The sequence below is a fragment of the Phyllobates terribilis genome, unplaced genomic scaffold (assembly GCF_046119375.1).
Source record: "Phyllobates terribilis strain yellow unplaced genomic scaffold, ASM4611937v1 Scaffold_12__6_contigs__length_324123572, whole genome shotgun sequence".
Lineage (NCBI taxonomy): Eukaryota > Metazoa > Chordata > Amphibia > Anura > Dendrobatidae > Phyllobates > Phyllobates terribilis.
In genome coordinates this window covers 145791820-145862225 of record NW_027362772.1, presented here as the reverse complement: position 1 = coordinate 145862225, position 70406 = coordinate 145791820, and the positions used below count along the sequence as shown (strand labels likewise).

The 70406-nt window shown below is 50.0% G+C and overlaps 1 protein-coding gene across 1 annotated transcript; it reads right to left on the bottom strand.

The window, feature by feature from the left end:
• Window positions 1-29598: 29598 nt before the first annotated feature.
• HSD17B14 (hydroxysteroid 17-beta dehydrogenase 14) lies at window positions 29599-63210 on the bottom strand. Its single transcript, XM_073656330.1, has 9 exons — window positions 62973-63210; window positions 55745-55780; window positions 54811-54908; window positions 54025-54091; window positions 53034-53125; window positions 51062-51166; window positions 48761-48828; window positions 35413-35509; window positions 29599-30580 (listed from the first exon to the last, which is right to left on the bottom strand). Exons 1-9 carry the CDS (start codon window positions 63073-63075, stop codon window positions 30416-30418), a joined length of 831 nt encoding a protein of 276 aa, XP_073512431.1. The 5' UTR covers window positions 63076-63210; the 3' UTR covers window positions 29599-30415.
• Window positions 63211-70406: the final 7196 nt, after the last annotated feature.

The following is a 70406-nucleotide window of genomic DNA, read 5'->3' as shown; positions in this document are numbered from 1 at the left end:
AGCGTGCACATAGCGTGCCCTGGTGTGTGCGAGCTTGCACATATGCACATAGCGTGCTCTGCTGTGTGAGAACGTGCACATAGAGCGGTCTGTTGTCTGAGAACGTGCACATAGCGCGCTCTGGTGTGTGGGAGCGTGCACATAGCGCGCGCTGGTGTGTGGGAGCGTGCACATAGCGCGCTCTGGTGTGTGGGAGCGTGCACATACCGCGCTCTGGTGTGTGGGAGCGTGCACATAGCGAGCCCTGGTGTGTGGGAGCGTGCACATATGCACATAGCGTGCTCTGGTGTGTGAGAACGTGCACATAGCGCGGTCTGCTGTATGAGAACGTGCACATAGCGCGCTCTGGTGTGTGGGAGCGTGCACATAGCGCGCTCTGGTGTGTGGGAGCGTGCACATAGCGAGCCCTGGTGTGTGCGAGCGTGCACATATGCACATAGCGCGGTCTGCTGTGTGAGAACGTGCACATAGCGTGCCGTGGTGTGTGGGAACGTGCACATATGCACATAGCGTGCTCTGCTGTGTGAGAACGTGCACATAGTTTGCTCTAGTGTGTGCGAGCGTGCTCATATGCACATAGCGTGCTCCGCTGTGTGAGAACGTGCACATAGCGCGGTCTGCTGTGTGAGAACGTGCACATAGCGCGCTCTGGTGTGTGGGAGCGTGCACATAGCGCGCTCTGATGTGTGGAAGCATGCACATAGCGTGCCCTGGTGTGTGCGAGCGTGCACATATGCACATAGCGTGCTCTGCTGTGTGAGAACGTGCACATATCGCGGTCTGCTGTGTGAGAACGTGCACATAGCGCGCTCTGGTGTGTGGGAGCGTGCACATAGCGCGCTCTGGTGTGTGGGAGCGTGCACATAGCGCGCTCTGGTGTGTGGGAGCGTGCACATAGCGCGATCTGGTGTGTGGGAGCGTGCACATAGCGCGATCTGGTGTGTGGGAGCGTGCACATAGCGTGCCCTGGTGTGTGCGAGCGTGCACATAGCGTGCTCTGCTGTGTGAGAACGTGCACATAGCTTGCTCTGGTGTGTGGGAGCATGCACATAGCGAGCTCTGGTGTGTGGGAGCGTGCACATAGCGCGCTCTGGTGTGTGGGAGCGTGCACATAGCACGCTGTGGTGTGTGGGAGCGTGCACATAGCGCGCTCTGGTGTGTGGGAGCGTGCACATAGCGCGCTCTGGTGTGTGGGAGCGTGCACATAGCGTGCTCTGCTGTGTGAGAACGTGCACATAGCTTGCTCTGGTGTGTGGGAACGTGCACATATGCACATAGCGTGCTCTGCTGTGTGAGAACGTGCACATAGTGCGGTCTGCTGTGTGAGAACGTGCACATAGCGCGCCCTGGTGTGTGGGAACGTGCACATATGCACATAGCGTGCTCTGGTGTGTGAGAACGTGCACATAGCGCGGTCTGCTGTGTGAGAACGTGCACATAGCACGCTCTGGTGTGTGCGAGCGCGCACATAGCGCGCTCTGGTGTGTGGGAGCGTGCACGTAGCGCGCTCTGGTGTGTGGGAGCGTGCACATAGCTTGCTCTAGTGTGTGGGAGCGTGCACATAGCGCGCCCTGGTGTGTTGGAGCCTGCACATAGCGTGCCCTGGTGTGTGCGAGCGTGCACATATGCACATAGCGCGCTCTGCTGTGTGAGAACGTGCACATAGCGTGCCCTGGTGTGTGGGAGCGTGCACATAGCGTGCTCTGGTGTGTGGGAACGTGCACATATGCACATAGCGTGCTCTGGTGTGTGCGAGCGCGCACATAGCGCGCTCTGGTGTGTGGGAGCGCGCACATAGCGCGCTCTGGTGTGTGGGAGCGTGCGCATAGCGCGCTCTGTTGTGTGGGAGCGTGCACATAGCGCGCTCTGGTGTGTGGGAGCGTGCACATAGCGCGCTCTGGTGTGTGGGAGCGTGCACATAGCGCGCTCTGGTGTGTGGGAGCGTGCACATAGCGCGCTCTGGTGTGTGGGAGCGTGCACATAGCGCGCTCTGGTGTGTGGGAGCGTGCACATAGCGAGCCCTGGTGTGTGCGAGCGTGCACATAGCGTGCTCTGCTGTGTGAGAACGTGCACATAGCTTGCTCTGGTGTGTGCGAGCGTGCACATATGCACATAGCGTGCTCTGCTGTGTGAGAACGTGCACATAGCGCGGTCTGCTGTGTGAGAACGTGCACATAGCGCGCTCTGGTGTGTGAGAACGTGCACATAGCGCGCTCTGGTGTGTGGGAGCGTGCACATAGCGCGCTCTGGTGTGTGGGAGCGTGCACATAGCGTGCCCTGGTGTGTGCGAGCGTGCACATATGCACTTAGCGTGCTCTGCTGTGTGAGAAGGTGCACATAGCGCGCTCTGGTGTGTGAGAACGTGCACATAGCGCGCTCTGGTGTGTGGGAGCGTGCACATAGCGCGATCTGGTGTGTGGGAGCGTGCACATAGCGCGCTCTGGTGTGTGGGAGCGTGCACATATGCACATAGCGCGGTCTGCTGTGTGAGAACGTGCACATAGCGTGCCCTGGTGTGTGGGAGCGTGCACATATGCACATGGCGTGCTCTGGTGTGTGAGAACGTGCACATAGCGCGGTCTGCTGTGTGAGAACGTGCACATAGCGCGCTGTGGTGTGTGGGAACGTGCACATATGCACATAGCGTGCTCTGGTGTGTGAGAACGTGCACATAGCGCGGTCTGCTGTGTGAGAACGTGCACATAGCGCGCTCTGGTGTGTGCGAGCGCGCACATAGCGCGCTCCGGTGTGTGGGAGCGTGCACATAGCGCGCTCTGGTGTGTGGGAGCGTGCACATAGCGCGCTGTGGTGTGTGGGGGCGTGCACATAGCGCGCTCTGGTGTGTGGGAGCGTGCACATAGCGTGCTCTGCTGTGTGAGAACGTGCACATAGCGCGGTCTGCTGTGTGAGAACGTGCACATAGCGCGCTCTGGTGTGTGCGAGCGCGCACATAGCGCGCTCTGGTGTGTGGGAGCGTGCACATAGCGCGCTCTGGTGTGTGGGAGCGTGCACATAGCGCGCTCTGGTGTGTGGAAGCGTGCACATAGCGTGCCCTGGTGTGTGCGAGCGTGCACATATGCACATAGCGTGCTCTGCTGTGTGAGAACGTGCACATATCGCGCTCTGCTGTGTGAGAACGTGCACATAGCGCGCTCTGGTGTGTGGGAGCGTGCACATAGCGCGCTCTGGTGTGTGGGAGCGTGCACATAGCGCGCTCTGGTGTGTGGGAGCGTGCACATAGCGCGATCTGGTGTGTGGGAGCGTGCACATAGCGTGCCCTGGTGTGTGCGAGCGTGCACATAGCGTGCTCTGCTGTGTGAGAACGTGCACATAGCTTGCTCTGGTGTGTGGGAGCATGCACATAGCGAGCTCTGGTGTGTGGGAGCGAGCACATAGCGAGCTCTGGTGTGTGGGAGCGTGCACATAGCGCGCTCTGGTGTGTGGGAGCGTGCACATAGCGCGCTCTGGTGTGTGGGAGCGTGCACATAGCGCGCTCTGGTGTGTGGGAGCGTGCACATAGCGCGCTCTGGTGTGTGGGAGCGTGCACATAGCGTGCTCTGCTGTGTGAGAACGTGCACATAGCTTGCTCTGGTGTGTGCGAGCGTGCACATATGCACATAGCGTGCTCTGCTGTGTGAGAACGTGCACATAGCGCGGTCTGCTGTGTGAGAACGTGCACATAGCGCGCCCTGGTGTGTGGGAACGTGCACATATGCACATAGCGTGCTCTGGTGTGTGAGAACGTGCACATAGCGCGGTCTGCTGTGTGAGAACGTGCACATAGCGCGCCCTGGTGTGTGGGAACGTGCACATATGCACATAGCGTGCTCTGCTGTGTGAGAACGTGCACATAGCACGCTCTGGTGTGTGCGAGCGCGCACATAGCGCGCTCTGGTGTGTGGGAGCGTGCACGTAGCGCGCTCTGGTGTGTGGGAGCGTGCACATAGCTTGCTCTAGTGTGTGGGAGCGTGCACATAGCGCACCCTGGTGTGTTGGAGCCTGCACATAGCGTGCCCTGGTGTGTGCGAGCGTGCACATATGCACATAGCGCGCTCTGCTGTGTGAGAACGTGCACATAGCGTGCCCTGGTGTGTGGGAGCGTGCACATAGCGTGCTCTGGTGTGTGGGAACGTGCACATATGCACATAGCGTGCTCTGGTGTGTGCGAGCGCGCACATAGCGCTCTGGTGTGTGGGAGCGCGCACATAGCGCGCTCTGGTGTGTGGGAGCGTGCGCATAGCGCGCTCCGTTGTGTGGGAGCGTGCACATAGCGCGCTCTGGTGTGTGGGAGCGTGCACATAGCGCGCTCTGGTGTGTGGGAGCGTGCACATAGCGCGCTCTGGTGTGTGGGAGCGTGCACATAGCGCGCTCTGGTGTGTGGGAGCGTGCACATAGCGCGCTCTGGTGTGTGGGAGCGTGCACATAGCGAGCCCTGGTGTGTGCGAGCGTGCACATAGCGTGCTCTGCTGTGTGAGAACGTGCACATAGCTTGCTCTGGTGTGTGCGAGCGTGCACATATGCACATAGCGTGCTCTGCTGTGTGAGAACGTGCACATAGCGTGGTCTGCTGTGTGAGAACGTGCACATAGCGCGCTCTGGTGTGTGAGAACGTGCACATAGCGCGCTCTGGTGTGTGGGAGCGTGCACATAGCGCGCTCTGGTGTGTGGGAGCGTGCACATAGCGTGCCCTGGTGTGTGCGAGCGTGCACATATGCACATAGCGTGCTCTGCTGTGTGAGAACGTGCACATAGCGCGCTCTGGTGTGTGAGAACGTGCACATAGCGCGCTCTGGTGTGTGGGAGCGTGCACATAGCGCGATCTGGTGTGTGGGAGCGTGCACATAGCGCGCTCTGGTGTGTGGGAGCGTGCACATATGCACATAGCGCGGTCTGCTGTGTGAGAACGTGCACATAGCGTGCCCTGGTGTGTGGGAGCGTGCACATATACACATGGCGTGCTCTGGTGTGTGAGAACGTGCACATAGCGCGGTCTGCTGTGTGAGAACGTGCACATAGCGCGCTCTGGTGTGTGGGAACGTGCACATATGCACATAGCGTGCTCTGGTGTGTGAGAACGTGCACATAGCGCGGTCTGCTGTGTGAGAAAGTGCACATAGCGCGCTCTGGTGTGTGCGAGCGCGCACATAGCGCGCTCTGGTGTGTGGGAGCGTGCACATAGCGCGCTCTGGTGTGTGGGAGCGTGCACATAGCGCGCTCTGGTGTGTGGGGGCGTGCACATAGCGCGCTCTGCTGTGTGGGAGCGTGCACATAGCGTGCTCTGCTGTGTGAGAACGTGCACATAGCGCGGTCTGCTGTGTGAGAACGTGCACATAGCGCGCTCTGGTGTGTGCGAGCGCGCACATAGCGCGCTCTGGTGTGTGGGAGCGCGCACATAGCGCGCTCTGGTGTGTGGGAGCGTGCACATAGCGCGCTCTGGTGTGTGGGAGCGTGCACATAGCGCGCTCTGGTGTGTGGGAGCGTGCACATAGCGTGCTCTGCTGTGTGAGAACGTGCACATAGCTTGCTCTGGTGTGTGCGAGCGTGCACATAGGCACATAGCGTGCTCTGCTGTGTGAGAACGTGCACATAGCGCGGTCTGCTGTGTGAGAACGTGCACATAGCGCGCTCTGGTGTGTGGGAGCGTGCACATAGCGCGCGCTGGTGTGTGGGAGCGTGCACATAGCGCGCTCTGGTGTGTGGGAGCGTGCACATACCGCGCTGTGGTGTGTGGGAGCGTGCACATAGCGAGCCCTGGTGTGTGCGAGCGTGCACACATAGCGCGGTCTGCTGTGTGAGAACGTGCACATAGCGTGCCCTGTTGTGTGGAAGCGTGCACATATGCACATAGCGTGCTCTGGTGTGTGAGAACGTGCACATAGCGCGGTCTGCTGTATGAGAACGTGCACATAGCGCGCCCTGGTGTGTGGGAGCGTGCACATAGCACGCTCTGGTGTGTGGGAGCGTGCACATAGCGAGCCCTGGTGTGTGCGAGCGTGCACATATGCACATAGCGCGGTCTGCTGTGTGAGAACGTGCACATAGCGTGCCGTGGTGTGTGGGAACATGCACATATGCACATAGCGTGCTCTGCTGTGTGAGAACTTGCACATAGTTTGCTCTAGTGTGTGCGAGCGTGCACATATGCACATAGCGTGCTCCGCTGTGTGAGAACGTGCACATAGCGCGGTCTGCTGTGTGAGAACGTGCACATAGCGCGCTCTGGTGTGTGGGAGCGTGCACATAGCGCGCTCTGATGTGTGGAAGCGTGCACATAGCGTGCCCTGGTGTGTGCGAGCGTGCACATATGCACATAGCGTGCTCTGCTGTGTGAGAACGTGCACATAGCGCGGTCTGCTGTGTGAGAACGTGCACATAGCGCGCTCTGGTGCGTGGGAGCGTGCTCATAGCGCGCTCTGGTGTGTGGGAGCGTACACATAACGCGCTCTGGTGTGTGGGAGCGTGCACATAACGCGCTCTGGTGTGTGGGAGCGTGCACATAGCGCGCTCTGGTGTGTGGGAGCGTCCACATAGCGTTCCCTGGTGTGTGCGAGCGTGCACATAGCGTGCTCTGCTGTGTGAGAACGTGCACATAGCTTGCTCTGGTGTGTGGGAGCATGCACATAGCGAGCTCTGGTGTGTGGGAGCGAGCACATAGCGAGCTCTGGTGTGTGGGGGCGTGCACATAGCGCGCTCTGGTGTGTGGGGGCGTGCACATAGCGCGCTCTGGTGTGTGGGAGCGTGCACATAGCGCGCTCTGGTGTGTGGGAGCGTGCACATAGCGCGCTCTGGTGTGTGGGAGCGTGCACATAGCGCGCACTCGTGTGTGCGAGCTTGCACATAGCGCGCTCTGGTGTGTGCGAGCTTGCACATAGCGCGCTCTGGTGTGTGCGAGCATGCACATAGCACGCTCTGGTGTGTGCGAGCGTGCACATAGCGCGCTCTGGAGTGTGGGAGCGTGCACATAGCGAGCCCTGGTGTGTGCGAGCGTGCACATATGCACATAGCGTGCTCTGCTGTGTGAGAACGTGCACATAGCTTGCTCTGGTGTGTGCGAGCGTGCACATATGCACATAGCGTGCTCTGCTGTGTGAGAACGTGCACATAGCGCGGTCTGCTGTGTGAGAACGTGCACATAGCGCGCCCTGGTGTGTGGGAACGTGCACATATGCACATAACGTGCTCTGGTGTGTGAGAACGTGCACATAGCGCGGTCTGCTGTGTGAGAACGTGCACATAGCACACTCTGGTGTGTGCGAGCGCGCACATAGCGCGCTCTGGTGTGTGGGAGCGTGCACGTAGCGTGCTCTGGTGTGTGTGAGCGTGCACATAGCTTGCTCTAGTGTGTGGGAGCGTGCACATAGCGCGCCCTGGTGTGTTGGAGCCTGCACATAGCGTGCCCTGGTGTGTGCGAGCGTGCACATATGCACATAGCGCGCTCTGCTGTGTGAGAACGTGCACATAGCGTGCCCTGGTGTGTGGGAGCGTGCACATAGCATGCTCTGGTGTGTGGGAACGTGCACATATGCACATAGCGTGCTTTGGTGTGTGCGAGCGCGCACATAGCGCGCTCTGGTGTGTGGGAGCGCGCACATAGCGCGCTCTGGTGTGTGGGAGCGTGCACATAGCGCGCTCTGGTGTGTGGGAGCGTGCACATAGCGCGCTCTGGTGTGTGGGAGCGTGCACATAGCGCGCTCTGGTGTGTGGGAGCGTGCACATAGCGCGCTCTGGTGTGTGGGAGCGTGCACATAGCGCGCTCTGGTGTGTGGGAGCGTGCACATAGCGCGCTCTGGTGTGTGGGAGCGTGCACATAGCGCGCTCTGGTGTGTGGGAGCGTGCACATAGCGCGCTCTGGTGTGTGGGAGCGTGCACATAGCGAGCCCTGGTGTGTGCGAGCGTGCACATAGCGTGCTCTGCTGTGTGAGAACGTGCACATAGCTTGCTCTGGTGTGTGCGAGCGTGCACATATGCACATAGCGTGCTCTGCTGTGTGAGAACGTGCACATAGCGCGGTCTGCTGTGTGAGAACGTGCACATAGCGCGCTCTGGTGTGTGGGAGTGTGCACATAGCGCGCTCTGGTGTGTGGGAGCGTCCTCATAGCGTGCCCTGGTGTGTGCGAGCGTGCACATATGCACATAGCGTGCTCTGCTGTGTGAGAACGTGCACATAGCGTGGTCTGCTGTGTGAGAAAGTGCACATAGCGCGGTCGGCTGTGTGAGAACGTGCACATAGCGCGCTCTGGTGTGTGCGAGCGCGCACATAGCGCGCTCTGGTGTGTGGGAGAGTGCACATTGCGCGCTCTGGTGTGTGGGAGCGTGCACATAGCGCGCTCTGGTGTGTGGGAGCGTGCACATAGCACGCTCTGGTGTGTGGGAGCGTGCACATAGCGAGCCCTGGTGTGTGCGAGCGTGCACATATGCACATAGCGCGGTCTGCTGTGTGAGAACGTGCACATAGCGTGCCCTGGTGTGTGGGAGCGTGCACATATGCACATAGCGTGCTCTGCTGTGTGAGAACGTGCACATAGCGCGGTCTGCTGTGTGAGAACGTGCACATAGCGCGCCCTGGTGTGTGGGAACGTGCACATATGCACATAGCGTGCTCTGGTGTGTGAGAACGTGCACATAGCGCGCTCTGCTGTGTGAGAACGTGCACATAGCGCGCTCTGGTGTGTGCGAGCGCGCACATAGCGCGCTCTGGTGTGTGGGAGCGTGCACATAGCACGCTCTGGTGTGTGGGAGCGTGCACATAGCGCGCTCTGGTGTGTGGGAGCGTGCACATAGCGCGCTCTGGTGTTTGGGAGCGTGCACATAGCGCGCTCTGGTGTGTGGGAGCGTGCACATAGCGCGCTCTTGTGTGTGGGAGCGTGCACATAGCGCGCTCTGGTGTGTGGGAGCGTGCACATAGCGAGCCCTGGTGTGTGCGAGCGTGCACATATGCACATAGCGTGCTCTGCTGTGTGAGAACGTGCACATAGCTTGCTCTGGTGTGTGCGAGCGTGCACATATGCACATAGCGTGCTCTGCTGTGTGAGAACGTGCACATAGCGCGCTCTGGTGTGTGGGAGCGTGCACATAGCGCGCTCTGGTGTGTGGGAGCGTGCACATAGCGTGCCCTGGTGTGTGGGAGCGTGCACATATGCACATAGCGTGCTTTGCTGTGTGAGAACGTGCACATAGCGCGCTCTGGTGTGTGGGAGCGTGCACATAGCGCGCTCTGGTGTGTGGGAGCGTGCACATAGCGCGCTCTGGTGTGTGGGAGCGTGCACATAGCGCGCTCTGGTGTGTGGGAGCGTGCACATTGCGCGCTCTGGTGTGTGGGAGCGTGCACATAGCGAGACCTGGTGTGTGCGAGCGTGCACATATGCACATAGCGCGGTCTGCTGTGTGAGAACGTGCACATAGCGTGCCCTGGTGTGTGGGAGCGTGCACATATGCACATAGCGTGCTCTGGTGTGTGAGATTGTGCACATAGCGCGGTCTGCTGTGTGAGAACGTGCACATAGCGCGCTCTGGTGTGTGGGAACGTGCACATAGCGTGCTCTGGTGTGTGAGAACGTGCACATAGCGCGGTCTGGTGTGTGGGAGCGTGCACATAGCGCGCTCTGGTGTGTGGGAGCGTGCACATAGCGAGCCCTGGTGTGTGCGAGCGTGCACATATGCACATAGCGTGCTCTGCTGTGTGAGAACGTGCACAAAGTTTGCTCTAGTGTGTGCGAGCGTGCACATATGCACATAGCGTGCTCCGCTGTGTGAGAACGTGCACATAGCGCGGTCTGCTGTGTGAGAACGTGCACATAGCGCGCTCTGGTGTGTGGGAGCGTGCACATAGCGCGCTCTGATGTGTGGAAGCGTGCACATATGCACATAGCGTGCTCTGCTGTGTGAGAACGTGCACATAGCGCGGTCTGCTGTGTGAGAACGTGCACATAGCGCGCTCTGGTGTGTGGGAGCGTGCACATAGCGCGCTCTGGTGTGTGAGAGCGTACACATAGCGCGCTCTGGTGTGTGGGAGCGTGCACATAGCGCGCTCTGGTGTGTGAGAGCGTGCATATAGCGAGCCCTGGTGTGTGCGAGCATGCACAAATGCCCATAGCGCTGTCTGCTGTGTGAGAACGTGCACATAGCGTGCCCTGGTGTGTGGGAGCGTGCACATATGCACATAGCGTGCTCTGGTGTGTGAGAACGTGCACATAGCGCGGTCTGCTGTGTGAGAACGTGCACATAGCGCGCTCTGGTGTGTGCGAGCGCGCACATAGCGCGCTCTGGTGTGTGGGAGCGTGCACATAGCGCGCTCTGGTGTGTGGGAGCGTGCACATAGAGAGCCCTGGTGTGTGCGAGCGCGCACATATGCACATAGCGCGGTCTGCTGTGTGAGAACGTGCACATAGCGTGTCCTGGTGTGTGGGAATGTGCACATATGCACATAGCGTGCTCTGGTGTGTGAGAACATGCACATAGCGCGCTCTGGTGTGTGAGAACGTGCACATAGCGTGCTCTGGTGTGTGCGAGCGCGCACATAGCGCGCTCTGGTGTGTGGGAGCGTGCACATAGCGCGCTCTGGTATGTGGGAGCGTGCACATAGCTTGCTCTGGTGTGTGGGAGCGTGCACATAGCGCGCCCTGGTGTGTGGGAGCCTGCACATAGCGTGCACTGGTGTGTGCGAGCGTGCACATATGCACATAGCGTGCTCTGCTGTGTGAGAACGTGCACAAAGTTTGCTCTAGTGTGTGCGAGCGTGCACATATGCACATAGCGTGCTCCGCTGTGTGAGAACGTGCACATAGCGCGGTCTGCTGTGTGAGAACGTGCACATAGCGCGCTCTGGTGTGTGGGAGCGTGCACATAGCGCGCTCTGATGTGTGGAAGCGTGCACATATGCACATAGCGTGCTCTGCTGTGTGAGAACGTGCACATAGCGCGGTCTGCTGTGTGAGAACGTGCACATAGCGCGCTCTGGTGTGTGGGAGCGTGCACATAGCGCGCTCTGGTGTGTGAGAGCGTACACATAGCGCGCTCTGGTGTGTGGGAGCGTGCACATAGCGCGCTCTGGTGTGTGAGAGCGTGCATATAGCGAGCCCTGGTGTGTGCGAGCATGCACAAATGCCCATAGCGCGGTCTGCTGTGTGAGAACGTGCACATAGCGTGCCCTGGTGTGTGGGAGCGTGCACATATGCACATAGCGTGCTCTGGTGTGTGAGAACGTGCACATAGCGCGGTCTGCTGTGTGAGAACGTGCACATAGCGCGCTCTGGTGTGTGCGAGCGCGCACATAGCGCGCTCTGGTGTGTGGGAGCGTGCACATAGCGCGCTTTGGTGTGTGGGAGCGTGCACATAGAGAGCCCTGGTGTGTGCGAGCGCGCACATATGCACATAGCGCGGTCTGCTGTGTGAGAACGTGCACATAGCGTGTCCTGGTGTGTGGGAATGTGCACATATGCACATAGCGTGCTCTGGTGTGTGAGAACATGCACATAGCGCGCTCTGGTGTGTGAGAACGTGCACATAGCGTGCTCTGGTGTGTGCGAGCGCGCACATAGCGCGCTCTGGTGTGTGGGAGCGTGCACATAGCGCGCTCTGGTATGTGGGAGCGTGCACATAGCTTGCTCTGGTGTGTGGGAGCGTGCACATAGCGCGCCCTGGTGTGTGGGAGCCTGCACATAGCGTGCACTGGTGTGTGCGAGCGTGCACATATGCACATAGCGCGCTCTGGTGTGTGAGAACGTGCACATAGCGCGGTCTGCTGTGTGAGAACGTGCACACAGCGTGCCCTGGTGTGTGGGAGCGTGCACATAGCGTGCTCTGGTGTGTGGGAACGTGCACATATGCACATAGCGTGCTCTGGTGTGTGAGAACGTACACATAGCGCGGTCTGCTGTGTGAGAACGTGCACATAGCGTGCCCTGGTGTGTGCGAGCGTGCACATATGCACAAAGCGCGGTCTGCTGTGTGAGAAGGTGCACATAGCGTGCCCTGGTGTGTGGGAATGTGCACATATGCACATAGCGTGCTCTGGTGTGTGAGAACATGCACATAGCGCGGTCTGCTGTGTGAGAACGTGCACATAGCGCGCTCTGGTGTGTGCGAGCGCGCACATAGCGCGCTCTGGTGTGTGGGAACGTGCACATAGCGCGCTCTGGTGTGTGGGAGCGTGCACATAGCTTGCTGTGGTGTGTGGGAGCGTGCACATAGCGCGCCCTGGTGTGTGGGAGCCTGCACATAGCGTGCCCTGGTGTGTGCGAGCGTGCACATATGCACATAGCGCGCTCTGGTGTGTGAGAACGTGCACATAGCGCGGTCTGCTGTGTGAGAACGTGCACATAGCGTGCCCTGGTGTGTGGGAGCGTGCACATAGCGTGCTCTGGTGTGTGGGAACGTGCACATATGCACATAGCGTGCTCTGGTGTGTGAGAACGTACACATAGCGTGGTCTGCTGTGTGAGAACGTGCACATAGCGTGCCCTGGTGTGTGGGAGCGTGCACATAGCGCGGTCTCCTGTGTGAGAACGTGCACATAGCGCGCTCTGGTGTGTGGGAACGTGCACATATGCACATAGCGTGCTCTGGTGTGTGAGAACGTGCACATAGTGCGCTCTGCTGTGTGAGAACGTGCACATAGCGCGCTCTGGTGTGTGCGAGCGCTCACATAGCGCGCTCTGGTGTGTGGGAGCGTGCACATAGGGCGCTCTGGTGTGTGGGAGCGTGCACATAGCGCGCTTTGGTGTGTGGGAGCGTGCACATAGTGAGCCCTGGTGTGTGCGAGCGTGCACTTATGCACATAGCGTGCTCTGCTGTGTGAGAACGTGCACATAGCTTGCTCTGGTGTGTGCGAGCGTGCACATATGCACATAGCATGCTCTGCTGTGTGGGAGCGTGCACATAGCGCGCTCTGGTGTGTGGGAGCGTGCACATAGCGCGCTCTGGTGTGTGCGAGCGTGCACATATGCACATAGCGCGGTCTGCTGTGTGAGAACGTGCACATAGCGTGCCCTGGTGTGTGGGAGCGTGCACATATGCACATAGCGTGCTCTGGTGTGTGAGAACGTGCACATAGCGCGGTCTGCTGTGTGAGAACGTGCACATAGCGCGCTCTGGTGTGTGGGAACGTGCACATATGCACATAGCGTGCTCTGGTGTGTGAGAACGTGCACATAGCGCGGTCTGCTGTGTGAGAACGTGCACATAGAGCGCTCTGGTGTGTGCGAGCGCGCACATAGCGCGCTCTGGTGTGTGGGAGCGTGCACATAGCGCGCTCTGGTGTGTGGGAGCGTGCACATAGCGCGCTCTGGTGTGTGGGAGCGTGCACATAGCGCGCTCTGGTGTGTGGGAGCGTGCACATAGCGTGCTCTGCTGTGTGAGAACGTGCACATAGCGCAGTCTGCTGTGTGAGAACGTGCACATAGCGCGCTCTGGTGTGTGAGAGCGCGCACATAGCGCGCTCTGGTGTGTGGGAGCGTGCACATAGCGCGCTCTGGTGTGTGGGAGCGTGCACATAGCGCGCTCTGGTGTGTGGGAGCGTGCACATAGCGCGCTCTGGTGTGTGGGAGCGTGCACATAGCGTGCTCTGCTGTGTGAGAACGTGCACATAGCTTGCTCTGGTGTGTGCGAGCGTACACATATGCACATAGCGTGCTCTGCTGTGTGAGAACGTGCACATAGCGCGGTCTGCTGTGTGAGAACGTGCACATAGTGCGCTCTGGTGTGTGGGAGCGTGCACATAGCGCGCTCTGGTGTGTGGGAGCGTGCACATAGCGCGCTCTGGTGTGTGGGAGCGTGCACATAGCGCGCTCTGGTGTGTGGGAGCGTGCACATAGCGCGCTCTGGTGTGTGGGAGCGTGCACATAGCGCGCTCTGGTGTGTGGGAGCGTGCACATAGCGCGCTCTGATGTGTGGGAGCGTGCACATACCGCGCTCTGGTGTGTGGGAGCGTGCACATAGCGAGCCCTGGTGTGTGCGAGCGTGCACATATGCACATAGCGCGGTCTGCTGTGTGAGAACGTGCACATAGCGTGCCCTGGTGTGTGGGAACGTGCACATATGCACATAGCGTGCTCTGGTGTGTGAGAACATGCACATAGCGCGGTCTGCTGTGTGAGAACGTGCTCATAGCGCGCTCTGGTGTGTGCGAGCGCACACATAGCGCGCTCTGGTGTGTGGGAGCGTGCTCATAGCGTGCTCTGGTGTGTGGGAGCGTGCACATAGCTTGCTCTGGTGTGTGGGAGCGTGCACATAGCGCGCCCTGGTGTGTGGGAGCGTGCACATAGCGCGCCCTGGTGTGTGCGAGCGTGCACATATGCACATAGCGCGGTCTGGTGTGTGAGAACTTGCACATAGCGCGGTCTACTGTGTGAGAACGTGCACATAGCGTGCCCTGGTGTGTGGGAGCGTGCACATAGCGCGCTCTGGTGTGTGGGAGCGTGCACATAGCGCGCTCTGGTGTGTGGGAGCGTGCACATAGCGCGCTCTGGTGTGTGGGAGCGTGCACATAGCGCGCTCTGGTGTGTGGGAGCGTGCACATAGCGCGCTCTGATGTGTGGGAGCGTGCACATACCGCGCTCTGGTGTGTGGGAGCGTGCACATAGCGAGCCCTGGTGTGTGCGAGCGTGCACATATGCACATAGCGCGGTCTGCTGTGTGAGAACGTGCACATAGCGTGCCCTGGTGTGTGGGAACGTGCACATATGCACATAGCGTGCTCTGGTGTGTGAGAACATGCACATAGCGCGGTCTGCTGTGTGAGAACGTGCTCATAGCGCGCTCTGGTGTGTGCGAGCGCGCACATAGCGCGCTCTGGTGTGTGGGAGCGTGCACATAGCGTGCTCTGGTGTGTGGGAGCGTGCACATAGCTTGCTCTGGTGTGTGGGAGCGTGCACATAGCGCGCCCTGGTGTGTGGGAGCGTGCACATAGCGCGCCCTGGTGTGTGCGAGCGTGCACATATGCACATAGCGCGGTCTGGTGTGTGAGAACTTGCACATAGCGCGGTCTACTGTGTGAGAACGTGCACATAGCGTGCCCTGGTGTGTGGGAGCGTGCACATAGCGTGCTCTGGTGTGTGGGAACGTGCACATATGCACATAGCGTGCTCTGCTGTGTGAGAACGTGCACATAGCGTGGTCTGCTGTGTGAGAACGTGCACATAGCGTGCTCTGGTGTGTGGGAGCGTGCACATAGCGCGCTCTGGTGTGTGGGAGCGTGCACATAGCGCGCTCTGGTGTGTGGGAGCGTGCACATAGCGCGCTCTGGTGTGTGGGAGCGTGGACATAGCGCGCTCTGGTGTGTGGGAGCGTGCACATAGCGCGCTCTGGTGTGTGGGAGCGTGCACATAGCGTGCCCTGGTGTGTGCGAGCGTGCACATATTCACATAGCGTGCTCTGCTGTGTGAGAACGTGCACATAGCTTGCTCTGGTGTGTGGGAGCGTACACATAGCGCGCTTTGGTGTGTGGGAGCGTGCACATAGCGAGCTCTGGTGTGTGGGAGCGTGCACATAGCGCGCTCTGGTGTGTGGGAGCGTGCACATAGCGTGCCCTGGTGTGTGCAAGCGTGCACATATGCACATAGCGCGGTCTGCTGTGTGAGAACGTACACATAGCGCGGTCTGCTGTGTGAGAACGTGCACATAGCGAGCTCTGGTGTGTGCGAGCGTGCACATAGCGCGCTCTGGTGTGTGCGAGCGTGCACATAGCGCGCTCTGGTGTGTGCGAGCGTGCACATAGCGCGCTCTGGTGTGTGCGAGCGTGCACATAGCGCGCTCTGGTGTGTGCGAGCGTGCACATAGCGCGCTCTGGTGTGTGCGAGCGTGCACATAGCGCGCTCTGGTGTGTGCGAGCGTGCACATAGCGCGCTCTGGTGTGTGCGAGCGTGCACATAGCGCGCTCTGGTGTGTGCGAGCGTGCACATAGCGCGCTCTGGTGTGTGCGAGCGTGCACATAGCGCGCTCTGGTGTGTGCGAGCGTGCACATAGCGCGCTCTGGTGTGTGCGAGCGTGCACATAGCGCGCTCTGGTGTGTTCGATCGTGCACATAGCGCGCTCTGGTGTGTGGGAGCGTGCACATAGCGCGCTCTGGTGTGTGGGAGCGTGCACATAGCGCGCTCTGGTGTGTGGGAGCGTGGACATAGCGCGCTCTGGTGTGTGGGAGCGTGCACATAGCGCGCTCTGGTGTGTGGGAGCGTGCACATAGCGTGCCCTGGTGTGTGCGAGCGTGCACATATGCACATAGCGTGCTCTGCTGTGTGAGAACGTGCACATAGCTTGCTCTGCTGTGTGAGAACGTGCACATAGCGCGGTCTGCTGTGTGAGAACGTGCACATAGCGCGCTCTGGTGTGTGCGAGCGTGCACATAGCGAGCTCTGGTGTGTGCGAGCGTGCACATAGCGCGCTCTGGTGTGTGCGAGCGTGCACATAGCGTGCTCTGGTGGGTGGGAACGTGCACATAGCGCGGTCTGCTGTGTGAGAATGTGCACATAGCGTGCTCTGGTAGGTGGTAGCGTGCACACTGTGCTCTGGTGTGTGAGAACGTGCTCTGGTGTGTGGGAGCTTGTACATAGCGTGCTCTGGTGTGTGGGAGCGTGCACATAGCGCGGCCTGGTGTGTGAGAATGTGCACATAGCGTTCTCTGGTGTGTGGGAGCGTACACATAGCGCAGCTTGGTGTGTGGGAGCATGCACATAGTGTGCTCTGGTGTGCGAGAGCGTGCTCTGGTGTGTGCGAGCGTGCACATAGCGTGCTCTCGTGGGTGGGAACGTGCACATAGCGCGGTCTGCTGTGTGAGAATGTGCACATAGCGTGCTCTGGTGTGTGGGAGCGTACACATAGCGCAGCTTGGTGTGTGGGAGCATGCACATAGTGTGCTCTGGTGTGCGAGAGCGTGCTCTGGTGTGTGCGAGCGTGCACATAGCGTGCTCTGGTGGGTGGGAACGTGCACATAGCGCGGTCTGCTGTGTGAGAATGTGCACATAGCGTGCTCTGGTTGGTGGGAGCGTGCACATAGCGCGGCTTGGTGTATGGGAGCATGCACACAGTGTGTTCTGGTGTGTGAGAGTGTGCTCTGGTGTGTGGGAGCCTGCACATAGCGTGCCCTGGTGTGTGCGAGCATGCACATATGCACATAGCGTGCTCTGCTGTGTGAGAACGTGCACATAGCGCGGTCTGCTGTGTGAGAACGTGCACATAGCGCGACCTGGTGTGTGGGAGCGTGCACATAGCGTGCTCTGGTGTTGTGCGAGCGTGCACATAGCGTGCTCTGGTGTTGCGCGAGCGTGCACATAGCGTGCTCTGGTGTTGCGCGAGCGTGCACATAGCGTGCTCTGGTGTGTGAGAACGTGCACATAGCGTGCTCTGGTGTGTGGGAGCGCGCACATAGCGCGCTCTGGTGTGTGGGAGCATGCACACAGTGTGCTCTGGTGTGTGAGAGCGTGCTCTGGTGTGTGGGAGCTTGTATATAGCGTGCTCTGGTGTGTGGGAGCGTGCACATAGCGCGGCCTAGTGTGTGAGAACGTGCACATAGCGTGCACTGGTGTGTGGGAGCATACACATAGCGCAGCTTGGTGTGTGGGAGCATGCACATAGTGTGCACTGGTGTGCGAGAGCGTGCTCTGGTGTGTGGGAGCGTGCTCTGGTGTGTGGGAGCTTGTACATAGCGTGCTCTGGTGTGTGGGAGCTTGTACATAGCGTGCTCTGGTGTGTGGGAGCGTGCACATAGCGCGGCCTGGTGTGTGAGAATGTGCACATAGCGTGCTCTGGTGTGTGGGAGCGTACACATAGCGCAGCTTGGTGTGTGGGAGCATGCACATAGTGTGCTCTGGTGTGCGAGAGCGTGCTCTGGTGTGCGAGAGCATGCTCTGGTGTGTGCGAGCATGCACATAGCGTGCTCTGGTGTGTGAGAATGTGCACACAGCGTGCCCTGGTGTGTGCGAGCGTGCACATATGCACATAGCGTGCTCTGCTGTGTGAGAACGTGCACATAGCGCGGTCTGCTGTGTGAGAACGTGCACATAGCGCGACCTGGTGTGTGAGAACGTGCACATAGCGCGGCCTGGTGTGTGAGAACGTGCACATAGCGTGCTCTGGTGTGTGGGAGCGTGCACATAGCGTGCTCTGGTGTTGTGCAAGCGTGCACATAGCGTGCTCTGCTGTGTGAGAACGTGCACATAGCGCGGTCTGCTGTGTGAGAACGTGCACATAGCGCGGCCTGGTGTGTGAGAACGTGCACATAGCGTGCTCTGGTGTGTGGGAGCGTGCACATAGCGTGCTCTGGTGTGTGGGAGCGCGCACATAGCGCTCTCTGGTGTGTAGGAGCATGCACACAGTGTGCTCTGTTGTGTGAGAGCGTGCTCTGGTGTGTGGGAGCTTGTACATAGCGTGCTCTGGTGTGTGGGAGCGTCCACATAGCGTGGCCTGGTGTGTGGGAGCGTCCACATAGCGTGGCCTGGTGTGTGAGAACGTGCACATAGCGTGCTCTGGTGTGTGGGAGCATACACATAGCGCAGCTTGGTGTGTGGGAGCATGCACATAGTGTGCACTGGTGTGCGAGAGCGTGCTCTTGTGTGTGGGAGCGTGCACATAGCGCGGCTTGGTGTATGGCAGCCTGCACATAGCGTGCTCTGGTGTGTGCGAGCGTGCACATATGCACATAGCGTGCTCTGCTGTGTGAGAACGTGAACATAGCGCGGTCTGCTGTGTGAGAACGTGCACATAGCGCGGCCTGGTGTGTGAGAACGTGCATATAGCGCGGCCTGGTGTGTGAGAACGTGCACATAGCGTGCTCTGGTGTATGGGAGTGTGCACATAGCGTGCTCTGGTGTTGTGCAAGCGTGCACATAGCGTGCTCTGGTGTGTGAGAACGTGCACATAGCGCGGTCTGCTGTGTGAGAACGTGCACATAGCGCGGCCTGGTGTGTGAGAAAGTGCACATAGCGTGCTCTGGTGTGTGGGAGCGTGCACATAGCGTGCTCTGGTGTGTGGGAGCGCGCACATAGCGCGCTCTGATGTGTAGGAGCATGCACACAGTGTGCTCTGTTGTGTGAGAGCGTGCTCTGGTGTGTGGGAGCTTGTACATAGCGTGCTCTGGTGTGTGGAAGCGTGCACATAGCGCGGCCTGGTGTGTGAGAACGTGCACATAGCATGCTCTGGTGTGTGCGAGCGTGCACATAGCGCGCTATGGTGTGTGCGAGCGTGCACATAGCGCGCTCTGGTGTGTGCGAGCGTGCACATAGCGCGCTATGGTGTGTGCGAGCGTGCACACAGCGCGCTATGGTGTGTGCGAGCGTGCACATAGCGCGCTCTGGTGTGTGCGAGCGTGCACATAGCGCGCTCTGGTGTGTGCGAGCGTGCACATAGCGCGCTCTGGTGTGTGCGAGCGTGCACATAGCGCGCTCTGGTGTGTGGGAGCGTGCACATAGCGCGCTCTGGTGTGTGGGAGCGTGCACATAGCGCGCTCTGATGTGTGGGAGCGTGCACATACCGCGCTCTGGTGTGTGGGAGCGTGCACATAGCGAGCCCTGGTGTGTGCGAGCGTGCACATATGCACATAGCGCGGTCTGCTGTGTGAGAACGTGCACATAGCGTGCCCTGTTGTGTGGGAGCGTGCACATATGCACATAGCGTGCTCTGGTGTGTGAGAACGTGCACATAGCGCGGTCTGCTGTATGAGAACGTGCACATAGCGCACTCTGGTGTGTGGGAGCGTGCACATAGCGCGCTCTGGTGTGTGGGAGCGTGCATATAGCGAGCCCTGGTGCGTGCGAGCTTGCACCTATGCACATAGCGCGGTCTGCTGTGTGAGAACGTGCACATAGCGTGCCCTGGTGTGTGGGAACGTGCACATATGCACATAGCGTGCTCTGGTGTGTGAGAACATGCACATAGCGCGGTCTGCTGTGCGAGAACGTGCTCATAGCGCGCTCTGGTGTGTGCGAGCGCGCACATAGCGCGCTCTGGTGTGTGGGAGCGTGCACATAGCGCGCTCTGGTGTGTGGGAGCGTGCACATAGCTTGCTCTGGTGTGTGGGAGCGTGCACATAGCGCGCCCTGGTGTGTGGGAGCGTGCACATAGCGCGCCCTGGTGTGTGCGAGCGTGCACATATGCACATAGCGCGGTCTGCTGTGTGAGAACGTGCACATAGCGTGCCCTGGTGTGTGGGAGCGTGCACATAGCGTGCTCTGGTGTGTGGGAACGTGCACATATGCACATAGCGTGCTCTGCTGTGTGAGAACGTGCACATAACGTGGTCTGCTGTGTGAGAACGTGCACATAGCGTGCTCTGGTGTGTGGGAGCGTGCACATAGCGCGCTCTGGTGTGTGGGAGCGTGCACATAGCGCGTTCTGGTGTGTGGGAGCGTGCACATAGCGCGCTCTGGTGTGTGGGAGCGTGCACATAGCGCGCTCTGGTGTGTGGGAGCGTGGACATAGCGCGCTCTGGTGTGTGGGAGCGTGCACATAGCGCGCTCTGGTGTGTGGGAGCGTGCACATAGCGTGCCCTGGTGTGTGCGAGCGTGCACATATTCACATAGCGTGCTCTGCTGTGTGAGAACGTGCACATAGCTTGCTCTGGTGTGTGGGAGCGTACACATAGCGCGCTTTGGTGTGTGGGAGCGTGCACATAGCGAGCTCTGGTGTGTGGGAGCGTGCGCATAGCGCGCTCTGGTGTGTGGGAGCGTGCACATAGCGTGCCCTGGTGTGTGCGAGCGTGCACATATGCACATAGCGCGGTCTGCTGTGTGAGAACGTGCACATAGCGAGCTCTGGTGTGTGCGAGCGTGCACATAGCGCGCTCTGGTGTGTGCGAGCGTGCACATAGCGCGCTCTGGTGTGTGCGAGCGTGCACATAGCGCGCTCTGGTGTGTGCGAGCGTGCACATAGCGCGCTCTGGTGTGTGCGAGCGTGCACATAGCGCGCTCTGGTGTGTGCGAGCGTGCACATAGCGCGCTCTGGTGTGTGCGAGCGTGCACATAGCGCGCTCTGGTGTGTGCGAGCGTGCACATAGCGCGCTCTGGTGTGTGCGAGCGTGCACATAGCGCGCTCTGGTGTGTGCGAGCGTGCACATAGCGCGCTCTGGTGTGTGCGAGCGTGCACATAGCGCGCTCTGCTGTGTGCGAGCGTGCACATAGCGCGCTCTGGTGTGTTCGATCGTGCACATAGCGCGCTCTGGTGTGTGGGAGCGTGCACATAGCGCGCTCTGGTGTGTGGGAGCGTGCACATAGCGCGCTCTGGTGTGTGGGAGTGTGCACATAGCGCGCTCTGGTGTGTGGGAGCGTGGACATAGCGCGCTCTGGTGTGTGCGAGCGTGCACATAGCGCGCTCTGGTGTGTGCGAGCGTGCACATAGCGCGCTCTGGTGTGTGCGAGCGTGCACATAGCGCGCTCTGGTGTGTGCGAGCGTGCACATAGCGCGCTCTGGTGTGTGCGAGCGTGCACATAGCGCGCTCTGGTGTGTGCGAGCGTGCACATAGCGCGCTCTGGTGTGTGCGAGCGTGCACATAGCGCGCTCTGGTGTGTGCGAGCGTGCACATAGCGCGCTCTGGTGTGTGCGAGCGTGCACATAGCGCGCTCTGGTGTGTGCGAGCGTGCACATAGCGCGCTCTGGTGTGTGGGAGCGTGCACATAGCGCGCTCTGGTGTGTGGGAGCGTGCACATAGCGCGCTCTGGTGTGTGGGAGCGTGCACATAGCGCGCTCTGGTGTGTGGGAGCGTGCACATAGCGCGCTCTGGTGTGTGGGAGCGTGGACATAGCGCGCTCTGGTGTGTGGGAGCGTGGACATAGCGCGCTCTGGTGTGTGGGAGCGTGCACATAGCGCGCTCTGGTGTGTGCGAGCGTGCACATAGCGCGCTCTGGTGTGTGCGAGCGTGCACATAGCGCGCTCTGGTGTGTGGGAGCGTGCACATAGCGCGCTCTGGTGTGTGGGAGCGTGGACATAGCGCGCTCTGGTGTGTTCGATCGTGCACATAGCGCGCTCTGGTGTGTGGGAGCGTGCACATAGCGCGCTCTGGTGTGTGGGAGCGTGCACATAGCGCGCTCTGGTGTGTGGGAGCGTGCACATAGCGCGCTCTGGTGTGTGGGAGCGTGGACATAGCGCGCTCTGGTGTGTGCGAGCGTGCACATAGCGCGCTCTGGTGTGTGCGAGCGTGCACATAGCGCGCTCTGGTGTGTGCGAGCGTGCACATAGCGCGCTCTGGTGTGTGGGAGCGTGCACATAGCGCGCTCTGGTGTGTGCGAGCGTGCACATAGCGCGCTCTGGTGTGTGCGAGCGTGCACATAGCGCGCTCTGGTGTGTGCGAGCGTGCACATAGCGCGCTCTGGTGTGTGCGAGCTTGCACATAGCGCGCTCTGGTGTGTGCGAGCGTGCACATAGCGCGCTCTGGTGTGTGCGAGCGTGCACATAGCGCGCTCTGGTGTGTGCGAGCGTGCACATAGCGCGCTCTGGTGTGTTCGATCGTGCACATAGCGCGTTCTGGTGTGTGGGAGCGTGCACATAGCGCGCTCTGGTGTGTGGGAGCGTGCACATAGCGCGCTCTGGTGTGTGGGAGCGTGCACATAGCGCGCTCTGGTGTGTGGGAGCGTGGACATAGCGCGCTCTGGTGTGTGGGAGCGTGCACATAGCGCGCTCTGGTGTGTGGGAGCGTGCACATAGCGTGCCCTGGTGTGTGCGAGCGTGCACATATGCACATAGCGTGCTCTGCTGTGTGAGAACGTGCACATAGCTTGCTCTGCTGTGTGAGAACGTGCACATAGCGCGGTCTGCTGTGTGAGAACGTGCACATAGCGCGCTCTGGTGTGTGCGAGCGTGCACATAGCGAGCTCTGGTGTGTGCGAGCGTGCACATAGCGCGCTCTGGTGTGTGCGAGCGTGCACATAGCGTGCTCTGGTGGGTGGGAACGTGCACATAGCGCGGTCTGCTGTGTGAGAATGTGCACATAGCGTGCTCTGGTAGGTGGTAGCGTGCACACTGTGCTCTGGTGTGTGAGAACGTGCTCTGGTGTGTGGGAGCTTGTACATAGCGTGCTCTGGTGTGTGGGAGCGTGCACATAGCGCGGCCTGGTGTGTGAGAATGTGCACATAGCGTTCTCTGGTGTGTGGGAGCGTACACATAGCGCAGCTTGGTGTGTGGGAGCATGCACATAGTGTGCTCTGGTGTGCGAGAGCGTGCTCTGGTGTGTGCGAGCGTGCACATAGCGTGCTCTCGTGGGTGGGAACGTGCACATAGCGCGGTCTGCTGTGTGAGAATGTGCACATAGCGTGCTCTGGTGTGTGGGAGCGTACACATAGCGCAGCTTGGTGTGTGGGAGCATGCACATAGTGTGCTCTGGTGTGCGAGAGCGTGCTCTGGTGTGTGCGAGCGTGCACATAGCGTGCTCTGGTGGGTGGGAACGTGCACATAGCGCGGTCTGCTGTGTGAGAATGTGCACATAGCGTGCTCTGGTGGGTGGGAGCGTGCACATAGCGCGGCTTGGTGTATGGGTGCATGCACACAGTTTGTTCTTGTGGTGTCAGAGTGTGCTCTGGTGTGTGGGAGCCTGCACATAGCGTGCCCTGGTGTGTGCGAGCATGCACATATGCACATAGCGTGCTCTGCTGTGTGAGAACGTGCACATAGCGCGACCTGGTGTGTGGGAGCGTGCACATAGCGTGCTCTGGTGTTGTGCGAGCGTGCACATAGCGTGCTCTGGTGTTGCGCGAGCGTGCACATAGCGTGCTCTGCTGTGTGAGAACGTGCACATAGCGTGCTCTGGTGTGTGGGAGCGCGCACATAGCGCGCTCTGGTGTGTGGGAGCATGCACACAGTGTGCTCTGGTGTGTGAGAGCGTGCTCTGGTGTGTGGGAGCGTGCTCTGGTGTGTGGGAGCTTGTACATAGCGTGCTCTGGTGTGTGGGAGCTTGTACATAGCGTGCTCTGGTGTGTGGGAGCGTGCACATAGCGCGGCCTGGTGTGTGAGAATGTGCACATAGCGTGCTCTGGTGTGTGGGAGCGTACACATAGCGCAGCTTGGTGTGTGGGAGCATGCACATAGTGTGCTCTGGTGTGCGAGAGCGTGCTCTGGTGTGCGAGAGCATGCTCTGGTGTGTGGGAGCGTGCACATAGCGCGCTCTGGTGTGTGCGAGCGTGCACATAGCGTGCTCTGGTGTGTGAGAATGTGCACACAGCGTGCCCTGGTGTGTGCGAGCGTGCACATATGCACATAGCGTGCTCTGCTGTGTGAGAACGTGCACATAGCGCGGTCTGCTGTGTGAGAACGTGCACATAGCGCGACCTGGTGTGTGAGAACGTGCACATAGCGCGGCCTGGTGTGTGAGAACGTGCACATAGCGTGCTCTGGTGTGTGGGAGCGTGCACATAGCGTGCTCTGGTGTTGTGCAAGCGTGCACATAGCGTGCTCTGCTGTGTGAGAACGTGCACATAGCGCGGTCTGCTGTGTGAGAACGTGCACATAGCGCGGCCTGGTGTGTGAGAACGTGCACATAGCGTGCTCTGGTGTGTGGGAGTGTGCACATAGCGTGCTCTGGTGTGTGGGAGCGCGCACATAGCGCTCTCTGGTGTGTAGGAGCATGCACACAGTGTGCTCTGTTGTGTGAGAGCGTGCTCTGGTGTGTGGGAGCTTGTACATAGCGTGCTCTGGTGTGTGGGAGCGTCCACATAGCGTGGCCTGGTGTGTGGGAGCGTCCACATAGCGTGGCCTGGTGTGTGAGAACGTGCACATAGCGTGCTCTGGTGTGTGGGAGCATACACATAGCGCAGCTTGGTGTGTGGGAGCATGCACATAGTGTGCACTGGTGTGCGAGAGCGTGCTCTTGTGTGTGGGAGCGTGCACATAGCGCGGCTTGGTGTATGGCAGCCTGCACATAGCGTGCTCTGGTGTGTGCGAGCGTGCACATATGCACATAGCGTGCTCTGCTGTGTGAGAACGTGAACATAGCGCGGTCTGCTGTGTGAGAACGTGCACATAGCGCGGCCTGGTGTGTGAGAACGTGCATATAGCGCGGCCTGGTGTGTGAGAACGTGCACATAGCGTGCTCTGGTGTATGGGAGTGTGCACATAGCGTGCTCTGGTGTTGTGCAAGCGTGCACATAGCGTGCTCTGGTGTGTGAGGACGTGCATATAGCGCGGTCTGCTGTGTGAGAACGTGCACATAGCGCGGCCTGGTGTGTGAGAAAGTGCACATAGCGTGCTCTGGTGTGTGGGAGCGTGCACATAGCGTGCTCTGGAGTGTGGGAGCGCGCACATAGCGCGCTCTGGTGTGTAGGAGCATGCACACAGTGTGCTCTGTTGTGTGAGAGCGTGCTCTGGTGTGTGGGAGCTTGTACATAGCGTGCTCTGGTGTGTGGAAGCGTGCACATAGCGCGGCCTGGTGTGTGAGAACGTGCACATAGCATGCTCTGGTGTGTGCGAGCGTGCACATAGCGCGCTATGGTGTGTGCGAGCGTGCACATAGCGCGCTCTGGTGTGTGCGAGCGTGCACATAGCGCGCTATGGTGTGTGCGAGCGTGCACACAGCGCGCTATGGTGTGTGCGAGCGTGCACATAGCGCGCTCTGGTGTGTGCGAGCGTGCACATAGCGCGCTCTGGTGTGTGCGAGCGTGCACATAGCGCGCTCTGGTGTGTGCGAGCGTGCACATAGCGCGCTCTGGTGTGTGCGAGCGTGCACATAGCGCGCTCTGGTGTGTGCGAGCGTGCACATAGCGCGCTCTGGTGTGTGCGAGCGTGCACATAGCGCGCTCTGGTGTGTGCGAGCGTGCACATAGCGCGCTCTGGTGTGTGCGAGCGTGCACATAGCGCGCTCTGGTGTGTGCGAGCGTGCACATAGCGCGCTCTGGTGTGTGCGAGCGTGCACATAGCGTGCTCTGGTGGGTGGGAACGTGCACACAGTGCGGTCTGCTGTGTGAGAATGTGCACATAGCGTGCTCTGGTGGGTGGGAGCGTGCACATAGCGCGGCTTGGTGCGTGGGAGCATGCACACAGTGTGCTCTGATGTGTGAGAGCGTGCTCTGGTGTGTGGGAGCTTGTACATAGCGTGCTCTGGTGTGTGGGAGCGTGCACATAGCGCAGCTTGGTGTGTGGGAGCATGCACATAGTGTGCACTGGTGTGCGAGAGCGTGCTCTGGTGTGCGAGAGCATGCACTGGTGTGTTGGAGTGTGCGCATAGCGCGGCCTGGTGTGTGAGAGCGTGCACATATTGCGCTCTGGTGTGCGAGAGCATGCTCTGGTGTGTGAGAGTGTGCTCTGGTGTGTGGGAGCGTGAACATAGCGCGCTCTGGTGTGTGGGAGCGCGCACATAGCGCGCTCTGGTGTGTGGGAGCGCGCACATAGCGCGGCCTGGTGTGTGCGAGCGTGTACATAGCGCGGCCTGGTGTGTGCGAGCGTGCACATATCGCGGCCTGGTGTGTGAAAGCGTGCACATAGCGCGCTCTGGTGTGCGAGAGCGTCCTCTGGTGTGCGAGAGCGTGCACATAGCGCGGCCTGGTGTGTGAGAGCGTGCACATAGCGTGCTCTGGTGTGTGAGAGCGTGCACATAGCGCGGCCTGGTGTGTGAGAGCGTGCACATAGCGTGCTCTGGTGTGTGAGAGCGTACACATAGCGCGGCCTGGTGTGTGAGAACGTGCACATAGCATGCTCTGGTGTGTGCGAGCGTGCACATAGCGCGCTATGGTGTGTGCGAGCGTGCACATAGCGCGCTCTGGTGTGTGCGAGCGTGCACATAGCGCGCTATGGTGTGTGTGAGCGTGCACATAGCGCGCTCTGGTGTGTGCGAGCGTGCACATAGCGTGCTCTGGTGTGTGCGAGCGTGCACATAGCGCGCTCTGGTGTGTGCGAGCGTGCACATAGCGCGCTCTGGTGTGTGCGAGCGTGCACATAGCGCGCTCTGGTGTCTGCTAGCGTGCACATAGCGCGCTCTGGTGTGTGCGAGCGTGCACATAGCGCGCTCTGGTGTGTGCGAGCGTGCACATAGCGCGCTCTGGTGTGTGCGAGCGTGCACATAGCGCGCTCTGGTGTGTGCGAGCGTGCACATAGCGCGCTCTGGTGTGTGCGAGCGTGCACATAGCGCGCTCTGGTGTGTGCGAGCGTGCACATAGCGCGCTCTGGTGTGTGCGAGCGTGCACATAGCGTGCTCTGGTGGGTGGGAACGTGCACACAGTGCGGTCTGCTGTGTGAGAATGTGCACATAGCGTGCTCTGGTGGGTGGGAGCGTGCACATAGCGCGGCTTGGTGCGTGGGAGCATGCACACAGTGTGCTCTGATGTGTGAGAGCGTGCTCTGGTGTGTGGGAGCTTGTACATAGCGTGCTCTGGTGTGTGGGAGCGTGCACATAGCGCAGCTTGGTGTGTGGGAGCATGCACATAGTGTGCACTGGTGTGCGAGAGCGTGCTCTGGTGTGCGAGAGCATGCACTGGTGTGTTGGAGTGTGCGCATAGCGCGGCCTGGTGTGTGAGAGCGTGCACATATCGCGCTCTGGTGTGCGAGAGCATGCTCTGGTGTGTGAGAGTGTGCTCTGGTGTGTGGGAGCGTGAACATAGCGCGCTCTGGTGTGTGGGAGCGCGCACATAGCGCGCTCTGGTGTGTGGGAGCGCGCACATAGCGCGGCCTGGTGTGTGCGAGCGTGCACATAGCGCGGCCTGGTGTGTGCGAGCGTGCACATATCGCGGCCTGGTGTGTGAAAGCGTGCACATAGCGCGCTCTGGTGTGCGAGAGCGTCCTCTGGTGTGCGAGAGCGTGCACATAGCGCGGCCTGGTGTGTGAGAGCGTGCACATAGCGTGCTCTGGTGTGTGAGAGCGTGCACATAGCGCGGCCTGGTGTGTGAGAGCGTGCACATAGCGTGCTCTGGTGTGTGAGAGCGTGCACATAGCGCGGCCTGGTGTGTAAGAGCGTGCACATAGTGCGCTCTGGTGTGTGGGAGCGTGCACATAGCACGCTCTGGTGTGTGGGAGCGCGCACATAGCGCGCTCTGGTGTATGGGAGCTTGTACATAGCACGGCCTGGTGTTTGGTAGCATGCACATAGTCTGCTCTGCTGTGTGGGAGCGTGCACATAGCGGGGCCTGCACACTGGGGGCATTGATCGCCTCAGTTGGGATTCCAGCGTCATGGTGGCGCTCCAGAAAGGACCGGAGCCGTACTTGTAGGTAAAGGCCCGCATGACTGTGATTGGGCCAGGAGAGTATAGGGATTTTGAATTACGGTTAGGGCATTGGATGGAAAAAGGGGGGTGGTGGAGTAAAGAAAGGGGGTATAAAGGGGAAAAGTGCGGGAAGAGGAGCCATTACAGGGGTCATCCTATTGTGAACAGTACCACCCACCCTTGTATTTTGATAAGGGAGTTTTTAATTTGTTTTATATAAAAAAAAAAGGTTATATATATACAGTTATAGATATCTCTGAGTTTGTAAGGAAGTCATAGTGGCCGGGGGGTCCTTGGAGTTGGTGGAATTTGCTATGGGGGGAATTTATATGGATGATTCCCTTCAGGGTGGAATTATGGTCGGCTGATCTGGCACTTAATGGGGCTCTGGACGGGGTGTACCCTGGTTGCCAGTGGAGGCCTTCTTTTACCACTGATGGTGGTGTGGTGCCCTTGAGCTGGGGGTCGCAGCTAAGGGTAAAGGTTAATCAGATTAGAAAACACTTGGATTTTAAATGTGCCAGATCTTGGAGCTTCAAGGACCTTCCCTCCCCATAATGTTTGGTATTTAAATATTATTGTTATTGTTTGTTAATAAATGGCCGCTATGGCCAATTATATCCAAATAAACCTGTCTCAAGTGTATTATTAACTAGAAATTGAAGGGTATGGGGAGAGGGAAGAGGATCTTATCGGATGGATGGGAGGAAAGGAACGAGTAGGCCATACATGGTCATGCTCTGCTGCGCCTTCCTTTGTCCTTTGTGAGACTGGCAGAGATAGCAACGCTGTACTCAGTCATGTCCATCAGGCAAAGAGAGGCGCTGTGTGTGACTATGCTGCTCCATTCAATCCCGTCCACAGCTGTGATGGAAGAGGCCTCCAGACCCCTATTCTACTGGGCCCCGTGATCAGACAGTTATACCCTTCCTCTGGAGAGACCATACATGACTTTAGTTGGAAAACCCCTTTAATTTTAATGACTGACAGTTGACGTCTGATATAAACATTGGACATCACGATCGCTTTCATTTGGCCTAGATCAGGCCTGCTGCACCTTAAAGGGTTATTCCCAAAATAGCATATGATCCCCTATCCATAGGATAGAGAACAATTTGCTGATCGTTGGGGTATGACCATTGCAACTATAGACATTAAATATTTACATTATACAATGGACTCTCATGGTGATGGATGCTACAGTATCTGTCAGAGACATATATCCTGGAGTATACATTAACTTGTCCTTGTTGATAGGTTGCTGGAGTCATGTTATGACTATAGCACAAGTGACCGCTGCAGCTAATCACTGATCGCACTCTAACCACTTCCCCTGCTCCTAAGGCATGTTTGTTTCCTATGGCCCCATAAAGTCACTATTGGATCAACCCCATTTTTAAAGGAAACATTATATGAGAGATTTTGGGACCCCCAGCTGTTAATGGAGCTGCGTTCCAACATCCTGGCACAGGAGAGCCTTGTGCTTATTGCCAGTCCACATCTTCTTCCCGATCCTTTGTAGGAGAGAAGGGCGCCACCACCCTTTGGCTGGAGCTGGGCATAGGTCCAGCTCGGCTAGACTACATCTGCGGCATATACACTTCTAGCCAATTGTCTTTTTGCACATTTAGGGAGGCTTTCACACTGAGGTTTTTTTTGCATGTTCATATTATATTTTAGAAAACAAATACATCTTTTATGGGTACAAAGCATGATCTTACTGTCCTCACCCCTCATAAGTTAAAACTCCTTTGGTGCATATAAATGTCCAAAAAAGGCATCCATATATATATTAAAGTCTGTTTCTTTTCATCAGCTTTCTGCCAGCACTATAGGTACTGGAACTTTCTTTCACCTTATTCCCTGTTATGCATTGTTCCTGCAATTGTCAAATGGCTTGTCTGCCCTTTTAATAAGACAGAGGTAGTAGCCAATATATACCTGGATTCCCTGTGAGCCTACTTCACCCACCAAATAAACCCTTCTAGTCAGTAACATGGAAACAGTTAATGATCTGAATTAAAATTAGTCACCCCTGAGCCACTGCCTCCTTAGGCTATTGTCCATGTATCTTTGCATGCTGAGAGTTGTAGTTTCACAAAATCTGTGTATCTACAGGTTGGGACGAATTGTTAAAGTTGGTGTTTGGGGAAGGCTGCATAATTTTTACATCTGTAACCAGTGATATCACTCGGACGACACATGAACGTAGATCTGCAGCCGTCTATTAGGGGACTTGTGTCTTCATGATTTACTGCAGAGAAGCTTTATTAGGTTCCATATCGATGAAAGGACATTCCAGCCTATTAGCCGTCAGTGATAAATGCTGCTCCGCGTCTTCTGCTGAGTCTTGTTGGCGTAATTGAGTTCAGCTCCACCTGTTAGGAGAATATCTATGCCTGTGCAGAACGTCCCCTCTGCTGCCAGGAACAGCGCAGCATTGGCGCACTCCTCAGCTGTCCCCATGCGACCCAGCAGCTGAAATCAAAAGAACACATGGGATCGGCACTGGGTAAACAGAAAGCCTACCTAATGTTTTATACAAGAAGCAGGGCTAAGGAGTAATCAGTTGAGGCAGTTAATAGTTGAATGCACACATACTGATACACAGACCCACGCTATGGAAATGAGTGTGCACACAGTCATGTACAGACCCATTCTATAGACGAGTGCGCACACAGTGATGTACAGACCCATTCTATAGACATAAGCGCACATAGTGATGTACAGATCCATTCTATAGACATGAGTGCACACAGTGGTGTACAGATCCATTCTATAGACATGAGTGCACACAGTGGTGTACAGATCCATTCGATAGACATGAGTGCACATAGTGATGTACAAACCTATTCGATAGACATGAGTGCGCACACAGTCATGTACAGACCCATGCTATAAACATGAGTGCACATAGTGATGTACAGACCCATTCTATAGACATGAGTGCACACAGTGATGTACAGACCCATTCTATAGACATGAGTGCACATAGTCATGTACAGACCCATGCTATAGACATGAGTGCACATAGTGATGTACAGACCCATTCTATAGACATGAGTGCACATAGTGGTGTACAGACCCACTCTATAGACATGAGTGCACACAGTGGTGTACAGACCCACTCTATAGACATGAGTGCACACAGTGGTGTACAGATCCATTCTATAGACATGAGTGCACATAGTGATGTACAGACCCATTCTATAGACATGAGTGCACATAGTCATGTACAGACCCATGCTATAGACATGAGTGCACATAGTGATGTACAGACCCATTCTATAGACATGAGTGCACATAGTGGTGTACAGACCCACTCTATAGACATGAGTGCACACAGTGGTGTACAGACCCACTCTATAGACATGAGTGCACACAGTGGTGTACAGATCCATTCTATAGACATGAGTGCACATAGTGATGTACAGACCCATTCTATAGACATGAGTGCACATGGTGATGTACAGACCCACTCTATAGACATGAGTGCACATAGTGATGTACAGACCCATTCTATAGACATGAGTGCACATGGTGATGTACAGACCCACTCTATAGACATGAGTGCACATAGTGATGTACAGACCCATTCTATAGACATGAGTGCACATAGTGGTGTACAGACCCACTCTATAGACATGAGTGCACACAGTGGTGTACAGACCCACTCTATAGACATGAGTGCACACAGTGGTGTACAGATCCATTCTATAGACATGAGTGCACATAGTGATGTACAGACCCATTCTATAGACATGAGTGCACATGGTGATGTACAGACCCACTCTATAGACATGAGTGCACATAGTGATGTACAGACCCATTCTATAGACATGAGTGCACATAGTGATGTACAGACCCATTCTATAGACATGAGTGCACATAGTGATGTACAGACCAATTCTATAGATATTAACATTTTAGTTCCACTTTAAATTCTCCAATTACATTTCAATCATAGGCCAGGCAGCAGACTATAGATTATTTTAGGACAGTCTGTAATTTGTGCCCCTTTCACAGTTTAAGGGATTCTCCAGGACTCCATAACTGATGGCTCTCCTAAGGATCAGATCAGTTGGCATTTGACTTTTAGTACCCACCAAATGCTACCTCTCCTTTATTGTTTACCAAGCACAGCCCTATAAATTTGATACAGAGGGTGCTGTCAATCAAACTCCCACCAAGTAGACGATGTCAATACTGTAGTCCCAGAAAACACCTTTAATTGGGAAGCTACAGTGGAGGCCAAAAGTATTGGCACCCCTGCAATTCTGTCATATAATATTCAGTTTCTTTCTGAAAATGATTGCAATCACAAATTCTTTGGTATTATTATCTTCATTTAATTTGTCTTCAATGAAAAAACACAAAAACAATTGTCCTAAAGCCAAATTGGATATAATTCTACACCAAACCTAAAAAAGGGGGTGGATAAAAGTATTGGCACTGTTTGAAAAATCATGTGATGCTTCTCTAATTCGTGTAATTAACAGCACCTGTAACTTACCTGTGGCACCTAACAGGTGTTGGCAATAACTAAATCACACTTGCAGCCAGTTAACATGGATTAAATTTGACTCAACCTCTGTCCTGTGTCCTTGTGTGTACCACATTGAGCATGGAGAAAAGAAAGAAGACCAAAGAACTGTCTGAGGACTTGAGAAACCAAATTTTGAGGAAGCATGAGCAATCTCAAGGCTACAAGTCCATCTCCAAAGACCTAAATGTTCCTATGTCTTCCGTGCACAGTGTCATCAAGAAGTTTAAAACCCATGGCACTGTGGCTAACCTCCCTAGATGTGGACGGAAAAGAAAAATTGACGAGAGATTTCAACGCAAGATTGTGCGGATGGTGGATAAAGAATCTCAACTAACATCCAAACAAGTTCAAGCTGCCCTGCAGTCCGAGGGTACAACAGTGTCAACCCGTACTATCCGTCGGCGTCTGAATGAAAAGGGACTGTATGGTAGGATACCCAGGAAGACCCCACTTCTTACCCCGAGACATAAAAAAGCCAGGCTGGAGTTTGCCAAAACTTACCTGAGAAAGCCTAAAACGTTTTCGAAGAATATTCTCTGGTCAGATGAGACAAAAGTAGAGCTTTTTGGGAAAAAGCATCAACATAGAGTGTACAGGAAAAAAAAAGAGGCATTCAAAGAAAAGAACACGGTCCCTACAGTCAAATATGGCGGAGGTTCCCTGATGTTTTGGGGTTGCTTTGCTGCCACTGGCACTGGACTGCTTGACCGTGTGCATGGCATTATGAAGTCTGAAGACTACCAACAAATTTTGCAGCATAATGTAGGGCCCAGTGTGAGAAAGCTGGGTCTCCCTGAGAGGTCATGGGTCTTCCAGCAGGACAATGACCCAAAACACACTTCCAAAAGCACTATAAAATGGTTTGAGAGAAAGCACTGGAGACTTCTAAAGCGGCCAGCAATGAGTCCAGACCTGAATCTCATAGAACACCTGTGGAGAGATCTCAAAATGGCAGTTTGGAGAAGGCACCCTTCAAATATCAGGGATCTGGAGCAGTTTGCCAAAGAAGAATGGTCTACAATTCCAGCAGAGCATTGTAAGAAACTCATTGATGGTTACCGGAAGCGGTTGTTCGCAGTTATTTTGGCTAAAGGTTGTGCAACCAAGTATTAGGCTGAGGGTGCCAATACATTTGTCTGGCCCATTTTTGGAGTTTTGTGTGAAATGATCAATGATTTGATTTTTGCTTCATTCTCTTTTGTGTTTTTTCCTTGCAAGCAAATTAAATGAAGATAATAATACCAAAGAATTTGTGATTGCAATCTTTTTCAGGAAGAAACTGAGTATTATCTGACAGAATTGCAGGGGTGCCAATACTTTTGGCCGCCACTGTATCATCCAACCTATTGTTTAAACCAGGTTTTGTGTTAGGCTATGTTCACAGATTGCGTTTTTTCAGGGGGGTTTTTTTCTTCAGCAAAACCTGATCTCTTGGCAGGAAAGAAGCTGCATCAAAAACACAGGTTTTGGTGCATTTTTCAGGATCCCAAAGTCCAGCTTTGCTTCCACCACAGAAGCATGAACACAGGTCACCAATGCAAGACATATGTGAAACCATATTAACTGGAATTACAAATGTATCAGTGGGAGAGGTGAATTATTCAGGAATAGTTTACCTAAGACACTGGCTGTGCATTGAGTTTGTAGGACACTTTATTTTCACACTATGGTCTGCCATTGAGTTGCTCAGGGATTGTTCAGTTTCACACCTCCATAGGCCACAGGTATTGTTCAATCTCACATGTAGCTCAGCCAATGTTTACACTTTTACACATCATTAATTTAATTACACTGTCCTAATCCAAACTGCCATCTCAGGTGACCAAGACAAGATGGTAAAATCACAAAAATAAATGAGTTTCACATACTGCTGTACTTGCTTATTTTCACTAAAAACGCAGCAAAACCTGATAGCTATATTCACACTAGGCGATTTTTCAGCGTTTTTTTCACGACCCATTACTTCCAATGGGTGAAAAATGCTGAAAAAACGCTGAAAGAAGTGACATGCTCTATTTTGCAAAAAAACATGCAAAGCACAAAATCCTGATAAAAAAACAAGATGTGTGCATGAGAATCCTGGAATCTCATAGACTTTGCTGGTACTGTAAAACGAATGTGTGAATATAGCCTTAAATGTATTTTTAAATATTTGTTGTTTTTTTTACAATCTATATTTAAAATTAAAAAAAATATATACAGTATATAGAAATCTTGAAATGTTCACATTGTTTTTTTTGGGACTCAAGCCTCCAAGCCAAAATAAATGTACATAGCAACAATAGTCGAATTCCTACTCTTATACTTTGTACTGTACAATCTAATGTGGTTGTGTAAAGGTGATTATGAAGGGAAGGGGAGCAGGTGAGCTGTGATATCCCCTATTTTGATTGGTTGGTCCTGTGTTATCAGCTGTGTATAGAGGTGTTACCAGTTATTGTAATCCTGCCTCTGATGATAAGGAGCCTTCTGAAAATTCTTCCTGAAAGGTCAGGATGTAGGAGTCTAAAACAGCAAGAAGTGGTGACGTGTTTCTATTATACTTTTCCTCTGATTGTTCCACTCCTGATTTTGGGTTACAAATACTGATGTAAAATACTGACCAAATACTGAACGTGTGAACGTGACCTTAGGAACATTGATAGAATCCCACAGCCTGACAATCAGCATGGATATACTGTATAATCCTGGATACTTGTATTATTCACCTCTAGGCTCCATGTATTTTTACATTTCCTTTTGATTTTTGTGGCTGCACTTTTACCTGCGCGTCCTTCCCTCCCAGGATCATGGCGTCCGGATCAGTAGAATGACTGGATAACTCCTTCCACAGCGGGGTCCATATGTTTCCAGGAGATATGCTGAAGGTACAGTATACAATGGGGTTTAATGCACCGTACATAATCATAGATTACATGAACAGCCATGTAATGCATGTATATGATAGTTACAATCGGCACTGCAGCCCTGTCTATAGGGGAGAATAAGAATATAGCACTGTATGGGAGAATATTAATTGGTTGACATGGCATTTATGAAATGAAAAATCTTTGGACTAAACAACCCTTAATGGTAAGAGAACAGATTATATTCTGTACCTAATATCTGGGTCTTCTCTGGTATGCATGTTGAGACGCTGAAGATGAAAAAACACTTTAAAGGGAACCCACCAGCAACTTTTACCCCCTAAACTATTTGTATGTCAGGATTCCCGTTGTCCTTCTACAGTTTGACCACTAGTGACTGCTATTGTTCACCTTATAATAATTGTGCTGCAATTCCACTCCTTACCACTGAAGGCTGCTGTTGTGTTCTGCAATTGCCTTTTAATAAGATGGCAGATTTTGAATCTGTGGAATCCATCTTGTTTCCTGTTTGGGCCTACTTAAAGGCTCATGGATCTCTCACTCATTGCTTGAGCATTGTGTCTAGCTGGTTAGTCTAGCTCCAGTCTCCAGCTCCTGAACATTCTTACCCAGACTGTTCTCACCTATCTACGGATTGTTTCCTACAACTCCTTTGCTAACTCCAAGAACTTCTACTACCTCTTGCTGTTCCTGCTTGTGCTCGTTCGGCCACTGGATTTCAGCAGTGCTATGCCAGTATCATAACATTGTATGACTGTATAGACCTTTAAAGGATAAGCCAGCCTGATCCCTTTACGATCCTCAAATTACTGCTTCAGCAGACAGAAATTTAATTTTTAAGTTCAGTCTGGAGATGCACTTACAGCTTCTCAGTCTCCTCTGTATTTTCTAACTAGCAGCATCCTCCCCTAGCTGATTAACAGGTCCATGGCAGTGTACTAGAGCAGACGACCTTTCATTCTGCTAGGGGAGGGGACTTCTAGTTCTGGAATACAGTGGAGACTGAGAAGCTGTAAGTGCATTTTCATGCCCTAATGCACTTCCAGGCTATACTTCAAAACTTGATTTCTTGATGAAGCAGCACCTTGGTGCCATAAAGGGATTTCTTTATTAGTTATCTCTTAAAGGGCTACACAGTCATATAAATAGTTTGGGGCCAGTGACGGTGGGGCAAAACTTGCCGACAAGGCCCTCTAAAGAAAGTCATGACCCTTCTCAGGGAATAACTTTTCATACCTGTGGTGAACGAATGTACATATTACCCTCGTCTACTTTCATTTTCTATAAACAAGTACTTCCAGTGTTTCAAGTGATTGAAACAAAAATGAGAAATGCCGTATGCGGTATTGCGGGTTAGCACCATGCTGAGCGGCAATATCGGCAGAGCCCATGCACAGGTGTAGCAATGTTTATGGAAGAAAGAATGACAGCAGATGGTAGACTTTTTGACCTTAAGAATAAAATGTTGAACTATAAAGTGTATTTTTTTGACAATAAGGCACAGCATTTAAAGTGAACCACATGAAAAAACGCTATTAACCTGCAGATTAATAGTCGCAGCTGTAATATAATGCAATTTTTACATTTTTCCAACAAAATTTACAAAACCAATTTTTTTTTTTTTTTTTTTTAAGGACCACATTCCATTTGAAGTGACTTTAAGGGACCTATGTGACTGAAGACACCCAAAAGTGACACCATTTTAAAAACTGCACCCCTCAAAGTGCTCAAAACCACATTCAAAAAGTTTATTACAACCCTTTAGGGGCTTCACCGGAATTAAAGCAATGTGGAAGGAAAAAATAAAAATTTTACTTTTTCCAACAAAAATGTTGCTTTAGCCCCAAATTTTGAATTTTCAAAAGGGTAACAGGAGAATATGGACCACAAAATCGGTTGTGTAATTGCTCCTGAGTACACAGATACTCTATATGTGGTGGAAAACTAATGTTTGGGCGCATTGCAGGGCTCGGAAGGGAAGGAGCACCATTTGACTTTTGTAGCTCAAAAATTGGCTGTAATAGATAGAGGACACCATGTCGCGCTTCCAGAGCCCCTGATGTGGGTAAACAGTGGAAACCCCCCACAAGTGATGCCATTTTGGAAACTACACCCCTCAAGTAATTTATCTAGAGGTGTGGTGAGCATCTTGAGCCCACAGATGTGTCACAGAATTTTATAACGTTGAGCTGTGCAAATGAAAAAATACATTTTTCCAGCAAAAATATTGCTTTAGCCCCAAATTTTTCCTTTTCACAAGAGTAACAGGAGAAAACTAACCCCAAAATCTGTTGTGCGATTGCTCCTGAGTACATCAATACCCCATATGTGGTGGAATACTACCGCTGCTGGAAACAAGCAGCAGCGGAAGTTGCAGATTGAAAATTGCAAACTGCTGCTGTAGTGCCTGTACATTGTTGTGCCTAATACATTATAGTGCCCAGCACACTGTAGTGCCCAGTACATTGTAGTGACCATACATTGTGCCCAGCTCATCCTTCTGGAGACATGCACCCCGTAAATTAAGCGGACTCTTATCACTACAGAAATGCCAAACATGTGGAAGCTAAATGTGTGGTTTAGGCACATTGTGCAGCTTAGAAGGAGGGAACATTTGGATTTGGGAGCAAAGAATTCAGTTGATTTAATTTTTTTGGAGGGGGAGCCATAGCGCTTTTCCAGAGCCTTTGTGCTATCAGCAATGGTGAAGCCATTGCTTTTTTGTGGATTGAGTTGAAGCTTTTGTTGGGAACATTTTACATACCATTTTGGATCAAATTTATCCTGTGCTCTACGCTGAGCACTTATATCGGGGTTTTCATCTAAATCTCCGTGACGTGATTCAGATGAAATCCCCGAGGGATGAATTCACATGAGGCAGCAGAGTTACTCTGGACTCCATCTGGCCTCTGTTCAGCAGAGTCCTTCTTTTCAGAGGTGCACAAAACTGTGGCCAACTGCGCTTTTATGCATGCCTAAAAATATGGACACCGCCGGATCACAGGCCAGACGGCGTCCACGGTGCCTCCATCTTCCTCATTATAGGAAATCTTCTGCCGGAGGTTCTGTCTGAATCACGTACTTTAGAGATTTACACAGAAACCACAGTGTAAGTGCTCAGCGCAGAGCACCGGATAAATGTAAGCGATAGCGAAACGCGCGTTGTGAGGGGGTTTGTGGTGTGCCATCCTGGTCAGTATATATACCTATAATTGGTCATGGAGTAGTTCTTTACACTCATGCTTATGTGATTTGGACGCATTATGTAAATAACATGATATTCTCCTAAAAATTATTATCATTATTTCTTTGGTCACTAGACATATTTTATTTTGGATACTTTGTATATGTATATTTTTTGCACAGTGAACTTTATATACATATGGTTTACTGATGTGGTATTATTTATTTTGTCACTACATATTTATTTACAGTTAGGTCCATATATATTTGGACAGAGACAACATTTTTCTAATTTTGGTTCTAGACATTACCACAATGAATTTTAAACAAAACAATTCAGATGCAGTTGAAGTTCAGACTTTCAGCTTTCATTTGAGGGTATCCACATTAAAATTGGATGAAGGGTTTAGGAGTTTCAGCTCCTTAACATGTGCCACCCTGTTTTTAAAGGGCCCAAAAGTAATTGGACAGATTAAATAATTGTAAATAAAATGTTCATTTCTAGTACTTGGTTGAAAACCCTTTGTTGGCAATGACTGCCTGAAGTCTTGAACTTATGGACATCACCAGACGCTGTGTTTCCTCCTTTTTGATGCTCTGCCAGGCCTTCACTGTGGTGGTTTTCAGTTGCTGTTTGTTTGTGGGCCTTTCTGTCTGAAGTTTAGTCTTTAACAAGTGAAATGCATGCTCAATTGGGTTGAGATCAGGTGACTGACTTGGCCATTCAAGAATATTCCACTTCTTTGCTTTAATAAACTCCTGGGTTGCTTTGGCTTTATGTTTTGGGTCATTGTCCATCTGTAGTATGAAACGACGACCAATCAGTTTGGCAGAATTTGGCTGGATCTGAGCACACAGTATGGCTCTGAATACATCAGAATTCATTCGGCTGCTTCTGTCCTTTGTCACATCATCAATAAACACTAGTGAACCAGTGCCACTGGCAGCCATGCATGCCCAAGCCATCACACTGCCTCCGCTGTGTTTTACAGATGATGTGGTATGCTTTGGATCATGAGCTGTACCACACCTTCACCATAACCAGGGGAGGAGTCCTGAGGAGATAATTTGCATATTCCCACTGCATTTTGGGGTAAGTGAAGAGTCTCCGCGAGCTCAAAGAACACTGGATTTTGGCTGTTGGAGCAGAAAAGAGGACATCGGTAAACCGCGCGCCTGCCGGCCTGCACATATTGAAGCTTTTTTCACTGTTTTCAGAACATTAACAGTAAGAACATGGAAGAGTCCAGGAGCCATTTGGTGAGCTGCATATCCTGCTACATGTTCACAGACTTGCCAGTGGAAAAGCCAAACTTCACATGCCAGAAATGCAAGCTTGTGTCCCTGTTGGAGGAAAAGTTGCGAAATCTAGAAGAGAGGTTAACTACCTTGAAAATCATTAAGGAAGGTGAAGAGTTCTTAGACAGAGCAGAATTATCTATTCATGATTCAGAAAGAGAAGAAATTCGAACTGCACATGACGAAACAGAGGAATGGAAGCATGTGACCCACAGAAGCAGGAGGATCGAGAGGCAGTCAGCACCCATACTGCTCAGGAACCAGTACCAGGCTCTCACACAGGAGAACCATGAAGAAATACAGCAAAATAAGACATTGCCAGCAATGAATAACCTTGTAAGCCCTCAGAATCCTCCTGGATGGAGAAAGAAGAATGTTGTGAAGAAAAAAAGGAGAGTGGTGGTCATGGGGGATTCCCTGTTAAGAGGAACAGAGGCCGCTATCTGCAGACCAGACATAACCTCAAGAGAAATGTGCTGTCTTCCTGGAGCAAAAATTAAAGATGTGTCTGACAGGATATCAAGACTCTTCCGACCTACAGATCACTACCCATTCCTGCTAATACATGTGGGGACAAATGACACCGCAAGAAAGGACCTGGAAACCATCTGCAGTGACTTTGAAGGACTTAGGCAAGAAAGTGAAAGAATTGGGAGCGCAGGTGGTCTTCTCATCCATCCTCCCAGTGGATGGCAATGGAACAATGAGGTGGAATAAGATTCTACAGGTGAACAACTGGCTACTTCGATGGTGCCGTCAACAAGGATTTGGATTTCTGGATCACGGAATGAATTACCTATATGATGGACTACTTGCTAGAGATGGGGTGCACCTTACGAAGACTGGAAAACATGTATTTGGAAGTCGCCTTGCTACACTCATCAGGAGAGCTTTAAACTAGAACAATGTGGGAAGGGAAGCAAAAGGCCAGAAAAAGCCATACAGCTGACAAATACTATTGAGATCTCTGCTACTGGAAGTGGAAAGAAAGAACAAAGACAAAAAAATCTAAATAAAAATATGGGAGGAAGAGAAACCAATCACAAACTAAAATGTTTTTATACAAATGCACAAAGCATGGGCAACAAACAAGGAGAATTGGGACTACTAATGCAGGAAAAGAAATATGATGTCATTGGAATCACTGAAACTTGGTGGGACGATACACATGATTGGAATAAAAGGCTAAAAGGATACAACTTATTTGCAAGAAACAGACTTGATAAACGAGGAGGAGGTGTCGCATTGTATATTAGAAAAGTGTATATCTGCACAGAGATTGAAGCTTCAGAGACTGGGAGTTCTGTGGAAACTGTTTGGGTAAGAATACAAGGAGAGAACAACGGAAAGGACACCATTGTAGGCATTTACTACAGGCCACCTGGGCAAGCTGAAGATATGGATGAACTCTTTATGTATCAAATGACCAAGTTCTCCAAAAATATGACATAGTGGTCATGGGAGATTTCAACTATCCAGACATTTGTTGGGAATCTCTCTCAAGTAAAACTAACAGGTCAAGCAAATTCTTATCCTCTCTTGCTGACAACTTTATCTTCCAAAAGGTAGGGGAGAAAACAAGGGGATCTGCTACTTTGGATCTAATCCTTATAAACAGGGAGGAAATGGTTGAGGAGGTAAAGGTGGCTGGGGCCCTAGGAGGCAGAGATCATGCTATTATAGAATTTTGGATAACTAGAGGAGGAAGACATGTGAAGACTCAAACTTCAAGGTTAGATTTTAGAAAGGCAGATTTTAAGAGACTCAGAAAGAGAATAGGAGGGATCCAATGGCTGGATGTCCTTAAGGACAAAAATGTCCAGGAAGGATGGGAAATTTTTAAAAATGAGATTCTCAAAGCACAATCGTTAACAATCCCGAAAAGTAGGAAGAATGGGAAGCATTTAAGGAAACCAGGATGGATGAACACAGAACTTAAACACATGCTAAAAAGAAAGAGAGAAATGTTTATTAAATGGAAAGAGGGAGGCATATCTAAAGAAGATTATAATGCAGTCTGCAGATCCTGCAGGGCACGTATCACTTTAGCTAAAGCTGACAATGAATTAAGGCTTGCAAGAGATGTCAAAAGCAATAAAAAAGGATTTTGGGGGTATGTCAAAAGTAAAAGAAAAGTCAAAGATGCTATAAGATTTTTACAGGATGAAAATGGAGAAATGGTAAGAGAGGATGTTGAGAAGGCCGAACTTTTTAATTCCTATTTTGCATCTGTTTTCTCTCAGAAAGAAAATGTAACATCAACTGATCTTCACTGTCCTTTTAAAGGAATAGAAGAATCCAAGTTATCTGTAAACAGAAAGATTGTGAGGGAATATTTAGCTAACATAAATGAGTTCAAGTCTCCAGGTCCAGATGAATTACACCCCAGAGTACTGAAGGAGATTGTAGAAGAAATTTTAGAACCACTCTCCATAATCTTTGAAAATTCTTGGAGAACAGGAGAAGTCCCAGAAGACTGGAGAAGAGCAAATGTTGTTCCTATCTTCAAAAAGGGGAAGAAGGTGGACTCAGGGAACTATAGGCCGGTGAGTCCGACTTCTATACCAGGAAAGATCTTTGAACAAATTATTAAACAACATGTATGTAAGTACATGGATAAGAATGAAGTGATTAACCAGAGTCAGCATGGGTTTGTAACTAACAAGTCATGTCAGACTAACTTAATTTCCTTCTATGACAGAATCACTGACTGGGTGGATCAGGGAAATGCTGTAGATATAGTATATCTTGACTTCAGCAAAGCATTTGACAAAGTATCTCACACCATCCTTATTGAAAAAATGACCAAGTATGCAATGGACCAGGCAACTGTTAGGAGGATTCATAACTGGCTTAGTGATCGGACTCAAAGGGTGGTTGTAAATGGCTTCACATCCAGCTGGATGAATGTCTCAAGTGGGGTACCACAGGGCTCTGTCCTGGGACCTGTATTGTTCAACATCTTCATCAATGATTTAGATGAAGGAATTGAGGGTAAACTGATTAAATTTGCTGATGACACAAAGCTAGGAGGGATAGCTAATACTTGAGAAGAGAGAGAGAGGATTCAAAAAGACCTAAATAAACTGGAGCAGTGGGCAGCAACCAACAGAATGGTTTTTAACAGGGAAAAATGCAAAGTACTACATCTGGGCAATAAAAATGAAAAAAGCATATACAGAATGGGAGGAATAGAGCTAAGCAACAGTACATGTGAAAAAGACTTAGGTATACTAATAGATCATAGACTGAACATGAGTCAACAGTGTGATGCAGCAGCAAAAAAGGCAAATACAATTCTGGGATGTATTAACAGAAGCATACAGTCTAGATCACGTGAAGTCATTATCGGTCTTTACTCCTCTTTGGTCAGACCTCATGTGGAATACTGTGTACAGTTTTGGGCACCACATTTTAAAAAAGACATAGACAAACTGGAACAAGTTCAGAGAAGAGCGACCAGAATGATGACTGGTCTGCAAACCATGTCCTATGAGGAACAGGATTTGGGAATGTTTAGCTTGCAAAAAAGAAGACTGAGAGGAGACTTAATAGCTGTCTACAAATATGTCAAGGGCTGTCACATTGTAGAAGGATCATCTTTATTCTCATTTTCACAAGGAAAGACTAGAAGCAATGGGATGAAACTGAATGGGAGGAGACACATTAGATATTAGAAAAAACTTTTTGACAGTTAGGGTGATCAATGAGTGGAACAGGCTGCCAAGAGAGGTGGTGAGTTCCCCTTCAATGGACGTCTTCAAACAGAGGCTGGACAGACATCTGTCTGAGATGATTTAGTGAATCCTGCTTTGAGCAGGGGGTTGGACCAGATGACCCAGGAGGTCCCTTCCAACTCTACCATTCTATGATTCTATGATTCTATGATACTTTTTGCTCTTTCCATCATTCTGGTAGAGGTTGATCTTGGTTTCATCTGTCCAAAGAATGTTCTTCCAGAACTGTGCTGGCTTTTTTAGATGTTTTTTAGCAAAGTCCAGTCTAGCCTTTTTATTCTTGATGCTTATGAGTGGTTTGCACCGTGCAGTGAACCCTCTGTATTTACTTTCATGCAGTCTTCTCTTTATGGTAGATTTGGATATTGATACACCTACCTCCTGGAGAGTGTTGTTCACTTGGTTGGCTGTTGTGAAGGGGTTTCTCTTCACCATGGAGATTATTCTGCGATCATCCACCACTGTTGTCTTCCGTGGGCGCCCAGGTCTTTTTGCATTGATGAGTTCACCAGTGCTTTCTTTCTTTCTCAGTATGTACCAAACTGTAGATTTTGCCACTCCTAATATTGTAGCAATTTCTCAGATGGTTTTTTTCTGGTTTTGCAGCTTAAGGGTGGCTTGTTTCACCTGCATGGAGTGCTCCTTTGACCGCATGTTTACTTCACAGCAAAACCTTCCAAATGCATGTGGGATATATAATTATGTTTGTTATGCATATACTTGTATAATCTGGCACATCCTTCCCCCTCATTTTTATTCTTATTTATCTTAACTTGTCTGCTGTGCAATATATGTAATCATTATCATGTTATTGATTTTTCATCAATAAAGTTATTATATTGCCTTGTTTTGAATACATTTTTTGTATGATTTGTATTGGTAATGGTATTCGTAGGCTGCTATTTAGTATTTACACCTTTTTGGATTTTCTTTTCTATGTAGGTTTTCATTTAAATGTGAACTGAGCCTTACTGCAATCTTTGGGAGGCAGAATGAACAAATCAGCAGCAGGTGAAGAATTGGTTTTATATATTTTTTACGCTGTTCCCCGTGCGGTATAAGTGATTAGACGACTTTATTCTTCGGGTCGGTGCGATTACAGCGATGCCAGATTTATATCGGGTTTTTATATTTGGCTGCTGTCTCACACTAAAAAACACTTTTTGTTAGCAAAGACTAGTTTTTGCATCGCCATATTTTGAGAGCTATAATTTTTCCATATTTCGGCCGACAGAGTCATGTTAGACCTTTTTTTTTGTGGGACGAACTGACATGTTTATTGGTACCATTTTTGGGCACGTGACATTGTTTGATCGCTTTCTATTCTGATTTTTGGGAGGCAGAATGAACAAAAAACAGCAATTCAGGAATAGTATTTTTGTTTGCTTGTTTTTTATGCCGTTCCGCGTGAGGTAAAATTGATGAGGCAGTTTTATTCTTCAGGTCAGTAAGATTACAGCAATACTACATTTATATTGTCTTTTTTTGTTTTGCTGCATTTACACAATAAAAAATATTTTATATAAAAAATAATTATTTCTGTATCGATTTAATCTGAGAGCTGTAACTTTTTTATTTCTCCGTTGATGGATGATGTATTGCAGCTTATTTTTTGCAGGACAAGATGACATTTCCAGCAATGCAACTTCTATTTCCATTCAACTTTTTGATCGCATTTTATTCCACTTTTTGTTCGGCGGTATAACAAAAAAAGCATAGTTTTTTTGGCTTTTTTTTTTTTTTTTTTAAAGTGTTCACTGAAAGGGTTAACTAATGTGACAATTTTACAGGTCAGGTTGTTCTGGACATGGCGGTATATGTGTACTTTTTTGTTTTTACATAAATATACATATTTATTGGTATAATATTATGTTAATTTTTTTTGTGATATTTTTTTAAAATATTTTTACTTTTTTTTTTTACTTAGTCCCTCTATGGGACTTTAACTATTAGTCTGATTGCTGGTATAATGCATTACAATGCATTATACCTGTCAGTGTTACACTGACAGAAGCCTCTTAGACCATGCTCTAGCAGGCTTGCTGTAACTGGCTGACCTGGAAGTCGTCATGGTGACCTTGGGTTGCCATGACAACGATTGGGCCCTCGCGATGACGTCGTGGGGGCAGCAATCAGAAGGGAGAAGGAGACCCCTCCTTCTCTTAGCCTCCCAAATGATCCAATCGATATCGATCACAGCATTTAGGGGGTTAAATAGCCAGGGGTGGTGCGGGCACCACTCCTAGCAGTGACAGCCGGGTCTCGGCTACCACGTAAGTCGAGCTCCGGGCGGTGATTGCGTGGGCACAGCTTCTGTGCCACACATGATTGCCATGACGTACCCATACATCAAAGGTCCGGAAATCTTATCCGACCATGATGTATGGAGACATAAAAGTTCCTGAAGGGGTTAAATGGAATCTGTTAGCAGGATGTCACCCCTAAAACTATTTGTATGTGCATGTAGCTCTTTCAAAGACAAAGTTACTGAGGAATCAGCATGTGAATTGAAATTTAGGTGAAGCTGAAGGACTAGGGTAGATCTGAAGCCTCCATCACTCCAGCCCTATTCCCCTACCAGCGCTGCCTGCTCCTGCTTGATTGACGGCTTCTGTGCCTGAAGTGACACAAAATAGAGGCTGGCGGACAAGCAGGAGGAGGTGGCGCTGTGCAGGGAACAGAGCTGGAGTGACAAAGGCTTCAGGTCTAAAAATAGATCTTCAGCCTCATTTGCATATCAATTCAACATCAGCACTGTCCCCATTGGGGCTCACAATCTAGATTCCCTATCAGTTTGTCTTTGGAGTGTGGGAGGAAACCGGAGAACCTGGAGGAAACCAATGCAAACACGGGGAGAACATACAAACTCCTTGCAGATGTTGTCCTTGGTGGGATTTGAACCCAGGACCCCAGCGCTGCAAAGCTGCAGTGCTACCCACTGAGCTGGTTTACATTCAGTTTAGAGCACAATACAAACAGCTATGCTTTTCTAAACTAATACAACCCATTTAACAAATATTAAGAAAAATAAAATGTTTGCAGAGGTGCAAAGGTACTGGATTTTAATCTTTGTGACTCTATTACTACTTTACAAACTCTGCAACCAGAAATTGCAGACCCATTGTAATTTATGGTAATCAAACTCATATACATATATACTGTATAAATATATACAGCGTGTGAAATAAGTATTGAGCACATCACCAATTTTCTAAGTAAATATATTTCTAAAAGTGCTATTGACATGAAATTCTCATCAGATGTGAGTAACAACCCATCCAATCCATACAGGCAAAGAAACCAAACCATAGATGTCCATAAATTAAGTTATGTGTAATAATGAGAAATGACACAGGGAAAAAGTATTGAACTTACTGAAATTTATTTAATACTTTGTACATTTTGGTGATAACAGTTTCAAGATGCCTCCTGTATGGGGAAACTAGTCGCAGGCATTGCTCAGGTGTGATTTTGTCCCATTCTTCCACACAAACACTCTTCACATCCTGAAGATTCTGTGGGCCCCTTCTATGAACTCTGAGCTTTAGTTCCTTCCATATATTTTCTTTTGGATTCAGGTGATCGGCTCGGCCATTCTAGCAGCTTTATATTCTTCCTCTGAAACCAATTGAGAGTTTCCTTAGCTGTGTGTTTGGGATCATTGTCTTGCTGAAATGTCCACCCTCGTTTCACCTTCATCATCCTGGTAGATGGCAGCAGATTGTTATCAAGAATGTCTCGGTACATTTGTCCGTTCATCCTTCCTTCAATTACACGAAGTTTACCAGTGCCGTATGCTGAAAAACAGCCACACTCCATGATGTTCCCACCTCCAAACTTCACTATTGGTATAGTGTTTTTGGGGTGATGTGCAGTGCCTTTTGGCCTCCAAACATGATGTGTATTGTGGCATCCAAAGAGTTCAATATTGGTGTCATATGACCAGACTATATTCTTCCAGTATTTCACAGGCTTGTCTAGATGTTGTTGAACAAACTGTAAACACACTTGAACATGCTTTTTGTTCAGCAATGGGGTCTGTATGATGAGTGTGCATACAGGCCACGGAGGTTGAGTGCATTACTTATAGTTTTCTTTGAAACAATTTTACCTGCTGATTCCAGGTCTTTCTGTAGATCTCCACAGGTGGTCCTTGGCTGTTGGATAACTCTTCTGATAATTCTTTTCACTCTTCTGTCTGAAATCTTGCGGGGAACACCTGGTCGTGGCAGGTCTACGGTGAAATGATGTTGCTTCCACTTCCGGATTTTGGCACCATGGTGTTCACTGGAATCTTCAGTAGATTATAAATTCTTCTGTAACCAATGCCAACAGTATGTTTTGCAACAATAAGGTTGTGAAGGTCTTGAGACAGCTCACTGGTTTTACCCATCATGAGATGTTTATGTGGCACTTTGGTAATGAGACACCTTTTTATAGGCCATCAGTTGAACCAGCTGATATTCTTTTTCACTAAGTGATAGGATTGCTTTTTAATTACAGATAGATTTCAGCTGGTGTCATGACTTTCCATGACTTTTTGCTCCTCTCTTTCTTCATGTGTGCTATACTTTCCTGTGTCATTTCTCATTATTACACATAACTAATTTATGGACATCTATGGTGTGACATCTTTGCCTGTGTAGATTGGATGGGTTGTTACCAACATCTGGTAAGAATTTCATGTCAATAGCACCTTTAGAAATAAATTTACTTAGAAAATTGGTGACGTGTTCAATACTTATTTCACCCGCTGTATATATAATATATATAATAAACTAATATCTACATATATGGATCCACATACACACATGTACAGATAGATAGATAGATAGCTAGCTAGATAGATAGATAGATAGCTAGCTAGATAGATAGATAGATAGATAGATAGATAGATAGATAGATAGATAGATAGATGCTTTTAATAGCACAAAAGTTTTAAAAAGATTTTGTTTCTTAGGTTGCAGTGAAGACGTTTGATATATTCAAGTCACATGAATAAAAAAAATATGTAGACAGATTCTACCTATTTACTCGTACGTTGTACTGGCTTTCATCTACAGCCATTGCCTTGGTCATTGCAGTCACTGCTCCCTGTGTAATAAAAAAAACACAATGAGGGCTGGCTCAAACTCAATAAAACGTAAAATACAACACAAGGCAAGACATTACACAAGACAAGACACAGGGAAAGACTATGGAATGGAAAACACTTCACAAGACAAAAGACACCACACTTCACAGGACGTTAAGGCTGTGTGCCCACTATGAGTTATTTAAGCGTTTCCGCAGCGGCAATTCCGCTGCAGAAACGCTTAAAAACGCTTGGTAGAAGGCCTGCCATGTCCCCCAATGATAATCCGCATGTGCTGTGCACATGCTGCGGAAGTTTCCGCTGCGGATTATCATTGGGGAAAAAAACGCAGCACTACCAATTATTTTGCGGAAGCGCGGCGTTTTTGCCGCCACTGACTTGCATTGAATCGCTTAATATCCGCATCACTACATGTGCGCATGCGGATATTAAGCGATTCAATGTGCGGATGGTACCCAATTTTGGAGAAGAGTAGACTCTCCTCCAGACCCGGGTACCATAGAACCTGTAAAAAAAAGAATTAAAATAAAAAATATACATTATACTCACCTTCTGATAGCCCCCGGTCTCCTTATCCGATCCGCCCTGGTTTCCTGGCAGCTCGCGATGGTCTAAAAGGACCTGCCATGACGTCATTTAGTCATGTGAGGGGTCACGCGACCGCTGAGGCCGGCAGTCACGTGACCCGTCACATGACTAAATGACGACGTGGCAGGTCCTTTTACACAACCGCGAGACACCGGGGAGATCGGACGCATCGGATAAGGACACCAGGGGCCATCAGATGGTAAGTATAATATTTATTTTTTACCATTCTTTTACGGTCACACTATATATGCCGTTTGCATGGATTTATATAGTGTGACCTAGTTGTCAAGCACTTTCCAAGTGAGGCTAAAATCGCTTGGAAAGCGCTTGACAACCCGCATGCGGAAATGCATGTGAAGAACGCTTCACTTCCGCTTGTCCCTGGCAGGAAAAACGCATGTACAATCTGCATGTACAATCCGCATATACAATCTGCATGTACAATCCGCATGCGTTTTTTCTGCCAGGGAGATGCAGAAATACTCAGGAAAAAATCCGGAGCATTTCTGCATCGTGGGCACTTAGCCTCAGTCTTATGGGATAGTCTCCGCATTGCTGGACTCCTGGACTTGTATATCACCTATACACGGGACAGGTGATAAATGTATGTGTGCTGGGACCCCACTATTCATGACAATGGGTGGACTGTGTCCCCTGTTTATATGATGCGGTGGTCGCATATTCTCACTATGGGACAGATTCAGACAAGTGCTATACTCCATCAGTGGTGGTGGGACTCCCAGCGATCATCATACATTTATCACCTATGACATACAGTATATTGTTCGGGGGCGAATCCCTTTAATGCAGGTTATAAAGAATAAGAAAAGCAAATGTGAACTAAGTCAATTATATTTTGAAAGTAAGAAATTCTAATTGTGTTTTTTGCTGTAACTAATAAAATATTATAAAGAAGAGAAAGCGGCATGTACAGTATAATAAAGTAAAAGTATTCATTGTAGCATTACATAAAATGTATTGTGTGCCTGTCACGGGTGTGTCAGGTTTGACCAACAGTCATAAGGGGTCCGGCTGTAGAAGGTCACTACGTTTGGCCTTGCAAACATATTCCTGATCCTTTCATGATCCCTCTCTCTAGGACCCAGTGGTGGTCCTCACCTTGCTTGGGGATTATACCTTTAGGACCCAGCTATGATCCTCACCTTCTGCTGCTAATTACCACACCCTTGCTGGATCCTTACATACACTCAGTTTCTCCAGAGAGTTACTGGTGATAGAGTGATTCTTATCTATTCAGGCCTGGGATTCTAGTAGTCGACTAAAATTTTCTTGGATTTCCTTTGTGGATTATTGCCATGTTCTCTCCGGTGCCATCTAGAAGCTAAGTGTATTCCCTTGTTTGTTTCCCTTGTGTGCACTTTGGTTTGCAGTGGGGCTGATTAGTTCTCACCCCTCCCCCTCCCTATCTAAGGCCTAGCTTTAGGGTCAGCTAGGGCCAGGTTTCCTGCTCAGCGATAGGTGCAGAACTTATATAGGGTCCATAGGGGAGTCAGGGTTTGTTGTTTGAGCTGTTTAGGGGTCTCCACTCCCCCTTTCCCTACTTGTAGGGCCCCCTTCCCTTTTCCGGTCGTTATACACTGGGTTCTCCCCATACCCAGAATGACAGTGCCGCAAACATTGTACCTTTGTGGCCACATAAGGGATTGCATGTTTCTGCCCAATAATCCCAACAAGACTTGACACGTTGATAATGTTCCCTTGAGTTTTTCGCAGATGTGGTAAAGCATACTAAAACAGAGAGGAAAAACAACCCAAAAAGAAAAAAAAATAATAATTATTATTGACACTTACACGGCACAAAGGGTAACAACTACATCACTTTGTAAAGTTTCCTTAGGCCACGGCCCCACTATCAGTATTTGGTCAGTATTCGGTCAGAATTTTTTCTCAGGAGTGGGAGCCAAAACCAGGTGAGGAACAATCAGAGAAAAGGTAAAATAGAAACACGTCACCAATTCTGCATTTATCACTCACTCCTGGTTTTGGCTCCCACTCCTGAGAAAAAATACTGACCAAATACTGATAGTGGGGCCATGGCCTTATGGTGAATGGCAGTTCATATGCAAATAAAGAGATAAATTTATCGGAAGATCAGCTTTAGTATCCAGATGAGTACAGTAGGCTAACATTTCAGTCCACCCTGGCCTGAGTTACTGTAACAGAACATCTGAGCCACTAAGCCCCCTCCATGGCCCCTTGACCTTCATGTTTCTCTTGGAGGAAACTGGCTTCTTTGCTGCCCGTCTTGACAATACGCCAATCTCCAAAAGGCTTCACCCCACTCTGGATGCATATGCGCTGACACCTGCCTGCTGGGCTGATGTGTGCGGGCTTTTCATCCATGGAGGGGCTACTCACAATTTTGCCTAAGACCACGGCCATCAAAGAATGGGATCTAAACATTCTCCAAGAGCAACTTCTCCCAAAAACCCAGCAGCAATTTGGTGATGATGCCTTTTCTAGCATGATGGAGACCATGTCACAAGGCAAAAGTGAAAACAATGTGGCTCGGTAAACAATATAGTGAAGTGTTGGGTTCATGGCCAAGAAATTCCCCAGATCTCAATCCCATCGAGAACCTGTGGTCCATCCTCAAAAAGCAGGAGGACAAACAAACACAGAAAATGTGATAAGCACCAAGCACCGATTAGAGTCAGGATTTGGCCCAGAAGCCGATATCCAGCTGCCGAGGGGTGAAGGGCAGAAGTCTGGAGAAGTAAGAGTCAACTCTATAAATACTAGATCTTTACATAAGCTTGATGTATTTGTCAATAAAAGTTTAAAAACTTATGAAATTTTATAATTGTATATCAGTAACCAGAAAAACATCCGACTTAAAGATCTAAAAACACAGAAGCAGCAAAATGTGTGAAATCCAGAATCTGTGTCAGTCTGAAAACTTTTGGCTATGACATTAAGTCAGGGTTCTCTTCTGGGATCAGACCTCTCTGATATAAGCCATACCCATCTAAAAGCCACCACCATTTTTTCCACAACATACTGCTCACATATCACATTGTGAAGAACTCTCCGAGATTTACATCGTTGAGTTAATGTCCTTTGGGGTAAGAACACGACCCAAGCATGTAAATGGAATAAAATCCATGTCATGCACTGAAATTGGGCAATGTGAAAAAAGAAACTATATAAGAGGTGAAATTCTAAGGTATACATCTAAGATTAAAAAAAAAAAAATCAAAATTTCTGAGATAAAAAGGCAGAATTCTCACCCAAGAATCCACTCCAGATAAAAACACCAAAAAAGCTATGGTCAAAAAGTCACAAGTCCCACGTTCCTAAAGGTTAATTGACATGAATAGTGTCCTTAGAAGGTGACATTTTTGTCTCGTGTGTGGGCTAGGGCTATAATTTTCACCCCTCCAATATTATAGAGGTACTGTATATCCACAGCAGATTCCACGTGGGACATATGCGGATCTTGTTGCAGAATTACCATGGATTTGTCTACTAATTTTGGTCCATTTCTTTCTTGCCTTTTTTTCTTATGGTTTTTGCAACCTGAAATCTTCAGTGAAAAACAAAAATATGCAAAGCAATAATATTTAAGTAGTTACATTATTATTCCGGTAATTACCTTTGCAGTGAGAAAGTAACCAATCAGATTCAGGTTTAGAAGGTCCTGGAAGTCCTGGGCACTGGTGTTGTCTATGATTTGTTCTGGAGGATCTAGAATCACATAAACAACAGATCATACAACAGTTAATCTAAAGTAAATGTAAAAGCTAATATAAAAAACCTTGATACATTAGAGGAATGTCTGTCGAACCCGCTGATTCTGGTGGGACCGGCTAGCAACAATCCAATGTGTATGGACGTGCCCTAACTCTCCCCAAATATGTAACATTAGGGGAACACACTCATTTATCTAAGGTATTTAGGCAAAATCAGCCATACATCCAATGTTTGTTTGTATCACCAACTTTGTCCTTTTATCATAGAGGTTAGAGTGTTTGTACTGATCACTGGGTGTCCGAATGCCGGGACTCTCCACCTGTTGAGAATGAATGGAGAACTTCATTCACATGGGACTCGGCAGATCCCGGTCAGGTGAGTGTCCAAGCATTCGGGAATAACTTCCAATCTTGGTGCAAACCCTGTAATCTCAGATGCTCATGGTGGATATTGAAATATAACCTGATTTTCTAGGGTAGAGCATTCCAGAAAACTGGTGCAGCTTGAGAAAAGTCTTGGTAATTGGAGTTCACTTGTTAAGTTGTCAGAAACTTTTTGTAAGAGTGATTCTTTCAGACCCAAGCTATTCATAGATTGACATCTGAATATCCGCCATGTAATAATATATTTCTTTACCGCAGCATTAGCTGTTTGGCCAGTGAAGGGCCTACCCCCAAAAATTAGGAAGGTCCATGGAGTCAGACCCACCATAGTCAGCAAATCGCTGCTGAAGCTCAGAATCGAGTGGTGTAAGCGCTTGTACTTTTTCAGCAATCCCATAGAGAATGAGTGGTCGTACCCCCCCGCGGGCAAACTCTTACTGATCCCCCAAGTCCTTTGGTTGGGTAATAACCTTTAATGATGGGACTTAGCCCTTTAAATAAGGTACTTACGCCACCCGGCGTTGTTGATCAGACAGTCTATTTTTCCATATGTTTTCACAGTTACGTCAATCAGCCTCTATAAAAAAAAAAAAAAAAAAAAAAAGATTATTTGTCATTTCCTATTAAAACAATGATAGAAGCATCAATAAAAAGACTCAAACCTCATCTTTTACCATACACGTGACCTTTCTATTACACTTATGGCACAATGCAAAGGTCATATCTCCTGGTCTCCATATTGGACTTCTTTTTGGTAAGTATTTGCATTTTACATGAAATACCAATTTTGTCATCTAACTATAAGTGCGTGTTGCGCTGTACTTCTGTTACTCCTCCTGGAAGTATGTGATAATACAGACAACTGGGTGTCATCTTTCTTTCAGCTCTCCTGGCAGTCCTGCTTTAATAAATACTTATATTGTCCATTAAAAAAAATCAATGCTGGAGCCTATTTTTTATTTTATTTTTTAGAACTGCACATTATCCCATTCCTCAGTTATTCTTCCTGGAAATAGTTGAATAAATTGATAACTGGGCACTACTTTTCTCCTTGACAACATTCTGAAGATCCAACAGGTCCAGGTCCCTTATTTTGTCAACTATAAACTTATTTTGGAAGTTTACGCAGATGTTTGATTTGATTCTCTCCACATATAGGTGTGAACAGAACTTGAGAAGTAACCACATTATTATCATATCTTCAGGTTCACGTCTATTCACTTCACGCTGTCTACTGGTGAAATAAAGCAAAACTGAAAAATAAAGATATCAGACACTAAGCAATAAAAAAGTTACCTTGATTTCTTCCTCTTTTGTTACATCACAAGAGACATAAATGGCGGCTCCGGACCCCGAAGATTTCAGTTCAGCTTCAAGGTCACAGGCCGTCTCCTCTGCAAAGAACACAGAAATGTTCCAAGAATATTGCAGATGAGCTCATCTTGGTTATATTATTTTATACTATCGCATAAGTGACATTTGTTTCAATAAACTTTATGTATCCAAAATGACCTAAAAAAATCTCTGACAAGTCCCGGCCACTAGGTGTCTCCCCTCTAACTTGCTCTTCATTGCTTATTGTAAAGTGTAATTCATTTCTAGCTGCCGGGACCACAAGATGGATTACAGGAAAGTGGGGATGGGCCTTTGTCTCTCTGCTCCTGCATACTTTTTGGTCAAACTGCATATAAGCATGAGAGACTGGCAAGTTTTGCAATGGCAGGATAAATGCATGCTGGAAAGGAAGTTCCAGCACATATAGTGCTGATAGAATGCTGACGAAAAGGAGCACCCTACTTAAAATTAATGAATGGCAAGTTACAGGGCATGAGACTGAAAGAAAAGAGATCCCTTGGTGAAGAGCATAAAATTAGAACTTAATGAAAAGGTCCATAACCCCGGAATTGTAAACGGATTTAAAAACAAAAGAAAACTGAATATTCATCGGAAGAAAATCAGAGCAAAAACTGGCTACTTTTAACTACGTCCCATTTAAATGTTTGATCAGTGCAGGACCCACCGACACATGTGAATAATCGCCCTGTTCAATGTCTACCCAGCGGAATACTAGCTTTATACAATTTAGATAAAGTCCCACTGGGGACATGAATTAATATGGACACTTTCCACTGCTGTAGATGTAAAATGGATAATGTACAGCTCTATAGTCCTTATAGAAAGTGGATGTGACTATCTATTATGGCATTTTGTTAATTTGAGGACATTGTACCTTTTGAACAGAACACAACTGAAGCTCCATTGTTCACTGTGGGTCCACATATAAAAGAAAAAAAGTATAAAAAATATTAATACAAGAGAAAATTTATTAGATCAATATAAATAGGTCCATTGTACTAGTGTAGTCTCACCAGCTAAATAGTGAAAAAAGGTTGCTACCCAGAATAACCCCTACATAGGTGACAAGGTAAGCAAAAGTGAAGAATACATTTTATTATAGAATCAGAAAAATAACACAAAACTCATATAAAAGCCCATGCTACAGTAAAGGGATAATCTGGCGCAGGGGGGAGTCCTGAGGAAGTGTGTACGAAACGCGCGTCGGGATAGAACAACGTCAAACAGACCATGCCACAGCCTGCACCAGATTAGCTCTCTACTGTAGGTAAACTATTCCTTTGTGCATAAGAGATAACTTAAGCATAAACCTACAATAAAGCAAAGGACGGTATCACTATGTCATTCTAAAGCACATTAGATGGCTGTCGGATGAATGATGTTTCAGCGGATCGTTTGGCTGGCTCTCCTAAACACAGGAGCTTTTGGGTTCTCTATCGAAGAGTCGCCGTCATGTTTCGTAGTGTCTTACCTTGAGCAGAACAAAGTGATCGGCAGTCCAAAATTGGACATTCCCAATCGACATTTCCCCTGGCGATCAGCTGGCCGGAGCCCCAGTAAACATTAGTGTTGGCCAAACCTATATTGGCAGGTGCAGTCAACATTAGTCTAATGTGTATGGGCGGCTTTATGGTAAGTTCATATGTCCGTTTTCACATTCCGGTTGAAACAGATAGAAATCATGCTTAAAAGTGATCTGTTCCATCAGTTATGCAAACGGAAGCAGGGGTTCCATGGATTATCATGGGGTCTGTCTGGTGTTTGTTTATTTGGAACCAAAAAATAAAGTCCTGAAATGGAACAAACAAACAGAATGTGGACTAGGCAGCTGGGATATATAGTGCTGTTTGTATAGTTATCACACTGGACAAGGGAGCAATCTCTGAGCTGTTTCTGCACCTAAAATACATGATCTGTGAATTTTCCAGCTACGGATGTTTCTTCAGATTGCAGTAGCTGTGTGCAGTCCGCTGTTTGCCATCTTGGTTTATGTTACCAGTTAAAGAAGCACTCCTCCTATAAAAGTTTTTATCGTCTTAATATATTACAGTCATCATATTATATAGCACTGTGTACTTACAATTGCTCATTTTGCCTTTCTACCCAGATAATTCTTCTCTCTGTTCTATGTAGAAACAGGAAGTCTCTTGTCCCTGCATGAGTCATTCCCCTGTTCAACTTCTGACCCAACTGCTCCCTCTTCCTCCCTTCCAGGGACTTTTGCAGTGACTCTTACAGGAAAAAATTGACCTCCTGTTTATACATAGAGCTTAGAAATATTCATCTAGTCAGTTTTTAATCAGGTGATGTCATAGACCTAATGGAAAAGAGAAGAATTATCTGGGTAGAAAGAAAAATGAGCAATTGTAAGTACACAGTGATATATAATATGATGATTGCACGATATTAAGAGGATAACAATTTTCATAGAAGGAAAAGTGCTTCTTTAATGGGATCAGAATAAACTGTTTAACCAATAGGGTATGTGCACACATTGCGTTTTTGTTGCGTTTTGTTCCAAAACCTGAAAGACTTCCTAGTACCAGCAAAGTGAATGATATCTGCAGCATATAGTTTGTATTAGCTCTCAAGGATCCTCACCGCTTCTCCTGAACCTCCATGGCAGAACAAAGGGACTAAACTTTATGCCCAGCGTTCTATTTTAATATCTAGAATCCTGTGCTGCACTGTTTCTAGTTAGATAAATGACAATTTTGGAGGCAAGCAGCTCCCAACTGGGGGGGTGTAGGAATATACAGCAAGTAGTGATCTCTGTATAGAGTGAGCGCCATCTAGTGGCAGCTGCAGGTTGTTGCTCTGGCAAGCACTTTAGCACTGTCTGAAGTCAGTGTGCGTCAGAGGTTTCAGTCTGGAGGATTTCACAACAGAAACCTAAAAATCATTAGTATAGGTCACCTATATGCTATAATAGCATACGTTTAGAGTATAGCGTGAACAAAGCCCTATGGATCTACAGTGGTGGCCAAAAGTATTGGCACCCCTGCAATTCTGTCAGATAATACTCAGTTTCTTCCTGGAAATGATTGCAATCACAAATCCTTTGGTATAATTATCTTCATTTAATTTATCTTCAAGGAAAAAACACAAAAAGAATTGTCCTAAAGCCAAATTGGATACAATTCCACACCAAACCTAAAAAAGGGGGTGGACAAAAGTATTTTCACTGTTTGAAAAATCATGTGATGCTTCTCTAATTTGTGTAATTAACAGCACCTGTAACTTACCTGTGGCACCTAACAGGTGTTGGCAATAACTAAATCACACTTGCAGCCAGTTAACATGGATTAAAGTTGACTCAACCTCTGTCCTGTGTCCTTGTGTGTACCACATTGAGCATGGAGAAAAGAAAGAAGACCAAAGAACTGTCTGAGGACTTGAGAAACCAAATTGTGAGGAAGCATGAGCAATCTCAAGGCTACAAGTCCATCTCCAAAGACCTGAATGTTCCTGTGTCTTCCGTGCGCAGTGTCATCAAGAAGTTTAAAGCCCATGGCACTGTGGCTAACCTCCCTAGATGTGGACGGAAAAGAAAAATTGACGAGAGATTTCAACGCAAGATTGTGCGGATGGTGGATAAAGAACCTCGACTAACATCCAAACAAGTTCAAGCTGCCCTGCAGTCCGAGGGTACAACAGTTTCAACCCGTACTATCCGTCGGCGTCTAAATGAAAAGGGACTGTATGGTAGGATACCCCGAGACATAAAAAAGCCAGGCTGGAGTTTGCCAAAACTTACCTGAGAAAGCCTAAAACGTTTTGGAAGAATGTTCTCTGGTCAGATGAGACAAAAGTAGGGCTTTTTGGGAAAAAGCATCAACAAAGAGTGTACAGGAAAAAAAAGAGGCATTCAAAGAAAAGAACACGGTCCCTACAGTCAAACATGGCGGAGGTTCCCTGATGTTTTGGGGTTGCTTTGCTGCCTCTGGCACTGGACTGCTTGACCGTGTGCATGGCATTATGAAGTCTGAAGACTACCAACAAATTTTTCAGCATAATGTAGGGCCCAGTGTGAGAAAGCTGGGTCTCCCTCAGAGGTCATGGGTCTTCCAGCAGGACAATGACCCAAAACACACTTCCAAAAGCACTATAAAATGGTTTGAGAGAAAGCACTGGAGACTTCTAAGGTGGCCAGCAATGAGTCCAGACCTGAATCCCATAGAACACCTGTGGAGAGATCTCAAAATGGCAGTTTGGAGAAGGCACCCTTCAAATATCAGGGACCTGGAGCAGTTTGCCAAAGAAGAATGGTCTACAATTCCAGCAGAGCATTGTAAGAAACTCATTGATGGTTACCGGAAGCGGTTGTTCGCAGTTATTTTGGCTAAAGGTTGTGCAACCTAGTATTAGGCTGAGGGTGCCAATACTTTTGTGTGGCCCATTTTTGGAGTTTTGTGTGAAATGATCAATGATTTGATTTTTGCTTCATTCTCTTTTGTGTTTTTTCCTTGCAAGCAAATTAAATGAAGATAATAATACCAAAGAATTTGTGATTGCAATCATTTTCAGGAAGAAACTGAGTATTATCTGACAGAATTGCAGGGGTGCCAATACATTTGGCCACCACTGTATTTAAAGTTAACGTGTAATCAGAAAATGTACATTGTTTAAATCAGGTTTTTGTGTTACATTAATCTTTTAAACATTTTTGACAATGTTTTTTTTATAATACAAACTTTATTAGGAAACACAATAGTTCACACTGGGGCTTTTTTAGACTCACATTTCCTGTCCTTTCAGGAACAGTTTTCAGCAGGCTCCTTATCAGCAGAGGCACGATTACAATGAGAGGTAACACTTCTATACACAGTTGATAACACAGGACCAACCAATCACAACAGGCAATGTCACAGCTCCTTCTCTCCTCACAATGACCTTTGCACATGCTTATTAGATGCTTCAATATAAAGGATAGGGATAGAATACAACCATTGTGGCTATGTACATGTGTTGTTTCCTGAAACAATAGGTCAAGTCTAAAAAAGCCTCAGTGGCCAGTATGAAAATTGCAAGAAATCTTTATTTTATTTTTATTACCGATTGTGATGTGAAAAAAAAATTCATTTAACACAAAAATCTGATTTAAGCAATAGGTCATTTTCTGATGACCCATTCGCTTTAAGGTATGCGCCTGGGAGCTTTCCGTTGCATATGGCAAATGAACACGGTATGGTGAGGAACAGGACATCAGTAGATGAGCGCCGGCCAAGTATAATGGCAGTTGATGTCATGCTTCCATGGCAGGCACATCACTGATAACAATCATCTTCTCATCCCTGCTGTCTCACCGTTGGGATATTGTACTTTGCTATGTTCATAACCACCTGACAGCTCTTTATAGGGCTTCCATAGAAAGGCTACTCTGCCCAACAAGTCCCAGAGGAACATTTGTCTTCACCCTTCAGCCCCTATTCTGAGATATGGATTTTCACAGAGCCCTCTAGGTTGGGTCCACATAGTAGCTGCTGGCCGGTGGAGCGGGCTGGCTGAGAAGGGTTTTATAAACAGAGTCAAAACCAGAAAAGTCAGAAAACAAAAAGGCAGAATCGTCAGGCAAAAGGAAAAGGTTAAAATAGTCCGAAGTCAGCAACTGAAAAACACACAGGATCAAATAACAGAGGTATAGGGACAGAACAAGGGTCAGGGTATGTGTACACAACATCTCTTCTAAGGGGTGGGGGGTTGGAGCGGAATCCACCTAAAAGTTCAAAAGAATAAACATATGCATTTTTATGTAAGAAAAAAAATGACATGCTCAAAAAAACTCATCGGTGGTCAAAAAAGCACTCAAGAAACTACCAAAAATATACAAAAAAAAGATGCTTCAGGGAAAAACCCGCCGTTATTTGCTTGAGCATCTTCCTCGTGAAAAACTTGTCGGTTTCTGAAAAAGACGTCGTGTGCACATATCCTGAATGGCAAATGAAGGCAGGGAGCTGTTCATATAGTGCGAGTCCTGCCCATAGATAAGGGGAGTTAATGAGATGACCATGTTCCTGCCTGGATGGCACCACAAGTCCCAGAATATCAAACAGAGCTGCTGCACTGTCGCGGTGCCACACGGCTACAGAAGCAGAAGGAGCGAGCACAGACATGGATGTAACATATGAAGTTAAATATTTAGATCCATTCGACAGAAAAACTATTTCCCTAAATGTGGCTTTAATACAGAACGATATGGCTCGTAGCCTGAGACTTGTCGGACATCTCCAGGTTTAAAGATCAAGATGAACGATTTATCAAACATTAACAGGAAACAAAAAAATGTGCACTTTGGAGCCTTCACCGGCAAATCAAATGCAATAAATTGTGAAAAAAATGTAATATATTATTTTAAAATATGCATTTTTTATGTTTTATGCAGAGCCGCTTCAGGGAAGGAAACTCCAGATTTTCCAATTCCTATTATTTTATTTCTAGCTGACATTTTATTTATCCTAAAAAAAACAAAAAACCACAACCTACATGTATCCTATAGAACTCTGCACATACATCAGTCATAGCATTAAAACCCCTCTGCCTAACATTGGGTAGGTTCTCCTCGAGTCACCAAAACAGATCTGACCCATCAAGGCATGAACGTATCAAGATCTCTAATGATGTCCTTTGGTATTTTGCACTAATACATTAGCAGCACTTGTTGTAAATCCTGTAATTTGTGGGGTGGGACCTCCATAGTCCAGACTTATTTTTCCAGCACATCCCATAGATCTCGACAAAATGTATTTTTCAATATGTCATTACCAGGCTGCATGTTTTTCGTGCTCCTGTGAGCAGCCTGCATGTCCTAAACTGCTACCATGGCTGCAGCGTCTCCAGACTTGTCTCCCATGGAGCACATCTGAGACGCCATTGTTCGGCTATTACACTGGGAGCTGAGATTTCCTATAAGTTTCGCAAGAAGTGAATCAACTTAACTGTAAGGTTCTTTCACCGCTCCTCCATATTGCAATGATGATATGTGGCTCATGTGATGGAAAGGATAGTTGGATAATATTGATATTCCTCATAGTAATTAAAAAATTTTAACTATTAAAATAACTATTTAAATGAGTTGTCTAGCTAAAAAATGGAGTTATTTCAGTGATGCAACATGCTAAGATACTTTTTGCCCTATAGATGAACAATTAAAAGCTCCACTCCAGGCACGTCCTCTTCCAGTTTGTGCCCTGCACAGGACAGCACTTCCCTGTGTCACGTCATCATCAGAGCTGTTTGTGAAGGAAGCTGTCTACTCATTTCAATAGCCAGAGAAGGGGGCTGGCTCAGTCACTGCAATGACCCGTCAGCCAGCCCCCTTCATACTCATCTCTGGTCAAATGCCAACACAGAACACTATCTGAAACAGTAACAGCTGGGGCAGTAACTGTAGACTGGGCACCTTTCAGATGTAAACTATATTGCATAACATATTAATTTAAAGGGGTGATCCATGACTATTTTTTTTTTTATTACTATGGCCCTAAGCAACTACCTGCCGCTGGCACACAGCTTCCGCTGGCATCACGTTGACAGAGGAGTGGCTTCTCATCCGCCTTGCTCTGTCGATGGTTTCATGCTGGTTGATAGTCGGCTCCCCGCTACCTAACTGTGGGGAGCCAGCTGTCAATCAGTATGACATTGGCAGTTATGGACAACCCCTTTAATCTTATTTAACTACACTTTTATAGTTAGAGAAACCTTGAATTTCAAAAAAAAAAATTGAGATTCAGAATGCTGCAATTAGTAACCGCAATGTGTGTGTGGGGAAACAGGGCTCCCAAAAGTACAATTTGAGTACTTCAGTCCCTTTATTTCCAGGAGATAAGCATAGTCAAATCTGTTTGGTAGCAGCTTATCGCTGCTCCCACCGTGCAAATTACATATCTGCTCAGTTTTCTCTAGAGGGAATATTAATTTTGAAGTCGGGGGAGAATAGCTGAAGGGGGAACGTTTGGGATAACCTGGATGGGAGATGAAGGTATAGAAGGTCTAAGGAGGTCATGTGTTTCACCCACCACAAGTGTGGAGGATTTGTTTTGTATTTGATACTAAAATTGTAAATTGTTTTGCACTTTCGCATACACAATATAATAAGTTCTTACCAAAAACCCTGACGGCTGCCTCTCCGATGCCCTTCGTGCCACCGGTGACGATGACCACCTTGTTGTGATAGCGCAGCCTTGGTTCTGGTCCACTAGTAGCCATGGTGCTTCGCCTGTAGCAGATGAAGGCAACAAAGGTGTTGTTTCAGCAGAGAAACAATCACGTTCTCATCAGCTGACCTGTAGAGTAACCGAAAGGGAAATGCTGGGCATGTTCCTCCTCCTGCAGCATGATGGGATGTGTAGTTTTATGCAAACATCAGCTAAAGGGGAAGCACTGAACCGCAGACACAGTTTCAGCATGTAGCAGATGTAGAACCGGAAGAACAGGCAAATTTTCTTGTAATAATTTCATCCCATAATGTAATTTACATGCAGAATTTATTGCAGACATTTTCCCCTGAATGTGATCCAGTTGCCTGGATCTCCACACGCCTCATACAGATGAACAGAACAGTTAAATAATAGCCAGGAGCAAACATGTTTAGCGTCTATTCACACTCACAAATTCTGAGAAGCAACGAACTAAAGGGTTGGCCACTTACTGGTTGAAATGTAAAAATGCACTAAACAGATATGTTCTACCCCAGGTAACGTTACATACCCCCACTGCCTGGAAATAACACCACTGCTACCACTTTGCGCACTTAGTCACGTGCCGACAAGCTGCTCTCCCTAATTCTCTCAATGTTCAGTGAAAAGATGTCAGAAGCCGGAAGAAAAGCGAGTTGTCAGGTGACCATAAGTATGAAAATCACATATGAGTGAAGTGACCATGTGATGACTGCTGGAACCAGCGAGCAGAGCTGAATCCTGACAGTGAGTGTATTACACACTGTTAGGCTCAGACATGCTACAGGACTTCATTTTATAAATAAAGGGCTTGCTTAGGTTTGAGGTGACCGCAGGCTTCTGAATTCTCACAGCGCATGTGTGGCACCCCAGGGGTCTGGTTTTCCACAGTAATGTAATGTTATGTCTGAGAGCAGGTGGGAGGTCCTTTGGTCAGGGATCCTGTGCATGCCACACCTCCTGCCCAGTCTTGGGAGGGGAAGAACTTCCCCTGTATAAACCCTGGGCTGAGGCAGGGTTAGTCAGTCAAGGAGAGTAGAGACAAGAAACAGCAGAAGCAATACTACTACGAGTCAGGGGCTGGCAGCTGCAGAGCTCGCCCTGACTGAGAAGCTTTCTTACCGGACCCGGCGTCCGAGGCTGTGGGGACTAACTCTTACCCAGCAGCAGAAGCCGACCGGCAGGGGATTTCAGGTCCTCAGGCCCAGAAACCCGAAGGCACGGTCACACGCGTGGGACCAGCACCGCCATCGTGGAGCGGAAGCCATTAGAAGGCCCCGAGTCACCGGCCATACGGGTGAGCACCACACGGTACACTCAGGGACGTGGGCTACTTATATCCGCTTCTAGCAAGGTAGCCAGAAGAGTACAGTCAGTTTGGGAGGCCTACAACTCCACCTGGCCAGGGGAGATCCCATCTGCTCAAGGACTGACCAGGCCCCGTTCACTAGCAAGTACTCCGGGAGGGTCTATCATTGTTGCCAGTAAAGACCCTGAATTACACCGCACCGTCTCTGAGTGGTTCCTGCTACCCCCATCATCCACATCTGCTGCCCTGAGGCCATACCCCTCCCGTTGGGGGTTATACCATCTACGCTGCACCATCCATCCACCGGCCTCAGCGGACTGTCCTGCAGCGGCAGCTCCATAGCTGCATTCAACGGGTGGCGTAGTCGTCCTCCATCTACCGCTGTTACATCGCCGCTCAGTTTGACTCCCTGGGCACGGACCGGGTCACCGCCACGAGACTACAACCCTCAAGAGATCCGGCTCCGGGTAAGCTCCCGCGTGCGCAACGCAGCGCGACACAGGCCCAGGGGCGCGTCAACTTTGGCGTAGTCGGCAGGATTTCGTGCCCGCAACCACCGGGTACTGCGTGCCTGAAAAAGAGACTTTTCAAACTTACCTGTGGTGAAGATTCCCGCCATCCGGCGCCATCTTCAGCCTTCTTCCCGCCATCGGTGAAGTTTCCCGCCATCCGGCGCCATCTTCTGCCTTCTTCCCGCCATCCGTGGAGTTTTCCCGCCATTGGACGCCATCTTGAGGACGCCGCGCGGGAAGAAGAGGGGCGTGGACTCCGAAAGCGCGCGAGAACTGAAGCCCCGCCTCACGTCCGGACGTTGCGTAAGGTCCTGGAAGGAGCCCAGCAGACGCCGACGTCACAGGAGCGCGACGGAAGGTCCTCAACCCTGACGATCCACTGCGGAGCCGCGGCCTACGGAAGAGGATCATCGCAAGGTAGGCCACGGTCCACTAGGGGGGAGGAAGATGTCGGATACGGAGGGGAGCTTCACTGCCTCAACCCCCGCCAGCGCTACCGCTGCTGCAGTTATGCCCTTCACCATGCCCTATATCCCGGGAGCAGCTTGGCTACCCCAGTACTCAGGGGAGTCACATACCCTGCATGACTTTAGAGAAAAGCTGGATAGCCTCTTCCAGGTGTACCCCCTCACAGAAGAGCAAAAAGTGAGCATCCTGGTGGCCCAACTAACCGGGGCAGCCAAAAGGGAAGTAAAATCCTGGCCACCTGGGAGGAAGACTGTCGCAGGGATACTAACCCGGCTGAAGGACACCTTTGATACCCGCACCTCAGCCGAGATTAAGCTTAGATTCTACGGGTGCAAGCAGCGAGCGCATGAGAGTATAAGGGACTATGCACTAAACCTACAAGAGGCCCTGAGGGCCATTAAGCAGACCGACCCTGATGGAGTGGGAAACGAGGACAGGCTGTTGACCGAACAGTTTATAGAGGGACTGTATTGTAATACCCACCGAACCCAGTTGCGGGCAATGGCCTTACAGGATCCCCATCTGGGCTTTGCACAGTTCAAGGACAGAGCCATCCGGGTGCTCCGAGAACCGGCACCGGGTGGCGTTGTGACCCACAAGCGCCCTGCTATCACTTACCACCAGGAGGCGGCGCCCTTGTCGGCAGGGCCTGTGGGAGCTGATGCGCAGGCTTTGGACAATGACCCGGCTCCAGACCTACACCATCAGGTCCAAGAGCTAGCTAAAAGCGTTGCTGCGCTAACCCGAACTGTGCAGTCTTTACAGGCTTCCACCCCAGGGAAGATCCAGCTGGCATCTGGACCGGAGGACATCCCGTGGCGTCGACCAAGGAGGACCCCACCGGCCAGAGGAAGACCCAGTGACCGATACAGCGAGGACGGACGACCCATCTGCCGCCGCTGCAATCAACCTGGACATATGGCAAGGTACTGTTCTTTAAACGGGCACAACCTGGGGTAGAGGGCCAACCCCCAGGAAAAAGATCACCAGGCCCATCGAACTGGCGCGACAGATATGTGGGAGGACGTCCAGTCTTGCCTGTGGTACTGGATGGCATTCCCATGAGTGCCCTACTGGACACCGGGTCACAGGTCACCACCATCCCGTACGTGCTCTTTAAGCAGTACTGGAATGACTCGGATATTACCCGCTACCCTGACGACGACTTGAGTATCATCGCCAGCAATGGCCAGCCCGTGCCACAGATCGGATTTAAAGAGGTGACCATCAAAATCGGTAGAGTCGAACTGGCAGCACAGGGACTGATCATTGTAGATATTGACAAACATGAGAGTCACCCAAAAATAACTCTAGGAACTAATGTAATTGAAAATTGTCTTGCAGAGGTGATTTTCCTTTTACAGCAGGTTGCCAAGAACGCCAGCTCCGGCGAGCAGCGGGTGCTCCAGAAAGAGATCCGGGCACTGATGCGACGGCAACAGGTGGAACTCTCCGGCGGTGAGATTGGTAGCGTAAGAATGTGTGACCCTTTTCCTATTGCCATGCCCCCAAAAAGTGAAATGATGATTTGGTGCCGGGCAGCTATTGGTCTGAGAGGTAGAGATTACCAGGCAATGGTAGAACCAGTTTACTCGGACAGTAGGCCCACCATTTTGACAGCACGGGGGTGGTTGATGTACGCCATGGGAGGGTGCCCGTTCGCATAATAAATATCGGGGAGAGGGAAGTGTACCTGCCCCGGTATGCCACGCTAGCCAAATTATATACCATTAACCAAAATTCTATACAATCTGTGGAACCCTTGCCTCCATCTCACCCGGAGGAAGGTAACGGCTCTAAGAAAAACATGGAGGACTGGTGTCAGCAACTACATCTGGGTACTGACTCCACTCCCGCACACCAGAAACAAGGAGTCTATCGGGTGGTTCAGGAGTACGAGAGAGTGTTCAGTAAACACTCGTTAGACTTCGGGCGAGTCAAGGGGGTAGAACACCACATCCCCACGGGAGACCATCCTCCTATAAAAGAGAGGTATCGACCCGTACCCCCTGCCCACTACCAACACGCCAAGGGGATGCTTAGAGACATGAAGGAGGCTGGGGTGATCAGGGATAGCTGTAGCCCCTGGGCAGCTCCACTAGTCTTAGTCCGAAAGAAAGACAACACCATGAGGATGTGTGTAGATTACCGGAAAATCAATCGTATCACACACAAGGATGCGTACCCCTTACCAAGGATAGAGGAGTCATTGGCTGCTTTAAGATCTGCTAACTTCTTCTCTACCTTGGATCTCACTAGCGGGTACTGGCAGGTTCCTGTAGCAGAGGCGGACCGGGAGAAGACCGCATTCACCACCCCGATGGGACTTAGCGAGTTCACCTGTATGCCGTTCGGACTCTGCAACGCACCGGGAACCTTCCAACGACTAATGGAGTGTTGTCTGGGCCACAGAAACTTCGAGACGGTCCTGTTGTACCTGGACGATGTCATCGTATATTCCAAGACGTATGAGGACCACCTGAAACACCTGGCGGAAGTGTTCGAAGCTCTGGCAAGTTATGGCCTAAAGGTGAAACCCTCCAAGTGTCACCTCCTGAAACCAAAGGTGCAGTACCTGGGACACGTGGTGAGCGCTGACGGAGTGGCTCCCGACCCTGATAAGATCACCGCAATTAAGGAATGGCCAAGCCCCTCCAGCGTAAAAGAAGTGCGGCAGTTCCTCGGGTTGGTAGGCTACTACCGAAGGTTTATTCCCGGTTTCACCAAAAAGGCAGCACCTATGCAGGACCTCCTGATAGGCCAGTCCCGGAAGGCCAAGAACCAGAAGCCGCCCTTCAAATGGGAGGAGCTGGAAGAAGAGTCCTTCCGCCAGCTGAAGATGGCCCTCACGGGGGACGAAATCCTGGCGTACCCGGATTATAGCCAGCCCTTTATCCTCTACACCGACGCCAGTAACATCGGGCTAGGAGCCGTACTGTCCCAGATCCAGCAGGGGAAGGAACGAGTAATCGCCTACGCCAGCCGAAAACTGCGACCCACCGAAAGGAACCCCGAGAATTACAGCTCATTTAAGTTAGAGTTCCTGGCCGTAGTATGGGCAGTTACCGAGCGCTTTAAGCATTACCTCGCTTCTTCCCGGTTCACCGTGTACACGGATAACAACCCGTTGACACACCTGGACACGGCAAGACTCGGTGCCCTGGAGCAGAGGTGGATGGCCCGTCTGTCCAACTACGAGTTCACAATCAAATACCGGGCAGGACGCTCCAATACCAACGCGGACGCCCTGTCCAGGATGCCCAACCTGCCGGACGGAGCAGAAGATCCGGAGGGACTGGAAGAAGTTGAACTCCCTGCGTTCCACCGTCATGGGACTATCCAGTATTCCCACCGGGTAAGGAGTAAGCAGGCTGCTACGTTGAACCCCTTACCCCACTACAACTGGGCGGAAACGCAAGACAGCGACCCTGCCGTCCGACTGGTGAAGGAGATGCTGACTCGGCCGGAGGCTCGCCTTGAACCAGACGCTCCGGAGGAAGCCAAACAACTATGGGCAGAGAAGAGTCGACTGTTCCTTTACAAAGGGAAGTTGTGCCGCAGAATGGTTAACTCCCGGACGCATGAATTACTCTGGCAAGTAGTGGTGCCACGAAGAGACGCAGCCATGGTGATGGAGGCATACCACGACGAAGCTGGACACTTCGGGTGGAAGAAGCTGGAGTTCCTGCTGCGCGAGCGGTTCCACTGGGTAGGCATGAGGGGAACCATCGAGAAGTGGTGCAGAGACTGTGGCCCGTGCAACCTGAGAAGGAAGGACCGTGCCAGCCAGAAGACTCCCCTGCAGTCCATCGTCACCCGGCAACCGTTGGAACTGGTAGCCTTGGATCATGTAAAACTGACCCCAAGCAGAAGTGGCTACGTCTACGCGTTAACCATCGTGGATCATTACTCCCGGTTTCTGGTTGTCGTCCCCGTCAAGGACTTAACGGCTCAAACAGCAGCTAGAGCCTTCCAGCAGCACTTTTGCCGTCCACACGGGTACCCGGACCAAGTGCTGACGGACCAGGGACCTGCCTTTGAAGCGGAGGTCTTCCAGGAATTCTGCAATCTGTATGGCTGCCGGAAGATAAGGACGACACCCTACCATCCGCAAACTAATGGACTTTGTGAGAAAATGAACCAGGTGGTAATGGATCTTCTAAAAACGTTGCCCCTGGAAGAACGCAGTCTGTGGCCTGAGAAGTTGCCCGATCTGGTGGACCTATACAACCACATCCCGGTAGGTTCCACCAACTGTACCCCGGCTTACCTAATGAGGGCAAGACCTGGTAAGTTACCTGTTGACCTGGAAATGGGAGTCCTGACACCCGAGGACACTTCACCAGAAACAGACTGGGACACAGAGAGGCAGCAGCAGTACCGGAGAGTACAGGAGAGCGTGGAGCGAAGTCTCTGTCAGGTTAGGGAAAGACAAGAGAAAACTTACAACCAGTATGCTCCCGCTGTTCCCCTGGTACCCGGAGAGCAGGTCTTGAAGAGGAAGAGACGGCTCCACAAGTTGGACGACCAGTGGGAGAAGGACCCGTACACCGTACTGCCCTCAAGCCACGAGAACCCGAAGGTTTGTACCATCAGTAAAGACGGAGGGGAAACCACAGCCATTGTATCCCGGGACCACCTGAAGAAGTGTCCCGAACAACTGAGGAACCCTGAAGAGGAACAAGAAGACCATCGACCCGTAGAGGAAAGGGAAGATATGGTTAGTACTGTGCTCGGGGACTTCCCTCGGTCTTGGACTCAAGTCAATGGTGCAGTTGTGGTACCCGTACTCACCTTCCTCCAACCAGCATCCCAAGCACCTACGGAGCAACAGGTAGAGCTGGAAGAACAGCCGGTCCAGGAGGCAGAAGACTCCACACAAGCAGAACAGGAGGATCAACCCTCTGCTTATAGTGAGCCTGCCGTACCCCTAGTGAGACAAAGAGCCGGTAGACAGCTGCCCAGTTTACCCTTGACAGCTCCTACACCCTGTAGTTCAGGGCCAGACAGTCAGCTCCGTAGGTCCACTAGGGCCACTAGAGGCCAGTTACCCGCACGCTGGAGGATTTGAAG

Bases quoted from the DNA above. Each gene is read 5' to 3' on its own strand.
- HSD17B14 (XM_073656330.1), bottom strand. From the start codon at position 63,075: ATGGCTACTAGTGGACCAGAACCAAGGCTGCGCTATCACAACAAGGTG. The intron at 35,510-48,760 runs GTAGAATCTGTC...CTGTACCTTCAG, and splicing joins TACAACGTACGAGTAAATAG to CATATCTCCTGGAAACATAT. The intron at 30,581-35,412 runs GTAAAAGTGCAG...TTTTGATTTCAG, and splicing joins TGGGAGGGAAGGACGCGCAG to CTGCTGGGTCGCATGGGGAC.